We start from the raw sequence: 72089 nt of genomic DNA on the forward strand, positions 1-72089 counted from the left end.
GTGTTATTTTTCGTGAGATTCCTGCACCTGCTTCACCATCTTCGAAGAAGAGAATGGCGACTGATATGGCTAAACATATATCGAAGAAGAAGAAGAGTAGAGTGATTCTTTCATCAGAGTCTACTGCTAATGAAAATGAAACAATTCCAGAAACACCGAAAGCTGATCTTTAGAAAGATTCTTCTCATATTGCATCTACTGATGTAATATCACCCAAAGTTTCGGTTGCCAGGACAGTTTCTGTGGAGGCACGAACTTCTGGCATTTTTGTAAATATATCTAATATGGATGCAAGTGTCACAATGGGTGAGGATGTTTCGCATACTACAGAAAAAGGTAAACATTCGGATGTTACCCCAAATACTATTGTTTCTTTACCTCCACCACTCACACCTATTATTCCTACTACATCCACAACTGATTCTCCTACCTTTGAAAACATCATTAAACAACCATTCACATCTCTTTTTTCTTCACAATCCACTGATCCACCTACCACCACTTCTCCAATAAAAGATTCTTCTTTCAATCTTGATTGTGCCCTTCAGATTTTGTGACTGGGATGCCGAGAATCACAATACAAGGTGTGAATAACCATGCAAATTCACTTGGTACCCTTAATATTATCACCTAATCAATGTGTCGGTTAACAACATACGCTCTACCAATCTATGATAAACATTAAGTCACCCTTTTCCATCCTTACTAGCCCAAGTTAGTGTGCCGGTTAACCACACATGCTCCCCCAACGACTTGCTAAGGTACAAAGTGTAAATTTCATGGGTTAGCACCAAATTCACATTTTCCTAAAGTAACTAAGATTGGGATTTATAAAAGGTTTAGTTACTTTATATTCATCATTATACTTTTAATGAGAATTGTAGTCCTCGTCCTACCCATTCGGCTAACGACCCTCCACCAGTCAAGGAAGCGGTGGGTGAGAGTGGACACCCATTAAGCTTCCATTTTATAGGCAACAACCTTATACCCCCCTTATAGACCGACTTCATGAATGAGTCCTACTAACAGTAAGACTGATTTGCTCTTTTATATATATATATATATATATATATATATATATATATATATATATATATATATATATATATATATATATATATATATATAAACTTATAATACTATAAAGTATAAGGGTTGAATTTTAACTTGCTCTTATATATATATATATATATATATATATATATATATATATATATATATGTATATATATATATATATGTTATTAACTTATAATACTATAAAGTATAAGGGTTGAATTTTAACTTTTAAAACTCTAAGGGTTGGAACTAAAGTGTGTGTGAGATTTTACAAATTCCAAAACTTGAGGGCAAGTTTTGAACAATTCAAAAACTTATGGATTTTCATAACTTATAAGTTTGGTTTATTAACTTATAATATTATTAACTTATAATACTATAAAGTATGAGGATTGAATTTTAACTTGCTCTTACACACACACACACACACACACACATATATATATATATATATATATATATATAATTAACTTATAATACTATAAAGTATAAGGGTTGGATTTTAACTTTTAAAACTCTAAGGGTTGGAAATGAAGTGTGTGTGAGACTTTACAAATTCCAAAACTTGATGACAAGTTTTGAACAATTCAAAAACTTATGGATTTTCATAACTTAAGAGTTTGGATTAAAAACTTTTAATGGAGAGACTCTTGGTCATCCATAACTTGAGGACAAGTTATGGAGTCCATAAAACTATTTATGATGAAAAAGACTCTTCAACTTGTGTAACCTATGGTTTTTAATGGGCGTTAAAAGAAAAACTTTTGGTAATCCATAACTTGAGGACAAATTGTGGATTCCATTAAAACACATCAAGATCAAGAATTAACTAAAAAAACAATTTGCAAATAATTCCTATGATCTAACAAACTCATAAGTTCATGAACATCCATATCAACAATTTTAAGTGTCATATGAACACATACAAAACTTAGAATTTTGATAATAGACTTTGAAATTGGATTAGCATAATCATTACAATATCAAAAACAGGTTTTATAGGTCCAAAACAATTTAGTCTAATGATTCTAGTCCAATTCCAACTTAAAAACTCGAAAAACTTCACTGTGGGCCTCCAACTCGTCGAGTGCATGAACCTACTCAACGAGTAGGATGAAGATATGCTTGGACTCGTCGAGTCTCCCCATGGACTCGGTGAGTCCACTGTCCAGACAACAAGATTTTTCGAGTTTTCAACGGTTTGCATCAAGTATTCAAGAAAACAAGCCTAGGCTCTGATACCGCTGATGGGTTTTGAGCATTCTAACACTCATATGGTGTACATGCAACCCTATAAACCTTGGATCTATGTTTTCTCTAAAATACATGCAAATAAGAATTTCCAAGGTTTACATCCTAACTAGCATGGCATGGGGAACTTGAATCATAAAATTATTAGTAGAATGACATACCTTTTAGTGGTGGTTGATTACTTGGAGTTTGAGAGCCTAGCACCAATCATGTGGATGCCTCAAATGGAAATCACAAATCACCACAAACTTTGGAAAACTCTTGAGAGAATAACTCATACTCTTGAAATTGGCCACCACTCTTGTTCACACACAACTAGTGCCAAATAAAGTGCCAAAGACTCCTTTATATAGTGTGGAGGATTAGGGTTACATCCATATAAACCCTAATAACCATGACTCTTCCTTTCCAAGAATCCATGGATTTAAGGCTCCATGGACCATCCATGGACTCCCATGCAAGCCTAGCCCATATTAACAAGCATTAGCCCACACTATATAAATACAAGAGCCCATATTTAATCAGTCACCTTGTGATCACTAAATTAATTCTCAATTAATTTAAGATCAATACTAATTAAATAATATGATTTCATATTAATATATTATACCTTATAATATATTAATAAATCATAAACATACTATTATCAAAAGATTATCCATACAAATTGTTCGGGTGAAGTGCAACCCAAATGGACCATGCCGAGTCGGGTCAAGTGCATCTCAAATATTGTTATGGACTTAGACACCTTATCCAACAGGTATACCATCCCGAGGATGATTAGACCCGTAGTATCGAGGATGATTGGACCCGTAGTATGTTGGCATTCCAACCTGATCGTTGATTGGACCATAATAGGTTGTTATTATATGTGTATGGTTATGGTATGAGTATTTTGGGGGAACTCACTAAGGTTCGGACTTACAGTTTGGTTTATGGTTTCAGGTACTTCAGAGGATCGCGGGAAGGAGAAGGCTTGATCATGCACCTACTCACTTTTTATGACTTTGATTTATAGGAAACTCTGATATTGGTTTATTTTTAGAACAATTTGTAGCTAATGGATGTTTTTGGATGTTTGAAAAGTTTTAAATTTTTGCGAATTCTATGAGTGTTACATGATTCCTCAGGGCGTAATTTATAGTTATGTCTGACGTAACGAGATTTTAATGAATTATGCAGGGAGTAATATATGTTACGCAAGGCGTAATCTGGACTGATCAAAACCCTAGATCTTCGGTTTTTGTTTAATATTTTATATTCTTTTTATTTTTTGATTTTTTTGGTTTTGATTTTTGATTTTTTAATTTTTTAAAAGTAAATAACGGTTTTAGTTTTTGATGTTTAACAATTATAAAATTTTAAATAAGAAGAATATTAAAGATTATAATATTTTTCCTTTATACTTTTTTTATTCATATTAGTTTTGGATTATAAAATTTTGAATCAAATAATTTTTGAATCATATGATTTTGATCAATAACAATAATGTATGCAATAAATTATTTTCCGTTAACGTGTTAGTTAGACTTTAAGTTGTTATAGGTTAAAAGAACAAAAAAGAACCTTGTTTCAAGTTAAAATTAGAAGGATATTGTTTATTATTAAAACTAAAATATTGTTGTTTTTGGGATAAAAATATAATTTAGCCACCCAGATGGTGCAAATTTGACTTTCTCATAATTATAACAAAAAAGTTGTAATAACATAAAAAGTTGTAATTCATGTTATTAGGGGCAATATAAAACTCTTTTAGAAATCTATAATGGAGAACTAGGTGAGTAACCCGGCGTTGCGGGGTCGGAAATATCCCAAAGAATTTTAATGAATCCCAAAGAAGTTTAATTAACACTGGAGATTTAACAGTTCAATATAGATGTTGTGATCTCAGGATTTTAATGAATCCCAAAGAATCAAAATCGCGTAATCTTACCTAGCTACAATGCACATCAACATTCAGCTATCTGAGTTTGAGGAAGTTCCTGTTGAGAAGTCCCAAAGATATATCCTTTTGGTTTTCTGTTACAAACAAATGCATATAAGTTACAAAAACTTGAAATATCCATCATTTTATTGAAAATTTAAAGGGCAATAATAATGCTTGCAATTTATGATAGATGGAACAAACTGATTTAAAAGTATTTTGAGTTAAACTCGATAAAAGAAATACCCGACTGGTTATAAGTGGATAATTGCACTTCTTACCAGTTTAGAGCCAGTTCCAATGATCAACCTCAAAGATTCAAACGCCATGAAACATGTAGGCTATGCATGCAAAACATGGGATGTATTATAATACAGACATATAATGCAAAAAAAAAAAAAAAAAAAAAAAAAAAAAAAAAAAAAAAAAAAAAAAAAAAAAAAACCTTCTTTTTGTAACATTTGGATCAACATGAAAACAATACCATAACCAATATTTGTGATTATGTCAAAAATCATCCTCTTAAAAGCCTTTATATTATTACCAGTAAGCAAAAGTGCACATGGAGGGAGAGGCTCCCATCCAACCAAGTTGGCATGCAGAAACTAATATTACATATCTCATATCAGTATGACTATGGTTACAACATATTAAAAATGTAGGTATTTCCTTGTGAGTTGTACACTCAACTTTTCACAAATGTTCAACATGTAACTCATTTGAAAAAAACAATTTGACTATTTTGAACCCTTTCAGGCATCCACACATCAGTTGGTGCCATACTTACTGCCATCTCTGCAACTGACTCATTTACAATGCACCCCATGTTTTGCATGTTATATCAAATTCAAGATTCATATATGCTCATCCACAATGCATATATATATATATATATATATATATATATATATATATATATATATATATATATATATATATTCTTTCGGGAAAAAACTGCAATAAAGTCCCTACATATTGGCCTCATAATCGATTTAGTCCTTATGTATTTTTTTATTCAATTAAGTCCCAAATACCGGTAATCGTATTCAATTTAACCCTTTGACCCGGTCAACAGGTTATCCAACTTTCAAAAATTACATTTTTGGCCCAGATTTTAAAATTTATTACAAATTTGGTCCAAAATTTACACTTTTGGCCCAAATTTTAATTTTTTTTACAAATTTGGTCCAAAATTTACCCTTTTTGCCAAAATTTTATAATTTTATTATGAATTCATACTAACTTTAGTTTTTTTTACAATTTTTTTTCTCAAAAATTTGTTTCTAATATGTTTTTTCTTTATAAACTCATATTTATACAAAAAAAAAAGATATTTTCACATAAAAATCTTATTTTTTCTACATAAAAACTTTTTTTAAAAGGTTTTTTGTATATAAAATATCTAGTTATAAAAATAGGTTTGGACTATTAGTGTGATATCTCTTAAAAAATCAATTAAGAAACTAAAAGTGACCCTAAATTATAAAAACATGTTTGGATTATTTGTTCTTTAATCACATTTATATGAAAGTTTAAACTAGTTACATTATATATGAAAGTTTAAAATGCATATAATATAATAATTTTATATTTTATTCGTAAGAATTTTTTTAAGAAAAAAGTTAAAATCATAACTTTGATATATTTTTTTATAACTTTTTAATAAATATATTATCTAAATAAAACATATCCATTCATGGCACGTGTGTCTGATCTAGGTTTTGATTTTTTATTGCGAATCAACATTTTCTTATTTGGATTATTTATAATCTTGTATTTCCTTTATTATTTAATGTATGTTATATGAAATATCGGTTGCAATTTATTATCGATAAACATGTTTTTAGGGGAGTGAGAAATGACCAAAAATACAATAGCAACATAAATATATAAAATATTATAACTATCAATACCACAATATAATACTTTAACTAAAGTTCTAAAGAATTTACACATGAGTTTGGTTAAAAAAAATTACTCAAAGACCTGAAAAATGTTTGAGTTGAGCTTCACAAGGAATTTTTTTAACCAAACTCATGTGTAAATTCTCTAGAACTTTAGTTAAAGTATTCTATTGTGTTATTGATAGTTATAATATTTTATATATTTATGTTGCTATTGTATTTTTGGTCATTTCTCACTCCCCTAAAAACATATTTATTGATAATAAATTGCAACCGATATTCCATATAACAGACATTAAAAAAGAAAGGAAATACAAGATTATAAATAATCCAAGTAAGAAGAGGTTGATTGACAATAAAAAATCACAACCTAGATCGGACACGTGTCATGAATGGATATGTTTTATTTAGATAATATATTTATTAAAAAGTTATAAAAAAATATATCAAAGTTATGATTTTAACTTTTTTCCTAAAAAAAATCTTACAAATAAAATATAATATTATTATATTATATATATTAAACTTTCATATATAATGTAACTAGTTTAAACTTTCATATAAATGTGATTAAAGAACAAATAATCCAAACTTGTTTTTATAATTTATGGTTACTTTTAATTTCTTAATTGATTTTTTAAGAGATATCACAAAATAATCCAAACTTATTTTTATAACTAGATATTTTATATACAAAAAACATTTTAAAAAAAAGTTTTTATATAGAAAAAATAAGATTTTTATGTGAAAATATGTTTTTTCTTGTATAAATATGAGTTTATAAAGAAAAAACGTACTAGAAACAATTTTTTGAGAAAAAAAGTTGTAAAAAAAACTAAAGTTAGGATGAATTCATAATAAAATTTTAAAATTTGGGCAAAATGGGTATATTTTGGATCAAATTTGTAAAAAAAATTTAAAATCTGGGCCAAAAATGTAAATTTTGGACCAACTTTGTAAAAGAATTTGAAATTTGGGCCAAAAATGTAATTTTTGAAAGTTGGATGACCTGTTGATCGGGTCAAAGGGTTAAATTGAATACGATTACAGATATTTGGGATTTAATTGAATAAAAAATATATATAATGACTAAATCAATTATGAGACCAATATGTAGGGACATTATTGCAGTTTTTTCCTATATTCTTTCTATAACATTTGGATCTATCTTTTCTTGAAAATTTGGGGATTTGATTTCCATTTTGGAGCTGCAAATTACTATCTTTCACTTCAAAACTCCAATTGTATCTCCCTTTGGAAAACAAAAGGATAAAAGAACATAAATCTGAGCAATTCAAAGGTTTAAATTTCAATTGGAGTGAATTAGGTGCAATTGTAAGTTTCTATAATTCAAAAGCGTACATATAATAGTTTAATTTTAGGTCATCTTCTTATGAATTCACTCAAAAAGCATGAACCCGTATATACCTCTCAAGGTCATACTATGCAATGATTTACTATAAACTATAAATCAATGAATTGAACATAAATTTATCCAAAAGTCAACTAAGTTTATCCGATATTCATAAAGTCAACATTTTTTGTGAAGGGATTTTCTGATATAAAAACTTAAACCCTACATCATGCTGAAAAGAAACTTCTTGCATTCCAGATTGTTAAATTCAGCTTAAAGGTAAAATGCCATAATGAAAAAGTAGAAAAATAAAATCTATAACAAGGAAGAAAAAAAACCCACAAACTTTCGGTATGTTGTGTGATGCCGGTGTGATGAATGTAGTTTGTGTTATTAAGATTTAAGAATGAAGAAGGGTGAAGTTAAATAAATAAATATTCCTTCTATATAAAAGACATAAAAAAACTCAAATATATATATTTACAAAAAAAAAGCCCGATATATCTATTTATGGTATAAGGAAAACAAAAAAAAATAATGTAAATTTTACTTGCATTTCAATTCTTTCGTATTATAGGGACGCGTTCCCTTTTATATGATTACAACATTGTTCATTCACTTTCTAAAACTTACCATTTTACCCTTGGACCCAAAGTTTAAAAAAAAAACATTTTAGGAAAATCAATTGATTATTTTCATTCGAGCTACCTAACTTACTAAATGTGCCCATAAGCCATTGCTCTTGAAATAGATTACATCAGATTGTGTATCTGTGTATATTAAACCAAAACTGTCTTATTGACTAATATATTGTGTTATGTATTTGTGTATATTAAAACAAAATTGGCTTATTCACTAATATATCTACTTTGTTAAATTCTGATAGTAAAATATTTTTAAAAAGGAGGTGGTATGTAAATGTGCTCAACAAAAATGAAATATGAGAAACTCAAGTACCGTTATCCATTTTTTCTCAATCTTCAGTTTCGAAAACGATATTAAACACTCATCCGGTGATTATAATCTGTAGATTGTTTTTATAATCTTCTGTAAGTAAATTATATTTTGATCCCCAAGTATAACTGATTTTTGTAATTTTGGTCCTTATTTGAGTTTGTTGTGACATTTTAAGTCACTATTTCAAGTAAAATGACTATTTTTGGCCTTATCACAATTTTTTCTTGAAACAAGAACAAAAAACAATATAAAAATGCAAATAAGGACCTAAAGTCCTAACTGCAAAGGATAACTTTAAGAAGCAAAGGTCAATAAATCAGTTGTACTTAGTGACCATAGTGAACCCACATTTCTTTATAAATCACTATAATTACTACTAACTCTTGAATGCTATAATTAACAAATATTTCAGACCATAGTGAACCCACATTTCTTTATAAATCGCCTCCTATCCTTGTGAAAATGGAAAGATGAATCTTTTCTACGGATAAAGTTTTTTTTTTTTTTTTTTTTTTTTTTTTAATAACCTTATAACTGAGATATGGTATAAGGATGACAGATCTTACATATAACATGTAGAATTGCTCCTAGCCAATAGTTGTCAACCATTCATTGCCTTCTGAATGGAAATAACAATCTACCATAATAAATGAAAATGACTTTGCCACATGTTATTTTTTTATAAAATTAGCCACATGTCATTTTGTCATAATTTGAGATATATTTATTTTCCACTTGTCATTAGTTTAATTTTCATTTTCAATATATCATTAATTTAGTTTCCATAAATTAAACCTACCATAATGATTATTAATCTCAAATTTCAAATTTTAAATTTTAAATTTCAAATTCAATTTCAAATAAATTTACAAGTCAAACATTTGTGTTTATCATTTTGTTATAATTAACCCGTTTAGTACACACTAAACACATAATTTTTATTTTTTTATTTTTTGCATGTTTTTTTTCTCATAATTTTCGTTTATTTCAATTTCAAATTCAAATAAAATTTCTATTTAATCGTTCGTACTTAACATTTTGTTTTAATCAACCCGTATAATATACGGGTCTCACAACTAGTATATATATATATATATATATATATATATATATATATATATATATATATATATATATATATATATATATATATTAGAAACTCCTAAGTCAAGCCGATAATAAGTAGATGACAAAATACAGTTTATTTTTCATACTCTTAGGCATTGTTGGCTTTTGTCACAGAAAAAATGTATTATGAAGGGCATGGTTAATAATTGTATGAAACTAAAATGATCCAAGATACCTCTAAACACTTGCTCGCTTAATTCTTGGAAATAATTGTATAATAATGAATTTTTCTATAATTGTAAGGGTAGAATAGTCATTGAACAGATGATTTATTAAATATAGATAAGGAACACACAAAATGGTTTATATCAACAGCAGTTCCAGAAGAAAGTGATAGACCGAAACAGCTGTAACAACTTCTGTTTCATATTTAGTTTCCACGCTCTTCTCCATCACATATCCAGGTGGTGCAACTATTTTCCTGCTAATCAATTGTGTATCAAAAAGAGTCATCAGCACAAACAAATTAACAATAACAAAAAAAAAAAAAAAAAAAAAAAAAAAAAAAAAAAAAAAAACTCAAGGCAAAATTTTGAGAAAGACAAAGGGATGATTTCCCTGTAAATTCAATCGCTTGTTTTTGGCTGCCATCAGGTAGAATCAAATGAGTCTCATTAGATAGAAGATCCTAAAGCAAATAAGTGAAAGCAACAGACATAGAAGCAACTATGATTAAAGCTGTCAATAATGAAGGGATATGTTAGATTCTATAAAGATGTTTCTCTTTGTTTAAAAAAAATCGATATTCGAGCAGGGTAAATGTGGAATAAAAGGGAAAACCTGCCGGTAAGAAAATAACACCAAAAATGACGGCATCTTTGCCCTAAAAATATGTCAAACAATCAACTAAGCTTATAAACCCTAAATTTCGATATCAATTTAGGTGCAGTAGCCAAGAAACAGACCTTAAACATGTGAGAAAGAGGAGTGGTTGAGAATTTGGAGGAAATACTTTTCATCCTATGAGTGAGCCTTCTAGAAATACGATGATGTCGGTGGCGATGGTGGCGGAGGTGGATAACGATAAGCATGCGATATCTACAGTATTTATGAAGATCTTCACTAACAAAGTGGCGGACGTTGCGGTACTGAACCATGTATACAGTGAGAAGAATCGATATTGTGGGAAAGGAGTGGGGGTATTTGATAATATCAATTGGAGCAGTGGAATGAATTGAAAGGCAAAGGAAGAGTCTACGAGATTCGAGCGGGAGAAAGATGAAAGGGTGTGAAAACCCGAAACTTATCTCGTTTCGCTTACGCGATTCCATTAATAAACATTCAAATTTGTTAACTTTTCCGTCAAACTCTTTGGTTTATTAAAATAATCTAGTTATATTTAATTAAATTATTTACGAATTGGAACAAAAAAAAATCGCGCGGAAAACCCGAAAATCTCGAAAAATCAAACATTTCTGGTTGAAGTGGGATTACAACCGTAAACGTGTTTACGACCGTAAACCTGTTTACGGTCAGTGACGAGTGGACCCCTCACCTCACCCCTATAAATACGATGCCTCCGACTTCATTAGGACATTTCTGGCCACACTCTCTCCTCCTCTCTTTAAGAAACTCCAACCGTAAACACTCAAAACGCATTTAAACTCCGGAAAACATCGAGAAAACCACGTTTGGAGCCCTTTGGAACGTCTGGGAACGCTCATCTCTTCAAAATCAGCATCCAACACCATTTTCTCGAGTTTACGGTCCAACCTTCAAAGACCGTAAACTCTGTTCTTGAGTTTACGGCCGTAAACTCCCCAAACCTTCAGAAACCGTAAACTCCGACTTACGACTGTAAACCCTCGTTCACTGCCGTAAACACTTATGAGTTGAAAAACTCTTTGATCGTTTAGATCTTACATAGGTTAATCAAAATAATGCAAACAAAATAACAAACGAGAGAATGAATCAATAATGAGCTGAATGATTCAATAGATTCACGCCTCAGCAGAGCTTGATGAAGAACTTCCGCTGTAGAGGCTTTTAGGGTTACAATCGATAAAACAATAATGATCGTTATGAATGATCGACTAAAACGCTATATAGAAAGATGCATGCAAGCATCTATAAATACTAAACCCTAATTATTAAATCACAGATGGATAGGCCCAATCCGGATACAAAATTGGACAAGAATCGAGCCCAAGACGCAACACATAATGGACCCAACAATCTCCCCCTTTGCGTCAATCGGGCGAGACTCTACTTCGGCTTACTGGATCCTGCTGCATTAACCTTCTTTGTAGTTTCGAACAGGCAAGGAATGAGGGCAAGAATAGTTCGTCGAAAACGAATATACCAGTAGATCATGTCATTGAAGTATTTCTTATCATCTTCAGAATTTTGCTTACACCAATTGATGATCCCCAGAACATGCTCCAGACATGTAGTGGTGTAAAGATGTTTATCAACTAAAGCGAACAGACATTTCTGGCCTTCATTCCTGGTGAACATAACCGAGTTTTGCTTCGGATCAATCCTCCCCATCTGTATTTTATTCAGATCACTTGCAGAACCGACTGGGGAGATGGTGGGCTTCTTCCTAAGTACATTTGCAATTTCCTGATCCATCTTGGCAACCTCCATGATATAACAAACCAACATCCTCTTGAAGTGATCTATGATCGGCCCATATTCAGCTTCAATGGTGAGGAGGATGTTATGTAGAATGATCCAATCGTGAGGATTTAGGTTAGGAAGATCAGCGAGAGTGATGGCATGTTCGGCTTTATCTGATCCCCTCAAGACTTTGAATCTGACGTTCGTGAAGTTACCCTCCCGAAATGGTTTGAGGACCCGAACATTGACGATCTTCTGTGCACTCCATGTCTAATACTGAGGCTGAGCAAACCTCAAATAGAAATCGATAAGTTCCCTATCAACCTTCGGGTGAGGATGAGGGACTTCAGCTATGTGGGGAAATGCATGAAAAATAAATGCCTTTCGGGTCAAAGGCATGTCGAATTGAGAATCGACAGAATTAGCCCTGTCCAAAGAGATCACAGGTTCAAGCCAGAGGATGCTAGGGGACTCGATAGCTTCTTTGATAAGCTTCTCAAGAGTCCATGGAGGGAAAAGGGTTTTTCGACTTTCAAGGAGATCATGAGCCTCCTTCATCTTCCTTTCATTTGCTTCCGCCTCCTTAGCAATCCGAGCATTCATGCCTGGTTCCTTGTCCCTGGTCTGTTTCTTCAAAATATCAGCAATGGTTTCTTTGTCTTCGTCTCCATCACTGTCATCGAGAACCTTTTTGCCTTAGTCTTGAGCACCCGAACCTAATGCATGACTAGTTGTTGGTGGTTCGGTTGCTTTACTTGGAACTGATGAAGAAATCGGAGGCGGTTGGGACTGAGTTGTGGAAACAGGAGGAGGTTGAGATTGATTATTGCCCTTTGAAGCTCCTTCTCCCCCTTGTTTTGGATGGACCACTTGCTCAAGAAGCCCCTCAATTTTGCTAAGCATGGCAAGGGTAGGAGCAAGTTACTCAGCAATAGTTCGCCTCACTGAGTAGTTGAGAATCGGGTCATGCGCTTCAATGATGTTCGAGAGGGCTTCGTGGACATCTGAAACACAACTCCTAACCACAGCACGCTCAGAGTGAGGAGAATCAACCTCCTTCTCAGTTTGGGAAAGTTGAAGACTCTTGATTTTTAGCACAGTTGTTTTGCGTGCAAGCGCATCCATCACAAAATTTTCCGTGGCAAGGTCTTCTTGGAGCTTGGTCAGCCGATCCTCAATGGTTGTCTGGAAGGATTTGTTGTCGGCTGCAAGGGTCTGACGAAGACTGGCGAAGTTGCGTTGTTCTGTTTCAAAAGAGGTAGCCAGCTTCTCAACAACCGAATTAACCTTCACAGCATTGGATTCGGCTGCCCCCTGCAAAGACTCCAAAAAGATGGTAGCATCTCGAAATAGTTTTTCGACTTTTTCGGTCGTAGCAGCACAAGCCTTTGTTGATGCATCAATAGCAGCAATAGCAGAGTTGATGGAGGCTTCGTGTGCCTTGGTGAAAGTATCGACCATCCCCTGAATGGCAACTTCCGTAATATGGGACCGAGAGGAGGAGGAAGAAGCGACGAGATTATCAATCTTCTCGTGAAGTTCCTTGATGTGATTTTTGGTGACAGGAGCATCATCATCATCATCGCTGTGAACCTAGTAGGGACTATAGTAAATTGAATCGAAGGTCATATCTTCCCCTCCTAGAAATGTCTCGGTTTCGGCTGAGTGATTGGGAGATAAAGGCGATGTTGGTCGTTCGGGTGTGGGAGTAGGTTCGGGTATAGAAGTGGGTTTGGTTGAAGGTGTGTGTTTGGGTGATGAAGTACGATCCCACATATCAGATACGTTGGTTCAAACTCCAGTGGTTGTTGGTTTTGTGGCTTCAGAGAAAATGGGAGGTGGTATAGGAATAGAAGTGGGTGGAATATGAGTAGAGGAAGTTATGGGGGGAATGGAAATAGAGATAGTGATAGGTGGAGAAGAGACAAGTTCGGTTGTGATTGGTACCTCAGGTGAAGGAGAACGGGGAGGAGAGTCCCCTCGAACTGACCCCTCTGAGTCTGAACTTAAATCCTCTTATTCGCTTGAGGAAGAAGCAAGAATAAGTTTTCGTTTAGGCTGTGTTTTCGCCTTCTTCAGTGGAGGTGATTGGGCTGCCTTTGTGGATTTTCTCTTCTTAGGAGTAGGACCTTTCGCTCCTTTGACCACTTTCTTTCCTTCCCCTTTCTCTGGTTTCTTGCTCCTGGGAGCAGGTTTGTCTGCGTCGTGGATGGATTGAACCATCTTTGCAGTCAGCTCTCTTGGACCCAAAGGAAGAAATTCCTTGTAGGTCTTGATGATGTGGCTCTCGCTGATACAAAAACATACATGGACTCAGGAATTGAGCCAACAAAGATGAACTTGGAGGGATCAGTAATGATGATCTTAGTAGTGTGGAACATGCCAATCGAGGAGAGTGGAGAAGTGGCCACAGTGGGGACATGATACTTGTCCATTACCCATTTGGTGACGATCGTCCAGAACCTGGCATAGGAGATTTCAGTGTGTCGAGAAGAAGAGGCAAGGCTTTGAATCAACTGCTGCCAGAGAACTGAGCCATAGTTGAGGTTGATCCCATTGTACAACCCATAAAGAATTGTCATGAATAAATGACTGGCTCCTTCAGAACCTGCACTCCTCTCAGATAAAACTTTGAACAATATCGTGAAGAAGTCGTTCCATTGAGGAGGAAGGCACGACTTCTTGAACTTTGTGACAATAGTAAGGATTTCAGCGTAACCCATGTTGTAGAACATGGAGAATAATTGACCCACAGTGATCGAATCAGGGTTAACCCTCGATTCGTCAGGTTCAAACCCTAGAAGCGAGCAAACTCGCTGCTTTGAGATGGAGGTTTTGGTGTCAAGGATGTCGAAGTAGATGCGATCAACAGATTTGTCATAGTGAGCTGTGGAGAAAATCTGGGATAGACATTCCTTAGGCACAATTTTAACCTTGGTGAGTGCGAGAACCAATGGAGAGTATTTGAGACACTCCATGATGGGATACATGAAGGCATCATAGGAGATTGGGGTGAGGTTGATGACCAGGCTTTGCTGAGGTCTGATTGGGAGAATGTTGGAGGTTTCATGAACAGAGGAGGAATCCGCCATTGTTGAATGCTTCGAGGAAGATGATGAACAGTGGGAGAAAAATCGCCTTTGTTTGCTCTCAGAAATTTGGGTTGCAGTAAAGAGGTAAAACAATTAGGGTTTTACCCTTTATACTGGGTATGGAGGAGAGAGAAAAATTCGCCCCCAAATCCTCTTGAAATGTGAAACGGTTCCTAATTTGATTGAAACATGACAGTAGGCAAGCCCGATGATTACGCATGAGAGAGAAAAACATTTCAGTTTAGCACGCCTACCCACCAAATCCCTTTTTGAATTCTTGAAACCTTTAACCTTCCGGCTGAGTCATCATCTTATCTTCTGAGTGAGCTGTCATCATTAAATAAAACCAAAGACTTAGAAAAACCACAGCATTCCCTTGTTGAGTATATCCTTAAGAACCAAAGCTACATAAAGGAAAATAGCGTGTAGAGAACCGAACTAGACTTTTGGAAAATCAAAAAGATTTTCATGCATAGAGTGTCAAAGATAAAGAAAGAAAGCAACATCTATGTGGGAATTTGTGATGTCAATATAGACACGAAACAGTGGATCCCGGGCACGAATCTCTTCCTTCAAAGTCAAGAGAGACTTTAAAGTGTCTGTGTGGTTTCCCGTTGAATTACAATCAAGCACTTGTTAAGAAGTGTTGAAAGGCATCTTTTCATGAGGCTTAGTAGGGTGGCTTTAGCTTCAGTTCAGAATTCCGGATCTTGACATAAGACCGAAACCGAACGAAGTACCTGTGAGACCGATGTGGTCTGTTGAACAAGTAGGTTTGGTCTATATTCAGTGACTTGTTAGAAATGTTTGGTGTGAAATCTCAAAAAAAAAAATTTAAAACTGGATTCTATCGGAAGAAATGTTATGGTGTGTAACAACTTCATAAGAATCACACAAAAAGAAAAATAGAGATTTCATGGTACAACCACTTGGGTGGTTTCGTTAATTCATTGGTGAAAGCTAGAGCAAATTTAAGTGTTCACCGTCAATTCATAGTGGGTATTGAATTTTGGGTTTCACTTAGCACGTAGTGACATGAAGCTAAGATCATAAACACAGAGATTGTGTAACCATAAACCTCAGTGGTTATTTCAGAGAGTCTCAAGGGTTACATATATGAATTAGAATGAGATGGAGAAAAATGTTTGAGGTGTTGTAAAGAAACCAAAGTACCTCAGCTATAAAAAGAATGACCAAGCAGAAAACTCTTAATTCATATGAGAAAAGAGTAAGGTAGCTCATGATTAGAATAAATTTAGCAGCCTAATTGGGAAGACAAGGTTTGTATATACCCAGTCAATAAGACATTATTCAAAATCAGTTGAGGCTTAAGACAACATGCAACAACATGCTTCTAGGGACACTTAGCTAGTATAAAGTGTGAGAATGATACCTGCCCCATCGATATTCCAGAAACTGTTAACATAAATAGAAGTAGAGACAAAAGAAAGAACATATTTTTGGAATTTTGATATTTTTGAAAAGAGAAGAACAAAAAAAACCAAACAAATTTTTTTTTGAACCGAACCAGAAATGGACCGAACGCTCGGTTCATTTCGGTTCCTTAAAAAATATTTTTGGATTTTTGGAAAACAATTGTACAAAAGTATACAACCAAAGACATCACCTTTTTGAGATAAGCGAAAACAAGTGCAGTGGGACCGAACCCGAAATAGACCGAGAGTTCGGTTCATTTCGGTTCCTGTGTGAACCGAGCTCGAAATAGACCAAGTGTTCGGTTCATTTCACTTCTAACTTTTAGTTTTGAGAAGGTGTTTTTGGTATTGACTCCGATTCCATCATACCTAGGCCTTGTAGGATTTTATTGAAACTTGCTTCAGGAAGGGCTTTGGTGAAGATGTCAGCCAGTTGATCAGTGGTTCGAACAAAGTGAATTTCGACGTTTCCATCTTCCACATGATCCTTAATAAAGTGATACCTCAGTGCTATATGCTTGGTCTTGGAATGTTGCACTGGGTTATGACAGATCCTAATTGCACTTTCTGAGTCGCAATATAGTGGGATTTTTTCATATTGAGTCCATAATCCTGGAGTTGGCTTTGGATCCAAATCACTTGTGATGTGCAGGAGGCGGCTGCAAAGTACTCTGCTTCGGCTGTAGATAGAGAAACACATGTTTGTTTCTTCGATTTCCAGCTAACCAACTTCCCGTCTAGGAATTGGCAGCCTCCTGTGGTGATTTTTCTGTCTAGACCACATCCTCCTAAGTCTGCGTCTGTGTAGGCTTGAACAAAAAAATCTGAGTTTGAGGGATACCAGAGACCGAGAGAGGTGGTTCACTTCAAATACCGGAATATATTCTTTACTGCCAGCATGTGTGGTTCACGAGGATTTGCTTAAAACCTGGCACAATATCATACTGAAAACATTATATCGGGCCTGCTAGCTGTGAGGTACATAAGGGAACCGATCATTTGGCGATATAGCGTTATGTCGACTACCGGTTTTTCCAAAGATGGTGTGAGCTTGGTGCCGAATGCCATAGGGACTTTGACCTTTGAGTCTCCCGTCATGCCGAATTTAGCAAGGAGAGTCTTAGTGTATGCTTCCTGGTTGATATAGATGCCTTCGGGTCCCTGTCTAATATTTAAACCAAGGAAAAAGTTAATCGGACCCATTGTGCTCATTTCAAATTTAGTCTCCATCAACTTCCTGAAGTCAGCTGTTATGCTAGGATTCGTGGAGCCGAAGATGATATCGTCGACATAGATTTGAACGATCATAAGGTGGTTACCTTCCTTTTTACGAAAGAAGGTTGGGTCAACCGAACCTTGTTTGAATTTAGACATCTTTAAAAACTTAGTTAGTGTATCATACCATGCCCTAGGACGTTGTTTCAGACCATAAACTGCCTTATCCAAGATGTAGTAGTGATTTGGATGCTTTTTCATTTAAAAAACCAGGAGGTTGCTCCATGTACACGGTTTCTTCAAGTTCCCCATTCAGAATGGCACACTTCACATCCATCTGGTAAACCTCAAAGTTGTTGTGTGCAACATAGGCAAGAAATATTCAAACGGATTCCAACCTTACAACCGGAGCAAATGTCTCTTCGTAAGCTATTCCTTCTTCTTGGCAATATCCCTTCACCACTAACCGAGCCTTATTTCGGATCACATTTCCCTCCTTGTCCATCTTGTTTCTGAACTCCCATTTGAGACCGACAACCGAGGCATCTTTTGGTGTTGGAATAAGTCTCCAGACCTTATTTCTTTCGAACTCATTGAGTTCATCTTGCATTGCCTGAACCCAATCAGAATGATCGAGAGCAATATTAACTGTCTTCAGCTCTATTTTGGAGATGAAAGAATTAAACATGCAAAATTCTACTGTGGAGAATAGACCAGTTTGCTTCGTCTTCAGTTGCGATCGAGTTAAAACCTTTTCTTATGCATCACCCACTATTTGAGATACAGGATGATATCTGGTCCATTTGGTGAGAGGAGGATAATTTGGATCATAAGAGGGATCCAATTCAACATTTACCACTTCTTCCAACTCTGATTGAATATCATCATCATAATACAAATTGGAATTCTCCCCCTCGACAGATGATGAGACATTTGGATGTGAACCAAAAATTCTTTCTTCGACTGGGATTTCGGGTAGTTCTGGACTTTCGGTTGCTACAGGACTTTCGGGTGGAACCGAGCTTTCGGTTCTGGCTAGGCTTTCGGGCTGTTCCAGACTTTCGGTTGCTACAGGACTTTCGGGTGCAACCGGGCTTTCGGTTCCGTCAAAGATTGGATTCTCCCCCTGGTTACGAGCATTATCGTCGATTGAAAATGATGGACCCTTCCCCTGGATATGTGAGTCCGGTTCTTCTTCTGACATTTGTTTGGCTACGTCTTCGATAATCTTCTTAAGATGATCCACCTTGTTGTCTGCTGCCATGGCTTCAGAGTGAATAGCCTTCTCAGGTTCATCAAATAAATCCATGAACTGGTCAAACAAATTGGCGATTGAGGCTGTGACCTGACCAGTTTGAGAGAAAATCTCTCCAATTGCCCCTTCGGTAGACTTCAACTTCTTGACGTAATTGTCATCGAACGTTACATAATAGGTTTCTTCAATTCATTTAGAACGCTTATTCAAAACCCTGTATGCCTTTGAAGTAAGAGAATATCCCAGAAAGATGCCTTCATCGGCTTTGACATCGAATTTGTTACAATGCTCTTTTGAGTTGAAAATGAAGCACCTCGAGCCGAACACATGAAAGAAATTGACATTCAGCTTCCTGTTGTGAAGAATCTCATAGGGGGTGAGAGAGAAACGCTTGTTGAGATAAGACCTGTTTTGAGTGAAACAAGCTGCAGCAATGGCGTCTGCCCAGAAATATAGAGGAAGGGAGGCAAAACTCAGCATGGTTCGGGCCGCCTCACACAAGGATTTGTTTCGCCTTTCGACAATTCCGTTCTGTTGAGGTGTATAGGGGGCTGAGAAATTGTGACTGGTGCCTTTTTCTGCTAAGAAATCTTCAAATTCTTTGTTCTTGAATTCCAGTCCATTGTCGCTCCTGATATTTCGAACGACTTTTCTCAATTGCACTTCGATTTGCTTGATAAAGATCTTCATCTTGGGAGTAGCCTCAGATTTGTGCTTTAGAAAGAACACCCAAGTAAACCGTGAGAAGTCATCGACAATAACAAGGATGTACTTGTTACCTCCAATGCTCTCGATTGATGATGGACCACATAAGTGAATGTGAAGCAACTCAAGTGGTTCAACAACTTTGGTGTTTATGGTTGTTGGGTGACTTTGGCGACTTTGTTTCCCCATTTCACAAGCAGCACATAAGTGTTCTCGATCGAACTTAAGCAGTGGAAGACCTCGAACATGATCATCCATGACTAGCTTGTTGATGTCTTTGAAGTTGAGGTGAGAGAGCCTTCGGTGCCACAACCAACTTTCGTCTAAATGGGCTTTAGACAATTGACATATGGCTGGATTCCCTTTGATTAGGTTAAGATTCAGAGGGAACATTTCACCTTTTCGTTCTGACTTGAGAATAACCTTGTTGGATTTCTTCTCTATTATCTCTGAACCTTCGTCATCGAACGATACTTTGAGACCTGTACCTCCCACCAGTTGAGACACACTGATGAAGTTATGCTGCAACCCTTCTACATAAGCCACCTTCCTGATTGTAAAATCTCCATTGGTTATCATCCTATAACCCTTTATCATTCCATAGGATTTGTTACCAAACTTGACGTTACCACCATTTTGAAGGGACCGAAACTCTCTTAGCTCTTCCTTCCTTCCTGTCATGTGACGTGAGCAGCCACTGTCTATGTACCATTCTTCGTCGAAGTGCTCGTCACTTATAACCTGCAAAAATTAAGCAGATTTAGGAACCCAAAGTTTCTTGGGTCCTCGTGAGCCTTTTATAGAAACATGAATAGTAAGAGAAGCATCAACAATATAAGTTCGTTTTATTAATGTTGTTTTATCTTTCCTCTTAATAGTAAACACTTTGATTTTATTGGAGTTAGATTCAACTGTTTTGGATTTTGGTTCAGGAGTTTTGACTTTAGCTTGCTTTCGGTCTTCATTTGCTGAGGAATTCTTACTTTTTCCTTTCAAATCCTTCGTCGATTGTGAGCTTGGTGTAGGACGAGAATTAGGCTTAGAAGAAGAATGAGACCGAGAAGAATTAGAGGAATAGAAATTAGAATGAGAATCTTTCCTGACTAGAGGTTCAAAATGACCCTTTCGGTTGTGATCATTTGAGGGACCGAACCTGGACCTTCGGTTGCTATTTGTTGATGAACTGAAGCTGGGTCTTCTGTTGTAAAAGCTTGAAGGACTGAACCCTGGTCTTTGTCTGTTGTTGTTTGGTGGACCGAAACCAGGCTTTCGGTTGTTGTTACTTTCAGGACCGAACCTATTCTTTCTGTGGCCCGAAAGTCTTCTTTTGGTTCTTTTGATCCAACGGACCGAAGCTCCTTTTATCCTTATTCTCTTCTCCTTTTGGCTTGGATTTTCTATCAAAGTGAGTATAGTGAGGATTTTGAGAGCGCCAAAATTGCTTTCGCTCTGAGAGATTTTTCTTGTATCTCAGATTCCTCTGCTGCTTTTAATTGTTCACCTGTTTCGGTTGTTTGTGAATATTTGCCTTCTGTTTCGGCTTCTGAACAACATGTTCACTTTCCATGGAAGAAGTTTCGCTTGTTGAAGAGACGTGTTCAACTTGAACCTCTTTTGTGCCACTGGTACTGGGCACGTCAAAGTTGGTAGGTTTATTTCACTTCTAACTTTTAGTTTTGAGAAGGTGTTTTTGGTATTGACTCCGATTCCATCATACCTAGGCCTTGTAGGATTTTATTGAAACTTGCTTCAGGAAGGGCTTTGGTGAAGATGTCAGCCAGTTGATCAGTGGTTCGAACAAAGTGAATTTCGACGTTTCCATCTTCCACATGATCCTTAATAAAGTGATACCTCAGTGCTATATGCTTGGTCTTGGAATGTTGCACTGGGTTATGACAGATCCTAATTGCACTTTCTGAGTCGCAATATAGTGGGATCTTTTTCATATTGAGTCCATAATCCTGGAGTTGGCTTTGGATCCAAATCACTTGTGATGTGCAGGAGGCGGCTGCAAAGTACTCTGCTTCGGCTGTAGATAGAGAAACACATGTTTGTTTCTTCGATTTCCAGCTAACCAACTTCCCGTCTAGGAATTGGCAGCCTCCTGTGGTGATTTTTCTGTCTAGACCACATCCTCCTAAGTCTGCGTCTGTGTAGGCTTGAACAAAAAAATCTGAGTTTGAGGGATACCAGAGACCGAGAGAGGTGGTTCACTTCAAATACCGGAATATATTCTTTACTGCCAGCATGTGTGGTTCACGAGGATTTGCTTAAAACCTGGCACAATAGCATACTGAAAACATTATATCGGGCCTGCTAGCTGTGAGGTACATAAGGGAACCGATCATTTGGCGATATAGCGTTATGTCGACTACCGGTTTTTCCAAAGATGGTGTGAGCTTGGTGCCGAATGCCATAGGGACTTTGACCTTTGAGTCTCCCGTCATGCCGAATTTAGCAAGGAGAGTCTTAGTGTATGCTTCCTGGTTGATATAGATGCCTTCGGGTCCCTGTCTAATATTTAAACCAAGGAAAAAGTTAATCGGACCCATTGTGCTCATTTCAAATTTAGTCTCCATCAACTTCCTGAAGTCAGCTGTTATGCTAGGATTCGTGGAGCCGAAGATGATATCGTCGACATAGATTTGAACGATCATAAGGTGGTTACCTTCCTTTTTACGAAAGAAGGTTGGGTCAACCGAACCTTGTTTGAATTTAGACATCTTTAAAAACTTAGTTAGTGTATCATACCATGCCCTAGGACGTTGTTTCAGACCATAAACTGCCTTATCCAAGATGTAGTAGTGATTTGGATGCTTTTTCATTTAAAAAACCAGGAGGTTGCTCCATGTACACGGTTTCTTCAAGTTCCCCATTCAGAATGGCACACTTCACATCCATCTGGTAAACCTCAAAGTTGTTGTGTGCAACATAGGCAAGAAATATTCAAACGGATTCCAACCTTACAACCGGAGCAAATGTCTCTTCGTAAGCTATTCCTTCTTCTTGGCAATATCCCTTCACCACTAACCGAGCCTTATTTCGGATCACATTTCCCTCCTTGTCCATCTTGTTTCTGAACTCCCATTTGAGACCGACAACCGAGGCATCTTTTGGTGTTGGAATAAGTCTCCAGACCTTATTTCTTTCGAACTCATTGAGTTCATCTTGCATTGCCTGAACCCAATCAGAATGATCGAGAGCAATATTAACTGTCTTCAGCTCTATTTTGGAGATGAAAGAATTAAACATGCAAAATTCTACTGTGGAGAATAGACCAGTTTGCTTCGTCTTCAGTTGCGATCGAGTTAAAACCTTTTCTTATGCATCACCCACTATTTGAGATACAGGATGATATCTGGTCCATTTGGTGAGAGGAGGATAATTTGGATCATAAGAGGGATCCAATTCAACATTTACCACTTCTTCCAACTCTGATTGAATATCATCATCATAATACAAATTGGAATTCTCCCCCTCGACAGATGATGAGACATTTGGATGTGAACCAAAAATTCTTTCTTCGACTGGGATTTCGGGTAGTTCTGGACTTTCGGTTGCTACAGGACTTTCGGGTGGAACCGAGCTTTCGGTTCTGGCTAGGCTTTCGGGCTGTTCCAGACTTTCGGTTGCTACAGGACTTTCGGGTGCAACCGGGCTTTCGGTTCCGTCAAAGATTGGATTCTCCCCCTGGTTACGAGCATTATCGTCGATTGAAAATGATGGACCCTTCCCCTGGATATGTGAGTCCGGTTCTTCTTCTGACATTTGTTTGGCTACGTCTTCGATAATCTTCTTAAGATGATCCACCTTGTTGTCTGCTGCCATGGCTTCAGAGTGAATAGCCTTCTCAGGTTCATCAAATAAATCCATGAACTGGTCAAACAAATTGGCGATTGAGGCTGTGACCTGACCAGTTTGAGAGAAAATCTCTCCAATTGCCCCTTCGGTAGACTTCAACTTCTTGACGTAATTGTCATCGAACGTTACATAATAGGTTTCTTCAATTCATTTAGAACGCTTATTCAAAACCCTGTATGCCTTTGAAGTAAGAGAATATCCCAGAAAGATGCCTTCATCGGCTTTGACATCGAATTTGTTACAATGCTCTTTTGAGTTGAAAATGAAGCACCTCGAGCCGAACACATGAAAGAAATTGACATTCAGCTTCCTGTTGTGAAGAATCTCATAGGGGGTGAGAGAGAAACGCTTGTTGAGATAAGACCTGTTTTGAGTGAAACAAGCTGCAGCAATGGCGTCTGCCCAGAAATATAGAGGAAGGGAGGCAAAACTCAGCATGGTTCGGGCCGCCTCACACAAGGATTTGTTTCGCCTTTCGACAATTCCGTTCTGTTGAGGTGTATAGGGGGCTGAGAAATTGTGACTGGTGCCTTTTTCTGCTAAGAAATCTTCAAATTCTTTGTTCTTGAATTCCAGTCCATTGTCGCTCCTGATATTTCGAACGACTTTTCTCAATTGCACTTCGATTTGCTTGATAAAGATCTTCATCTTGGGAGTAGCCTCAGATTTGTGCTTTAGAAAGAACACCCAAGTAAACCGTGAGAAGTCATCGACAATAACAAGGATGTACTTGTTACCTCCAATGCTCTCGATTGATGATGGACCACATAAGTGAATGTGAAGCAACTCAAGTGGTTCAACAACTTTGGTGTTTATGGTTGTTGGGTGACTTTGGCGACTTTGTTTCCCCATTTCACAAGCAGCACATAAGTGTTCTCGATCGAACTTAAGCAGTGGAAGACCTCGAACATGATCATCCATGACTAGCTTGTTGATGTCTTTGAAGTTGAGGTGAGAGAGCCTTCGGTGCCACAACCAACTTTCGTCTAAATGGGCTTTAGACAATTGACATATGGCTGGATTCCCTTTGATTAGGTTAAGATTCAGAGGGAACATTTCACCTTTTCGTTCTGACTTGAGAATAACCTTGTTGGATTTCTTCTCTATTATCTCTGAACCTTCGTCATCGAACGATACTTTGAGACCTGTACCTCCCACCAGTTGAGACACACTGATGAAGTTATGCTGCAACCCTTCTACATAAGCCACCTTCCTGATTGTAAAATCTCCATTGGTTATCATCCTATAACCCTTTATCATTCCATAGGATTTGTTACCAAACTTGACGTTACCACCATTTTGAAGGGACCGAAACTCTCTTAGCTCTTCCTTCCTTCCTGTCATGTGACGTGAGCAGCCACTGTCTATGTACCATTCTTCGTCGAAGTGCTCGTCACTTATAACCTGCAAAAATTAAGCAGATTTAGGAACCCAAAGTTTCTTGGGTCCTCGTGAGCCTTTTATAGAAACATGAATAGTAAGAGAAGCATCAACAATATAAGTTCGTTTTATTAATGTTGTTTTATCTTTCCTCTTAATAGTAAACACTTTGATTTTATTGGAGTTAGATTCAACTGTTTTGGATTTTGGTTCAGGAGTTTTGACTTTAGCTTGCTTTCGGTCTTCATTTGCTGAGGAATTCTTACTTTTTCCTTTCAAATCCTTCGTCGATTGTGAGCTTGGTGTAGGACGAGAATTAGGCTTAGAAGAAGAATGAGACCGAGAAGAATTAGAGGAATAGAAATTAGAATGAGAATCTTTCCTGACTAGAGGTTCAAAATGACCCTTTCGGTTGTGATCATTTGAGGGACCGAACCTGGACCTTCGGTTGCTATTTGTTGATGAACTGAAGCTGGGTCTTCTGTTGTAAAAGCTTGAAGGACTGAACCCTGGTCTTTGTCTGTTGTTGTTTGGTGGACCGAAACCAGGCTTTCGGTTGTTGTTACTTTCAGGACCGAACCTATTCTTTCTGTGGCCCGAAAGTCTTCTTTTGGTTCTTTTGATCCAACGGACCGAAGCTCCTTTTATCCTTATTCTCTTCTCCTTTTGGCTTGGATTTTCTATCAAAGTGAGTATAGTGAGGATTTTGAGAGCGCCAAAATTGCTTTCGCTCTGAGAGATTTTTCTTGTATCTCAGATTCCTCTGCTGCTTTTAATTGTTCACCTGTTTCGGTTGTTTGTGAATATTTGCCTTCTGTTTCGGCTTCTGAACAACATGTTCACTTTCCATGGAAGAAGTTTCGCTTGTTGAAGAGACGTGTTCAACTTGAACCTCTTTTGTGCCACTGGTACTGGGCACGTCAAAGTTGGTAGGTTTATTAAGTGGTTCTGCCACATATCTACCTTTGACCTTCCATGATGTTCGCTCTGACAAACCGACTGTTTCATCTGCGTTGTCTATCGGTGCAGTCTAGAAAAACTCATCACAACCATCTGCATTATCTTCATTCACCAATGCAGTGAGTTCGGTTGTCTGATGTTCGGTTACTCCTGTGACCTTATAAACCTGATTGGGAGTGGTTCTTACCTTTTGGTATATAACGGCCTTTTCTTTAAGGATTGGGGACTTATTTTTGGACAGACGAGAGAATTCCACAGAATTTTCAAAAATCAAGTTTTTGTGGTTTCCAGGTTCGCTCCTAATAAACTCTGAACAGTCAACCTCATCCTCTATAGAGATTTCACTCATGTCATCGTCCTCATTAAGTTCAGATGCATTTTCAACATCAATTTTATTTTCTGAACATAATTTGGTACTCAATGAGTCAAATTTTTGTATAGTTTCGGCTCTTAGTTTCAACCTATCATTTTCATCCAAAAGATTCTTAAGCATGTCCTTATGGTCTTTGGACTTTATAAACGATTCAATTTTGTCCAGACCAAACATATAAGTGGGATTTACCTCATCAGAAGATACAACACTTTCTCAGTTGTATGCTTCGACATCTATTTCATCCTCCTTTAGCTCAAGGAAGGGCAAAATCATGCGATGTATTTTCTGGCCTATTTCACAGTCTAAATGCAGTTGTGTAATGTTAGTATAAAGTCTTTTTGCAATAAAAAAAAACATTTCTTTGTTTTAACAACTTAATATTGTCTCTTTGCAAATACATATTTTCATCCCTAGACTTAACCAGCTCCAACTCCTTCTGCTCAATCCAGATTCTTCGCTCCTCACTCTTGGATGACACCCTGCTTATTTGGTCAGTAAGATTAGAATTCGTGACTCGTGTTTGAGTTAAACAACTATCTAGATTTGAAATTCTTGAATTCAAGTTATTTAATTCTTTTTCATATGATGTTTGTGGAATTTTAAATAAAACAAAAATGGATTGTACCTTCTTGATCAGTTCATCAAGTTCACTGATTTGCACACTGAGAGGCTTCGCTGTAAAGCACACGTCCTCTCGCTCCTTAGCCACTTCGTTTCCACCATCAGTGTTGTATCCCCTCATCTGGGACACATCTGTCACCATCAAGCATCTTCCACTAGCATCACCACTCTTCGCCACATAAGCCTTTCCATGAGTAGGCTTTCTCACTTCATCATCTTCTGAATCGGTTGACCACACCTCTACGCCACTGAACTCATCATCATCTACTGAACCCTGCATAATTAGAGCATTCATAGAGGGATTAGTAGCAGCTTTCTTCCTTTTAATCTCCTCGAGTCTTCTCAGGAGACTTGCTTCTTCATCCTTCTCCTCATCTTTCTCCGCCATTTTCTTCAACACACAATCTTTTGCGTAGTGGTTTTTCCCTCCACAGTAAAAACAGCTAACACGAGAATCAGCTTCACCCTTCGCTTCTTTCTTTGGTTCTTCAACCTTCGGCTCCTCTTTCGCTTTTTCGGAGCTGTAGCTTCCCTGCCAATTACGGTTCTTGTTGGTAGGGAACTTCTTCTTGATGAACCTCCTTGGATTTGACACCATCATTGCATAATCTTCAGATATCAGATCATAGTCTCCCAGATTCAGATCTTCTTCTTCTTCTGCTGCACTCTTACCTTTAGACAGAAGGGCCAAAGACCCCATGTTTGAAACCACACTCTTCTCTTGCAGCACAATCTTTTCCTGGGATTTTAGAATCCCCACAAGTTTTGCCAAAGAATATGATTTGAACTGCTCATGTGCTTTAACCGTCGAGACAACTGCCCTCCATTCGGGTCTTAGGCCATTTAAGAAAGTGACCTTCTGTTCGATGAGCTTTCTTTCTATGTCATGTTTGATCATCTTACTGAGAAGATGATTGAACCGATCGAACGTTTGTGTAACAACCTCCTCTGGCTTCTGCTTGAACTCTCCAAATTCTGAGAGAAGTAGGGTCTGAATCGAATGCTCCAGATCTTCATCTGTGGAGTACAACTCTCTCATCCGATCCCAGATTTCCTTTGCTGTACCACATGAACTTACTAACCGAAATGTGTCGGATTGAAGTGCGAATCGAATTAGTCTCAATGCCTTAATGTTGCATTGAAACTTCTCCTTTTCGTCCTGAGCGACGTCCTTTACATCTTTCAATAGATCATTGTACTCCTTCTGAGTTTTAATGATTCTTGAAGTGCTTGAATGAGCGAAGGGGCCAACTGTGATTGCTTCCCATATCAGATACTCGTTATCTTCCGATCCAATAACGTAATCTTCCAAATGGTGCGTCCATACTTCATAGTCTTGAGTGTAGAGGATTGGGATCTTGGTTTTTGATCCGATGATGTTAGAGATGTTGATGGGGGTTAGATTGAGAATCGTCCATGCTTGATCGTTTAACCTGTTATAAGATCAGACTTTGTAATACATAATATTAGGGCAAGATTAATAATTAATGACATACGTCAATTATGGAGTGACGGCTCAATAAATATTAATGAATGCGGAATGAACCCTAATCACTTCTCTGACAGAAGAGATGTGTATGAATTACACAACCTCCTGCTCTGATACCAATCGATGAGTTGAAAAACTCTTTGATCGTTTAGATCTTACACAGGTTAATCAGAATAATGCAAACAAAATAACAAACGAGAGAATGAATCAATAATGAGCTGAATGATTCAATAGATTCATGTGTCAGCAAAGCTCGATGAAGAACTTCCGCTGTAGAGGCTTTTAGGGTTACAATCGATAAAACAATAATGATCGTTATGAATGATCGACTAAAACACTACATAGAAAGATGCATGCAAGCATCTATAAATACTAAACCCTAATTATTAAATCACGGATGGACAGGCCCAATCCGGATACAAAATTGGACAAGAATCAAGCCCAAGATGCAGCACATAATGGTCCCAACAAACACCTTTTTGGTGGTGCTTTTGGCTGAAAACCAATTTCTTCGATTCAAGCAAGTCTCGGTAACATTCCTCAACCGAATTCAAGTGTTCTTATGACACTTTATTTATCGAAGTCGCTAATTTAGATATATATATATATATATATGTATATATATATATATATATATATATATGTGTGTGTGTGTGTGTGTGTGTATGTATGTATTTATTTGACAATAGGGTTTCGTTAAGTGTCGCGTGCAACAACTCGAGGATCTTCATTTCAGTCAACGATTTCACGCAACAACTGTGAGTTCATACCCCTACATTTTTCCACATTTTTAATGTTTTCAAGGGGGAATACAAGCTCAACATAAACATTTTCTTGAATATACATAAAACTTATGTAAATCTCATACTTTAAAACCCTTTTGTAGTATGTTGAACATATGGGACGTTTTCACAAAAATTGCATAGTTTTTCCGGACACGCTATTCGCTACGTTATACATACAAACTATAATCGGTATATTTTGGGATTTCTCTGAAACTTATCAAGCATAGAAACTTTCACTACTAAACATATGCACTGGAACAGAAACCGTTTACAGTTTACATCACTGCCTTATCATGACTTTCATAACTGTAAATATCACTATATACGGTATACATACGGATTTTCATTACGGCAGAACGCTACTACGCTACATGTAAACTAGATTGTACGATACTCTGAGGCGCTACTTCACTACTGTACCCTTAGGTGTACAGGGATAAATCTTACCACTGTATAACCAGAGTCTCCTGGAGGGAGAGCGTGAGATTTGTGAATAGATCTATTCGAGACTGACAATCCCACATCTGGACTGCTAGCTATAGTTAGGCGGGCACGCCTGAGATGTACAAATGTCATTTCACTCAACGCCCGAAGAACGTTGGAAAGGTCACTAGTCATATCAAGCATGGTTATACGACTCACATTATGTATAAATCACCTTTAGTTTACCAACCCGACTTTCTTCAGCAGTTTTATTTATACCAAATAGAACTAAACACACTATGCATACTGGCTGAGCCAGGGTTTTTCAAAACCGAATCATTTATGCTACGGTTTTACTTAATAAATACTTATACTTTATGATTAGCTTTAGCTAGTCACATGAGGTAGTATTTTCACCTATCACTACGGTTTTTCAGAAACGAACATTCATGGTTTTATACGAAATCGATAACGCTACGTTTTTCACTAAAGAAAATATCGGATTTTCTTGAGACCACTCAAACATTTCGGCACGTTCATCAACAAGTTTTCATTACAAATTACTTCTTATGAACTCATCAACTTTATGCTGATATTTTTCAAACTGCTTGTATTCTCAGGAAATCAATAGACAGGTACTTGCTGGATTTTCGAGGAACTGAAGCATTAACAGTTTTTAAGTTTTTACTATGCAAAACTATTGGATGTAATTCAAACTAAGTTTCAAAACAGATGTAAACATTTTTACTTAAGTATTCACTGTAATGGTTGTGTTGCTATGATTGTTGTTATTCATTGGTTGTGATGCTATACATGACGTCCTCCGCCCCGGAACATTTCTGCCATCGGTTTCGGGGTGTGACAGATTGGTATCAAAGCCCATGTTTATAGCGAACTAGTATACCGAAGCTTACGTGGTATACAACTATAAACACTAAGGGGCCTAAGTGCTCTACGCTAAAAGTATACTTTCAAAATATAAATATTTTTATAAGAAGTATACGAGCATGCATACGTAACAGGATTCGTGTCACTAGTAGAACTGAACAAAAGTATTTGGATGCTGGAACGTTGCGGTTAAACCTCGACAGTTATGTAATCACGTCTAGGGTGAATATAGCCTGATCAACTATATTCAGCCGAGACATGACCAACATGTGTTTGGGGGTGACTGTGGTGCTACAGCAGGCCTAAAACTTACTAAAATCATCTCACATAAAATACTATAGGAGTATTTTCGCTAGAGCCAAGCTCAGTATGCAGATTCACTCTAAGCATTGCTACCTCTCCTTCCTTAAGCGATAACTTACTTGTGTTAATAACCTTTCTATGATTATCGCTCGGTAGAATACTTTCATTATCAGGATGAGATATGTTTGTTCTTTTATATATATCTCGAGGACTTACCATCCTCTTCTTCCTGATTGTTTTCTAGAACAAGATGCCTCCCCGACCAAGACCCATAAGAAGGAACAACGACACTCCGCCACCACCACCACCTTCTCAGTTCGACCCTGTCATGTTCCAGGCACCAGTTCCCGCCGCCGTGACCGCAACAATGGAACAAGTGAACGCTGGTGGAGCTGGAGGTGGAACCGACCCCCAGAGACAAGATGGAAGTTAGGGACATCAGAAAGAGTGTTCCTACAAAGACTTCATGGCTGCAAAACCCAAGTCCTTCGATGGAAAAGGAGGTGTCATCGCCCTGACTCGATGGTTCGAGAAAATCGAATCCATCTTTGAATTTTGCGTCTATTCTGAAGCCAACAAGGTGAAGTTCGCCGCCTGCACTTTCACCGACAGAGCCTTGACCTGGTGGAATGGTCGAGACAAAACCCTAACCTTGCTAGTGGCTAATGCCATGGGTTGGGAAAGACTGAAAGAGCTCATGCTCGCGCAGTACTGCCCAAGGGGAGAAGTGCAGAAGTTGGAGCACGAACTCTAGAACTTGAAGATGAAGGGTTACGACATCTCCGCCTACACTGCTAGATTCTGTGACCTGGCGCTTCTCTGTCCGGGAATGGTCACCCTGGAAAGCAAGAAATCGAGAGGTACATCTGGGGACTGAGGCAACCCACCAAAGGAAATGTCTTGGCTACTAGGCCGACCACATTTCAAAGCGCCGAGGATCTGACATAGACTCTGATCGATCATGGAATTGATCTGGATGAAGTGACAACTGTCCTTGAACCCCAAAAGGATAGCGATGGGAAGAAGAAGAAGTCTGGCAACAAGCGAAAGGGTCAGTCTTCGCAGGAGCCCTCCAAGAAACAACAAATAGTAGCAGTTCATGCTGCTACTGCTCCTACTGCTGCTACCACTGCTGTTCCAACCACCCAACCCCCTACCAGTGGTTATGTTGGGAAATTACCTCTATGCAACAAGTGTAACTTCCATCATCACGGGCTCTGCCATGAATTGATCTGCAACAACTATGGGAAGAAGGGACACACAGTTCGATACTGCAAAACACCAACTCAACCAACCAACCAGGCTCCGGGAGCAGGCGCTGGTCAAACTTGATATGGATGTGGAGAGGTTGGGCACTTCAGGATAAACTACCCCAAGGCAACAACTAGTGGCAATACAGGAAGAGTTCTGGTGATGGGTCAGGAAGAAGCAGTTGCTGATCCTACCGTTGTTACGGGTATGTACCTCCTTGACAACTCTTATGCATGAATACTCTTCGATTCTGGCGCGGAGAGGAGTTTTGTTAGTCATTCATTCAAACATCTAATCAAATGTAAATCCCAACCTCTAACCGAAACATTTACAGTCGAGATGGCTAACGTAAAGAAGGAGAGAACTAACGACATATTCATAGGCCGCACTCTTACTCTAGACAATTATTCTTTTCCTATCGATCTTATGCCTGTGTCCATCAAGAGTTTCGACGTCATTATCGGCATGGACTGGTTGAGCTCCAATCATGCTGATATTCTTTGCTTCGAGAAGGCTTTCCATCTCAATCTTCCTTCTAGCGAAACCCTTATGATTTATGGTGATAAGCTCAGTTCGAACCTCCGTATCATTTCGTGCATCAAAGCTCAGAAGTATCTGCGGAAGGAGTGTCATGCATTCCTAGCTCATGTTGTCAATGAAACGCGAAAAGTTAGAGACCTCGAGAGCATCCCCGAAGTCTGTAACTTTCCTGATGTCTTCCTTGAAGATCTCCCAGGATTCCCTCCCGAACGTCAAGTTGAGTTTCGTATCGACTTGATCCCTGGAACTACTCCTCTAGCTAAATCTCCCTACCGTTTAGCGCCAGCACAAATGCAAGAATTATCCTGTCATCTCAATGAGTTGATCAACAAAGGATTCATAAGGCCGAGTTCCTCACCCTGGGGAGCTGCGACCTTATTTGTGAAAAAGAAGGATGGATCCTTCCGGATGTGCATTGACTACCGAGAGCTGAATAAGTTAACCATCAAGAACCGATATCCTTTACCCATAATCGACGATCTCTTCGACCAACTTCAGGGAGCCAGTTATTTCTCAAAGATCGATCTAAGATCAGGGTACCATCAGTTGCGAGTTCATGAGAATGATGTGCCCAAAACAGCATTCCGAACTCGCTATGGACACTACGAGTTTGTAGTAATACCCTTTGGTCTGACCAACGCACCGAAAACATTCATGGACCTGATGAATCGGGTATGCCGCCCTTTCTTAGACAAGTTACTGATTGTGTTCATCGACGACATACTTGTCTATTCGTTGAGTGAGGACGACCATAAACAACACTTAAGACAGGTGTTGGAAACTTTAAGGGCAGAAAAGTTATTCGCGAAATTTTCGAAGTGCGAGTTCTGGATCAGGAAGGTGAATTTCCTTGGACACGTGATTAGCAAGGAAGGCATACACGTTGACCCATCCAAGATCAAAGTGATTAAGAATTGGTCTGCACCGACGACACTCACAGAAATTCGGAAATTCTTGGGTCTCGCAGGCTACTATCGCAGATTCATCCAGAACTTCTCTAGAATCGCTAAGCCTTTAACTACCCTGACGCAAAAGGGGTAACCTTTAGTTGGCGAGCCAAGCAAGACACTGCATTTCAAACATTGAAGCAAGCCCTGTGCAACACACCTATCTTGTATCTGCACGAAGGGATAGAAGACTTCGTTGTCTACTATGATGCATCCAATCACGGCCTAGGCTGTGTGCTCATGCAACGAGGAAAGGTTATCGCCTATGCCTCGAGGCAGTTGAAAACACATGAGGTCAATTAAACAACCCATCATTTGGAGTTGGGAGCAGTGTTCTTTGCGTTAAAGATCTGGAGACACTACCTCAATGGAACCAAGTGCACTATCTTCATCGACCATAAGAGCTTACAACATATTTTCGATCAAAAGAAGTTAAACATGAGACAATGACGATGGGTAGAGCTACTCAGTGACTACGCGTGAGAAATTCGTTACCATCCTGGCAAGGCCAATGTGGTAGCAGATGCCCTTAGCCGAAAGGAGTATTCAGGACGTAAGGTGAAGGCACTAACAATGACCATCCATTCCCATTTGTCCACGCGAATCAGAGAGGCTCAGTTAGAAGCCTTAAAACCCGAGAACTTGACAGATGAAGCCTTGCGGGGAATGGACAAGAATTTGGAGGTCAAAGGAGACGGAGTGTACTATTTCATGAACCGAATCTAGACCCCAAAGTTCGGTGGTTATAGAGAGGTTGTCATGAATGGGTCTCACAAGACTAAATACTCTGTTCACCCCGGTTTGGATAAGATGTATCTGGATCTCAAACAACTATATTGGTGGCCAAACATGAAAGCAGAGATTGCTACCTTCGTGGGAAAGTGCCTGACTTGCGCCAAGGTGAAGGTCCAATATCAGAAGCCCTCAGGTCTACTTCAGCAGCCAGAAATACCTGAGTGGAAGTGGGAAAGGATAACCATGGATTTTATCACCAAGTTACCCAGGTCTCTGAGTGGGCACGATGCCATCTGTGTAATTGTCGATCGGTTGATGAAGTCCGCCCACTTCCTGCCAATCAAAGAAAGCTTCAAGATGGAGACACTCATACGAATCTACCTTCAAGAAATAGTTCGCCTTCATGGTGTACCTGCATCCATTATCTCCGATCGAGACAACAGGTTTACATCAAGGTTCTGGTAGTCCTTGCAGAAGGCTCTTAGAACTAAATTGGATATGAGCACGGCTTATCATCCGCAAACTGATGGACAGAGTGAGAGAACAATTCAGACCTTGGAAGATATGTTGAGAGCCTGCGTCATTGACTTCGGCGCGTCATGGGACACTCATCTTCCGTTGGTTGAATTTTCCTACAACAACAGCTACCATACCAGCATCAAGGTTGCGCCGTTTGAAGCCCTCTATGACTGTAAGTGTAGATCCCCTCTGTGCTGGGCTAAGGTGGGCGACACATAGTTAGCCAAGGGTCAAATCCCCGACAGTACTCTCATTGGTCCTGAAATCATTCGAGAGACAGCGGAGAAGATTGTACAAATCCGGGAACGACTGAAAGCTTCACGAGACAGGAAAAAGAGCTACGCCGATAAGAGACGAAAACCCTTGGAGTTCCAGGTTGGTGACCGCGTCCTTCTGAAGGTCTCACCCTGGAAAGGCATGATACGCTTTGGAAAGCGTGGAAAGCTAAACCCAAGGTACATCGAACCATTCGAGATCCTTGCTAGGATCGGTCCCGTAGCATACAAACTCCTATTACCGTGAGAGCTCAACAACATCCATCCTGTTTTCCACGTATCAAACCTAAAGAAGTGTCTGTCTGATGAGACACTTGTGATTCCTCTCGATGAGATTGAAATCAACGAGAACCTCAACTTCATGGAAGAACCGGTCGAAATCATGGATAGAGAGATCAAACGAACGAAACAAAGTCGCATCCCGATAGTGAAGGTTCGTTGGAATGCCAAGCGGGGACCTGAATTCACTTGGGAGCGCGAAGACCAGATGAAACAGAAGTATTTGCATCTCTTTCCTAATCCATGATTTGTGTTCTAGGTTCGAATTTCGGGACGAAATTCCCTCTAACGAGGGGATGATGTGACAACCCGAAACTTATCCCGTTTCCATTACGCGATTCCGTTAATAAAAATTCAAATTTGTTAACTTTTTCCGTCAAACTCTTTGGTTTATTAAAATAATCTAGTTATATTTAATTAAATTATTTACAAATTGGAACAAAAAAAATCGCGCGGAAAACCCGAAAATCTCAAAAAATCAAACATTTCTCGTCGAAGTGGGATTACGACCGTAAACGTGTTTACCGTCGTAAACTCGTTTACGACCATAAACCTGTTTACGGTCAGTGACGAGTGGACCCCTCACCTCACCCCTATAAATACGATGCCTCCGACTTCATTAGGACGTTTATGGCCACACTCTCTCCTCCTCTCTCTAAGAAACTCCAACTGTAAACACTCAAAACACATTCAAACTTCGGAAAACATCGAGAAAACCACGTTTGGAGCCATTTGGAACGTCTGGGAATGATCATCTCTTCGAAATCAACATCCAACACCATTTTCTCGAGTTTACAGTCCAACCTTCAAAGACCGTAAACTCTGTTCTTGAGTTTACGGCCGTAAACTCCCCAAACCTTCAGAAACTGTAAACTCCGGTTTACGACCGTAAACCCTTGTTCACGGCCGTAAACAGCTTTTTGGTGGTGCTTTTGGCTGAAAACCCATTTCTTCGATTCAAGCAAGTCTCGGTAACATTCCTCAACCGAATTCAAGTGTTCTTATGACACTTTATTTATTGAAGTCGCTAATTTAGATACATAAATGTATTTATTTGACAATAGGATTTCGTTAAAAGTCACGTGCAACAACTCGAGGATCTTCATTTCAGTCAACGATTTCACGCAACAACTGTGAGTTCATACCCCTACATTTTTTTGCATTTTTAATGTTTTCAGGGGGAATACAAGCTCAACATAAACATTTTCTTGAATATACATACAACTTATGTAAATCTCATACTTTAAAACCCTTTTGTACTATGCTGAACATAAGGGACGTTTTCACAAAAATTGCATAGTTTTTCCGGACATGCTATTCGCTAAATTATACATACAAACTATAATCGGTATATTTTGGGATTTCTCTAAAACTTATCAAGCATAGAAACTTTAACTACTAAACATATGCACTGGAACAGAAACCGTTTACAGTTACATCACTGCTTTATCATGACTTTCATAACTGTAAATATCACTATATACGGTATACATACGGATTTTCATTATGGTAGAACGCTACTGCACTACATGTAAACTAGATTGTACGATACTGTGAGGCGCTACTTCACTACTGTACCCTTAGGTGTACAGGGATAAATCCTACCACTGTATAACCAGAGTCTCCTGGAGGGGGAGCGTGAGATTTGTGAATAGATCTATTCGGGATTGACAATCCCACATCTGGACTGCTAGCTACAGTTGGGCGGGCACGCCTGAGATGTACAAATTTCATTTCACTCAACTCCCGAAGAACGTTAGAAAGGTCACTAGTCATATCAAGCATGGTTATACGACTCACATTATGTATAAATCACCTTTAGTTTACCAACCCGACTTTCTTCAACAGTTTTATTTATACCAAATAGAACTAAACACACTATACATACTGGCCAAGCCAGGGTTTTTCAAAACCGAATCATTTATGCTACGGTTTTACTTATTAAATACTTATACTTTATGATTAGCTTTAGCTAGTCACATGAGGTAGTATTTTCGCCTATCACTACGGTTTTTCAGAAACGAACATTCATGGTTTTATACGAAATCGATAACGCTACGTTTTTCACTAAAGAAAATATCGGATTTTCTTGAGACCACACAAACATTTCAACTCACTCATCAATAAGTTTTCATTACAAATTACTTCTTATGAACTCACCAGCTTTATGCTGATATTTTTCAAACTGCTTGTAATTCTCAGGAAATCAGTAGACAGGTACTTGCTGGATTTTCGAGGAACTAAAGCATTAAGAGTTTTTAAGTTCTTACTATGCAAAACTATTGGATGTAATTCAAACTAAGTTTCAAAACAGATGTAAATGTTTTTACTTAAGTATTCACTATAATGGTTGTGTTGTTATGATTGCTGTTATTCATTGGTTGTGATGCTATACCTGACGTCCTCCGCCCCGGAATGTTTCCGCCATCGGTTTTGAGGTGTGACAAAGGGTGAGACTAGGAAGAAATGATCTATGAAATCGGTGGCGGTGGGGTATTTAGAGTGGTGACCCAGGTTAAAGAGCAAACCCGAGACGATGGTGATGGTTGTGCGAGAGTTTTGTAACATGATGCCTTGTTTCTAGGTAATCAGAGATGCAAGCGTAAAACACAACGAAGACGAAGGAGAGTCGATGAGAAGCGGTGGTGCAATCGCTTGATGGAAGGGTTTGAAAGAATATGGGCTTTTGTTGTAATAATAGAAAATCAACGACTGGATAATACCATCAAGCAGGATGCGACGCTCCGAATTGTGGTGAGAGGTTCCGGGAGAAAGTCGATGTGGCAAAACGGAAGAGGGAAGGTGGAGGAGACCAAAATGTAAGAACCTAATTTTTTTTCCTTGTAAGTCCAACCAATCAATCCAGAGTCAGACTCATTTTTGCTATCTTTTAGCATTGTTTAGGGCCTGTTTGAGTGTTCTAACAATAGTACATTCAAGTTTTGGGTTTAGGGATGAGTTAACTTAGGTTCTTCAAGTTGCATTCGAGCCAAACACTCCATCAAGAGGAGTGTATGGCTGTACACTGAAGGTGGCCGTGAACCCATGGCCATATATAAACTATTCCTTCATTTCTTCTCACTTTTCACACTTCCATGTCTAGAAAATCGGTTCTCTCCCAAATATCATCAAGATTCTTCATCCTAATCCTCCAAAATCATAAGTGATTCTTCTATCCTCCTTGATATATGTAGGGTTTCAAAGCACTCCATGGATGATGGCAATGGGCCCCTTTGATGAATTCTAGGTTAAAAGCCCAAGACTTGTCTTTTCCCTATAAATAGTCATGTATTATTCACAATTAGGGTTAAAAGAGTGAGACAAAATGTAGCCGCCACGTTGTGAGGTTTCTTGTGTAGTGTTAGATTCTTTAGTCTATGCTTAAAGTGTAATTTATTCCTCATGTTTGATTAAATCGAGTGATCATTCGACATAATCTTCATATTTTGTGTTTGTTCTTATTTTCCGCATCTTGCTCATCAAATCTCAATTGGGGTTTTAATCCCAACAATTGGTATCAGAGCCAGTGGCGAGGGTTCTATTCTCTCAGGGAGCAATTTCTGGGGGGGGGGTGGGGGATTGTTGGGGGTCAGAAATGGCATCGACCAAGTCCTCGCACGATGGCCTGGAGTGCCACAATAGAATGCCTGGTCCTGAAGGGCTGAATGCGCTATATAGGTAAGGTTGCACCTTTTCTAACACCAATTGGTTTTAGATCAACTGGTAGGGCTGATGCTCAACAATATCTTCCTTAGTTATATATCACCTCATGATTCATCCATAAAAACAACTCTTTATGATAGATCTGTTGGATTAATGTCTAAGTCCATAACTATAATTGGTAAGACTTGACCCGACCCGGCATGGTCCATTTGGGTTGCATGGCATCATGCATTTGGATAGACTATAATGAGAGAAATAAGACACTTATGGTTATTAATATATTATAAGTTCTAGTATATTAATAATAAGAATAATAAAATTATTTAATTAGTATTGATCAAGAATTAATCTAGGATTAATTAAGTGATCAAAATAAGACTAATTAAATATATGGGTTGATTGTGTAAATCATCCATACTTATATAGTGGGCTAATGCTCCATGGATTATCTAGTTGGGATAAAACCCATATGATGCTCCATGGATGCTCCATGGTGTTTTTGTACCCATGGATCATGGAAATGAAAGGCCATGTTAATTAGGGTTTACATGGTGTAACCCTAACTATATATGCATCTTATTCTTGACCAAAATCGGCCACTAGAGAGAGTAAGAAAGGGCTAGCCAATTTCATGAAGTGTAGATTTCTCTCAAGTTATTCCAAGTGTATTTGGTGTTGTGTAAACCATTTGAGGTGTCACACTTGAGGCACTAGGCACTCAAGCTTCATGGAGGCATTCTACATCAAAGAGGTATGTATTCTATCTTGTTATATTCATTGTTTTGTATGCTAGATTAGGATAATACCTTGGATGTTCATATTTTCATGTATAATAGAGAAAACATAGATCCAAGGTATTTAGGGTTGCATGTACACTTAGGAGTGTTAGAATGCTCAAAACCCAACAGTGGTATCAGAGCCTAGGCTTGTTTTCTTATTATACTTGCAAAAGTAGCTAAAAAATCAAGTTTTGATGCTGTCTGCCCAGCAGACTCGCCGAGTCCAAGGCAAAAAGCATCCAACTCGCCGAGTTGGTTCGTGCACTCGATGAGTTGAAACCCCAGACAACATAAATTCGACTTTTTTTGGCTGGAATTGGACTAGGAACATTACCCTAAGATGTTGTTGGACTTATAAACTTGTTTTTGATGTGATAATGTTCATGCTAATCCGATTTCAAAGATAATTGTCAATGGATTCATGTTTTGTATTAGTTTAAGGTTTAGACTAATTACATGAAAAAGTTTGATTTGAATTATCTTGTTCTTATGAGTTGCTTAGATTAATAGAAAAGTTGAGTGAAATAGTTGTTTTCAATCCAAATTAATCTAAGAGTTGATTCTAAAATGGGTTTTTTGTAACTTGTCCTCAAGTTATATGAAAAGTCACATTTAAGTTTCATAAAACTCATAAAAGTTGGCAAAGGTTACAAAATGAAGAGTCTAGTTCTAATTAAATGGTTTTATGACTTCATAACTTCTCCTCAAGTTATGAAGGACCAAGAGTCTCTTCATTAAATAAAAAAAATGTAACCTTAATTAATTCCATAAGTTATAAAATAAAGAAAAGTTAATTCTTTTATTCGTTTAAAGTCTTCAATAACTTGTCCTCAAGTTATGGAACTTGAAGAGTTTTTGGATTAAAACTACTTTAAACACATAAGTTATGGAATTAATTAGTTTTGAATAGTTTCAAAACTTGCCCTCAAGTTTTGGAATTTGAAAAGTTTTCACTTATGAATACTTTAATTCCAAGTTAGCCCTTAGAATTTTAAAAGTTAAAATTCAACCCTTATACTTTATAATATTATAAGTTAAAAATATATATATGCCACACCCCGCTAAAGCGGAAACACGAGGCGTGGCAGTATAAAGGGTTTCATAGCAAAAGTTAAAAGATAACACCAACCATAGTATTAAAAATCATTACAAATTTAAAATGGGTTTGAACAAATTTTAAAAGAAATTACAATGTAAATTGAAATACAACATATGCGAATGCTCCTAAAAGTGAAGCGTCCCTAAGTGCCACTTACTCGGTGATTCCTGAAAAAGCATGTAAAATGAGCGTCAACTATAAAAATAGTTGGTGAGTACTCACAAGTTTAACAAAATAATATTGGTTCATGAATTGAAATCAAAGTTTTGATAAAAGTTTCCAATAATAAAAGTATATTGTTAAAAGGAGTAAATAAGTTTGTAAAAACAAAGTTCTTTGTCATCATGAGAGATAAAGTATGTTGCCCGAATAAGATGCAACGTTCATATTCTCATGGAAGATAAAGTTCGTTACTCAAACGAGTAAACAAGTTTCATTGCTAAAATGAGCAATCAATTTCATTGCTACAAGGAGCAAACAATTTCATTGCTAAAACATGTATATAAGTTTTCAGTAATAAAAGTTCGTTGTTGTAATGAGAAACAAAGTTCATTGCTATAATGAAAAACAAAGTTGATTGCTATTATTGATAACAAGTTTATTGCTATAACGAGAAACGAGTTTGTATGTGTATGAGAAAACAATGAGTCTCAACCAAACCTATGACTGAAGCCCTATCAAGATCTATGCTTATCGTTCCATAGATGAATATGGTATCATGCACTCCAGCAATAGGGCGAGTGAAGAGTTGTCAATTCCTAATAGCGCTATCCAGAATGACCATTGGCTCAAAGAGTTAATGGTTAGAGATAAGGGAAGGGCCTTAGTATGATAAGTTCTCATGTTCCGTGTTGCATAGACATACATAGAGAGACATAGCAATATAATAGCAATTGTGTTTGATACAAATCAATTTAAATAGAACATGCAAATAATAGTTTTTCTGGACATGCTTTTCCACCCCAAAACATAAAAACTGAAAATAAGGGAGTGCGTGAATACTCACTATATGCAAAATATAGCAACCAAGTTTATACAAGTCAAATAAATACAACGAATATAAATAGTTTAGGACATGATTTTCCACCCCAAAACATTTAAAAACCGAAAATAGGGGAGTGCGTGAATACTCACTATATGCAAAATATAGCAACAAAGTTTATACGAGTCAAATAAATACAACGAATATAAATAGTTTAGGACATGCTTTTCCACCCCAAAACATTTAAAAACCGAAAATAGGGGAGTGCGTGAATACTCACTATGCTTTGAGATGATGCAAATGGTGCATTGATCTACGCTCCACTGGTACCACTATTGTTTTCCTACAATGATGTTACACACTAATGAGTCTCTAATCGAAATCTAATAGTAGTATACTTACTACTACAATAGAATTATGCCAATAATGTGTTAAAATTTAATATTGATAAGTTACAAACATTTTTTTGTGGAAATTAAGTTTCAATGAATCAATTGTTATATAACAATTTGAGTGGAAAAATTTCCATTATTGAAATGTTAATATTTAACATTTTAGAGGTGTTCCAATGATTAAATATTCAAAAACTAAATCAATTTAGTTCTAAAATTTCCTAAAGTTTGCATTTCAGTTTTAATTGAAGTCAAAGACCTTAAGATAAATTTTCTTGAATTTTTGACTTTTCTAACTATTTTTCACCATTTAATTCCATGAATAATCATAAAATCATGGAAAAATAGTAAATTATCATGAAAAACTCTTATAATTTTTGTGTGACTATGTTACAGTGTACATAATCTAGGAAAAATATTAATATGTGTTTTCAAAATGTTTAATACAATTTTTCAATATTTGTGTATTTATTCTACTAAAATAGAAATAAATAGGTAACAGTTTCAAAAATTCACCAAAAGTTTGTTACAAGTGTTATTACACATACTTATTCTGTGAAAAATATAAAAATGAGTTTCTAAACTGTTTATCCGAATTTTATGATTTTTGTGCATTTATTGTAATAAAAATTTAAATAAAAAGAAACGAGTTTCTAAAATTGCCCAAATGTTTTTTATAACTGTTATTATACATGCAGAAGCTGTGAAAAATATAAAAGATATTTTTCAATTAGTCTATCTATTTTTCTTTGTTTTATTCTCTTAAATAATCATTAATTGGGGAATAATTATTAAACTGTCAAAGTAAATTACCAAAATTCTTTTAAAGTTCATTTATAGTGTAATTAATCTGGGAAAAATCCTAAAGGTGGTTTTTATCTACTGGAATCCGATTTTGTGTATTTAAGTGTATTTAATCTTAGAAAATAGGAGTAAAATAGTATACAGAAGAGAAAAATTATAAAATTTTTTATGTAGCCTCCTAATGTACTATAAGGTGTTCTGAAATATTTTCATAATTTTTGGATGAGTAAACTGTTTTTCCTGTTTTTAGTCCATTATAAATACAAAAATCGGAGAAAAATAGGAATACATTATGAAAAATTCTGAAAATATTTTTCTAAGTCTTCCACAGAGATTATAAGCTACGAAAATTGATAGGTTCCCCGTTCACCTTCTCTAAAGTGGTTTTATGATTTATTGAAGCCAAACAAAAAGAAATTTCAAGAACATCTTAAAAAGTAACAAAAATAGATGAAATTTAATGTGAAGTCATTATATAGTATAGGGGTCATCCACTAATTTACCTAGGATTTATGAACCTCAGAAAGTATTTTATATGATTTATTGCTCTATTTTGTTGCAATAATTATAATAATTCGAGAGAAATGAATTATTTTCTGGAAATTTACAGAGCATCTTATTTTGTTGATGGGAATCTGGGAAAAATCGGATTTGGTCAGAAAATGAGTTTTAGATATTTATTTGGAAATAAATCCTTCATGAACATATTTGAAAGCTTTTAACAACATACTTTGATGATCTAGCATCTAAGCTTGAAGATCATCACATGCATGTTGGTTTAAAGATCATTAATGAGTTTGAAATGTTCAAAAATCTTTTTTGAATGAAAACTTAGAGTGCATGTGGTGATTTTCCACCAAAACTTGTAGAAAAGTGCATTTTCATGATCTTGACTTAGGTTTAGGTCCTTGGATTTCACCATTAACAACATGCATGTTGTTTTTGGGTGAACTCCTACCACCATCATCATCAAAACCGTGAGTTTGTGTGTGTGTATGTTTATGTGTTCATGATCTTTCATTCGAATGGTGTAGAAGAACAAAGAAATGCAAGAAAATCCATGAAAACTTGAAGGAAAATGAAAGGAAATCTTGTTCTACCTTAATGAACACCACTAGATGATGAAGATTTTGAGTATCTTGAGTGTTCTTGGACATGTTGGCTGTAAAAGTTCCGTGGTTCATAGTGGGAGGAAGAGAGAAAATCTGTGTGAGAGTGTGAGAGAGAAATGAGAGAAAATGAGGGAAGATGGAGTGTGAGAGAGGAGAAGAATCATTTTGTGTTGGGAAGAGGAGAGGCATCTTGGGAGGAGGGAGTCCGACTTTGGAGTGGGGAGAGGGTCTCCCTCTCTTAAATTTTATAAAATTGTAACTTTATTTTATAAAAATATCAAGTTTTTATAAAATATGCACGTTATTTTAATTTTCATTCACAAAACCTTGATTTTATTTTTGTATAGAAAATAAGGTTAAATACTAATGACTTAAATTTTATTTTTCTTAAATGCATTCTCATAATTTTTATTATTATACGATCATATTATAAGTTTCATAATTATTTTTATAGAAATTTTTAAGGTTAAAGTTTATAAATATGAGTTTTTATGGCTTTTAGTGTTTTGGAGTTTAATAAGCTTTGAATATCAAAATAAATTGAATATTTGAGACTTCAAATTATCTTATGGTATCATAACTCTTTTATAGTTATAAATAATGTTTGTAATTTATTTTTATCGGTTTATTGGCATTCTACGTAGTGATTCCGAGATTCAAGCGAAATTGAGGAATCAAGTATACTAGTCCTAGTCTTCAACTTTGACTTAAGTTTCTATGAGACTTTGAACTAACTTCTACTTCTAGGTCAAGTGCATGATGTGTGTATATGATTCATGAAATGTTGTTCGAGTCAAAGAGTAACCCGAATATGGATAGTCACTACAGTTAAGTAGTTGTAGAATTCACATACCAATGTGAAATCCAAGATCATTATCCATTGTTTCTAATTGTTTCCAAGTTTCTAATAGGTTATATCTTAACTTCTAGTTACTAAGTCTAGTAGGTGTCGTGCCTATACGTGCAACTAAGTTTAGTCAAATCTAGAACCGACTCGAATTTTGACGGTTGTCACAGTCTCCCCTGGTTTAAAGAATTTCATCCCGAAATTCAATTCGTGACGTATTCTATTAGAACTCAGCCGATTACAATTGTATATCTGGAGAGGTGGTGACTTGCAGTGTTCTTTGATTATTTCGGGTTTATTTCCTCAAAGGAAGAACCCAATTCTTTAGCTATAGTCAAATTAATGTTTCCTTAATTCGAGTTCTACAATTTAGATTACGAGAAATTAGGATCATGGAAATCATGATCCAAACATGGCGACCTAGTCGAAAAAGATCATCTAGATAGATATTATCTGAATTAAGAGAGCTATAAGTTTTGCTGAAGCACTAACTGCACTGAGCGTTAAATCCGCATTGATCCTTAAGTCGCGTTCTAAATTAGCACTAAGTGTAAATTTGTCGCTTGATAAAGAAGAGATTAGGAACAATTTGTTCACTTCCAGGTTGGCTATTACATTTGGAAAAGATATATTCCGAAATAAGTAGGGGTAGCACGAATGAAAGGGAAGCGATCGATGGTAAGTTACTAAAAATACGTACTAAGGGTAGGCAATGAAGTTTTGGTACATCTCAAATGTAAAGGCTATTTTAAGTGTCGTTTACAAAATGAATTACGAAATGATTGAGGATCTCCGAGGCTATAATTACTACTACAGTTACTCTTACAATAATAAAACATTATCCGAAGAATAATATATTTAAAGAGTCATTTTTGCAAATGGAAGAGATGAATGTTTATGATAAATTAGATCACATTGTGTAGTTAGCATTTTAAGTGTTTAGAAGTGATAAAAATCTCACTGTTATCAAAATGTGTGTTTAGAAATGATAATTAATCTCACTATCATCAAAATGTGTAGTAATTCCAAAATAACGAAGATACATGTGTGGCAATCCAACGAAGTGGTAAAATAATATAAAGATTAATTGAGGTTAAAGGTTTAAGTCATCAATAAGGGAATTTATACATAAATATTTTGATTACTCTTTTGAAAAAAAATTATGATTGTTTATGTCAGGACAAACTCAAGCATACGAGTCAGAACATATATGGAAACAAGGTTGAGAGTTTAGGAAATCACTGAAAATTACAAAGTAGAATGCTATTTTAAGAAAGGTGTAAAAATATCGATCATTGAAAATAGTGCATTCTTAATTTAGGTTTTCTACAAAATCAATCATTTAAAGAATAGATAATCGTAAAATTCAAAACTTTTGTTGTATTTAAATAAAAGAAGAGACATAAGAAAACATCTCCTTCACATATATTTTTCTAGATATAGAAAATGATAAGAACGCAGGTATTCACCTTGTGTATTAATTATAAGGAAAAATACAATGAAACTTGCATTTTAAATCAAGTTTCCGAATTTAGAACGAAAGCACAAATGTAAGTAAGGATCACTTGTTTATAGTAGATTTCAAAATAAAAACAAGATGTATATGATAAAAGGCGTAATTGAATACATTAAAGTTGACTAAATCAAATGTATGCCTCATGACTATACACGCATTAATTGCTCAAAACGAAAGGGTAAACTTCTAGTCTTTATGTATACGAACATTGTCACACCCCAAAACCGGAACGGCGGAAACGTTCTGGGGTGGATGACGTCATGTCAAGTATCACAACACATGCATTATAGTAATCAAATTACAACAAAACATTGCATTAATAGTAATAATTTTACATGGTTAAATTACAAGGTATCAAAGTAATACATGCAAATATATATAAAGTACAGCAAGGTACTAAGCCATCTTCATCAACAGCTCCGAGGGTGTACCTGTCTAATGCTAACCTGAGAATACAAGTTATTTGAAAAGCGAGTATCAACATTTTTACAAATGCTGGTGAGTTCATAAGTATTTAGTGTCATTCTGTCAAATAACTTTATAAAGTAGTAGTTTAAGTGTTTACAGTGCATTAGAGTTCTTTCCAGAAAATCCTATATTTTCTTTAATAAAAGCAGCCTTCTACCAAGACTGGTCAGTGTTATGTGGTAAAAATTGGTTTTCCCTTAATTGCTATTATTATCAAAATACTGAACTTGATTATTAAGGAAAGCAAGAGACAACAGGGAAATAACATATGCCTCAGCAGTGAGGACTACTGACTAAGGCAAAGCAATCATAGACTCCAGGAGAGTATCGAACTAACGACGTGCCTGGTTCAGTCTAACAAGTAGAGACTCATACCCCAGAAGGTACCAAATGAAAGGTACAGCTGGTAAGGTCTAACACAGTGAAAAACATACCCCATACAATATCAAATGAAAGATACGTCTTGTAAGGTCAAAACAGAGAAAACGGACCCCAGACAGTATCAAATGAAAGATACGTCTTGTAAGGTCAAAACAGAGAAAACAGACCCCAGATTGTATCAAGTGAAGGATACGTCTTGTAAGGTCAAAACAGAGAAAACAGACCCCAGACAATATCAAATGAAGGATATGTCTTGTAAGGTAAAAACAGAGAAAATAGACCCCAGACAGTATCAAATGAAGGATACGTCTTGTAAGGTCAAAACTGTGTGACTCTGAAAATGAATTACCAGCATACAGTGTAAATTGCTGGCGAAATACCGTTACCTTAAGGCCAATGAATTATAAGGTAACCCGGGATACTCGTAACCATACTGACTAGAGTACCAGACGCCCTACAAGCGTCCAAACTATGACATTTGTCACCCGTTGGCTTGGTAGGCTGGGACTGTAGCTAGCTGTCTGGGTGCGGGGTTGTCAATCCCGTATAGATCTATACACACAATGTCCGCTCTCCCTACAGGAGATTCTGGTTACCAACTAGACAACGGATAAGGCCGTGTCCTGAAGATGCATCCCAAATAGTGGGTAGAGACTTCCAAATAGTGGGTAGTGTGTATGTGTTGAACTAGAGGTAGAGACTTCCGAATAGTGGGTAGTGTGTTTCTAATGTAAGTGTAGACTAGAGGTAGAGACTCTTAACTGAACTGACTAGAGAATTCCTGTACGCCCATACTCATATACATAGTATATAACTAATGAACCAAACGACCTTCGGACGGCCATCCGATCCCACCAGACCACATCTCGACGAAGAAAAGGAAATAGGGCGGACGAACCTTCCCAATTCTTTCAGTCATTACTTATATGTATCTATATAAGCACAGACATACATATAACTACGACTGAGTGTGTATCAAGTAAAAGTGATTCTTGTGAAGTAGGAGTGTCTAACAAGTGAAGTAGGAGCGGTTGCAAGTGAAGTAGGAGTGTCGAACAAGTATAAGCGTATCACGAAGTAGAGACGACATAAGTGAAGTAAGAGCGTCTATCAGGTATAAGCAACTACAAGTATAAGTGAAATAGAGACAATAACAGGTATAAACGCATCACGAAGTGAAAGCGTTATCGAGTAGGAATTTAAAATACATGAAAGCTAAACAGCGATATCTAACAAGTAAAAGTATACGTCGTGAAAGGGAAACTTTGATGAAAAACCTTTATACTTGGGGAAAATCACAATTTGTATTCTTTTGTAAAAATATGTTTGAAAACCTTTGGAAATCTTTCATAAACCAGTCTAGAATGAATTTAGATAAAACACTATAAGTAAGAGTTTTGAAACAATTGAAAACCATTATAGTGTCCTACTCGGTAAAACAGTGTATAGTGTGGTTAAATCTTGTGCATGCGGGTTATCAATCACATATGATTGATATGATAACTGGCATGTTTAACTTGTATTCCCCCCTATAAAACATGTAAAAACATTAAAAGGTTCATTCAGGGGTATGAACTCACCTGGTGTAAGTAGGTTCGACGAAGGTGCCGTTTGGGTGTTTGGTGTCACGTAAGGACTCGAACACACTCTATGACCTATTTAACATATGATAACATATGTTCACATACAATTAGTATATATTTAATACTAATTAAACAAGTATACGCACTTAAAGGAGCGGAAAACACTTTGGTTAAGTGTTTGGGTGTCCCGGGTAGCGTCTAAGGGTGTGTATGGCTTAGGAATGGAGTTACTCTCCGAGAGTAAATTTCCAAAGTTGTGTTTATGGCCCAGGGACCTCTCACCATGAGTTTACAGCCGTAAACTCATGGTGATGGGTTCTAGTGTGTTTTAAGGCTTCTACTTGTTCATGGAATTTTTCTAAGTACATTTCCAAAAAGGCATGAGTGGGTTTAAGGCTTCTAAGGGCATCTTATAGGAGTTTACGGCCTAGGGACACTCCTATGGGATTTTAGGGCTGTAAACTCTCATATCATGGATTAAATGAAGTTTTAAGCCCTTATATCATTCCTAGCATTTTGTAAAAGTAGTCTAAGGCCATTTGGGGGGCATGTTTTGGGGAATTAAAACTATCATTTGGGGGTATTTTGGGGTGTTTATGGCCTTGACACTTGTATGGGCCGTAAACTCCCTTTACTCCTTCATTTTATTGAGTTTAATTGATCTAACCCAAAAGGACAAGCCCCTAATTTAAGTCTTAAGCCTTGGTATGAATTTAGGGCACCTTTCTACATGTTTTTATGAGTTTACGACCCTGGAGCTATTTCTTGGGAAGCTTTGGCCGTAAACTCCTAAATGGAGGGTGTTTGACATGTTTAAGGTCCCCAAACTATTTTTAGATGATTCTAGGATTTATTCCAAGGCTATTGGTCGAGTTCTATGGCTTCTAAACATGTAAAAATGAGTTTACTCCCCATGTTTGAGGGGTTTACGGCCCAAGCACATTCCTTGGCCGTAAACTCTCATTTTCTCCTCAAAATTTATGATTAGGGTGTTCTGAGTCCGGATTTGCAAGCCATAAGGTTGTATCTAAGTCCCAATGTTGGTTTGGAGGGGTTAAATTGCTTAAAAACCCACTTATTAAGTGTTTACGGCCCAAGCATGCTCCTTGGCCATAAACACATGTTCCAAGTCCAATTCTATGCTAAAAGCACGAATCATAATGTTTAGAACAAGCTAGGGTAAGCGGACTTACGATTTGGAAACGTTTGGTTATGGATTCGGGGCGAAAACGGGTCTAGAGAGAGAGTATAGAGAGAGAGAGGGTGGAAAGAGCTCAAATGGAGTTTACTCCCCCTTATATATGGGTGGGAGTTGGAGCTCAGTGGACCTCTACCCAATACTGCCGTTATACGGGGCTTTTGGTCGCACCCGATTTAGTGGTTGTAATAATAAAACTTAACATTTTCCAAATAAATGGAAATGTGTGTTATGTGTTTTTATTTCCTTTTATCACGACTTAACGGCATATTGAATATAAACAAATGAAATGTTTATTTAATTGACAACCTCTAATTAACGGAACTTTTATAAACTGGAATATTCCGTTAACGGTAACGGGGAAAATGTAACGGAACAACTTGGGTTGTCACAAACATGATACCAAGAGAAGCAAAATAGACAGAAACAAAGTTAGACAATGTATTATGTTAATATTATGACGTGCGAGATCTAAAATCAGAAGGAGAGCGAGAAATAAAGTTTGGGGGAAAGAAAAAGGAAGGTAGCGACAAAGATTGTTATTAGTAAAATTATAAGAACAATACCTATAGGTAGATTTAAAACCAGGTTTAGATATATTTCAAACTTCAACATTTGATGTATATTGATGAATAAATAAACATATGGGAGTTTTAAAGCGTTTGCTAAGGATTGCTAAAAATTCACGAGTTATCTATTAAGTTAAACTCCATTTGTGAAAAAGAAGAAACTCTAAAACTTGTAATTCAAAATTTGACAATTTTTACCTTTTTGATTGGGGTCCAATAATGGTTAAAATGGATAAAGAAAAGACTTAACACATTTAGATGAATAATTATATATTGTCAAAAGTACGTCGCTGCAAGTTTAAAAGTGAACACTAAGTTTTGCAACGTTGTAAGTTTTATAAACACAAATTATAAAACTAATTTGAAATAAAATAAACAAATAAGGTGTGTTTTGAAATGTAGGCATCAGTGATGTCTTTTAAACACATTTGGATTGGAAAGTTGTAAAAATACCATGTTAGGTTACTAGAAAACACATTTAAGTTAAGTACAATGCCTAAATGAGAAAGTAGTCAAAAGACTTAAAACAAAAGTTGTTTGAAGATCCGATGAAGATTTTACACATACTATGAATTTTGATGTCATATGTTTATGCTTTATAGAATAGGGTTTAAACACTTTTATAAAAGAAAATGTTTCTAAGTTTTTCGAAAACATGCCAAAATGGTAAGCAAGGTTTAAAATGGTTTATATACCCTTAAAAGCACATCTATCCATTGAAATGGATTTGAAATGAAATTGAAATAGCAAGGTTAAAACCAATATTGGTTAAATTGAGTTTTGAAGAGGAGTGTTAAATTAAAACAAGTTGTCAAAAGATTTTTTTTAGCAAGAATATGGTTTACATTGTTAGGAAATGTCTACTAAGTTGAATGAAGTGGTTATAAAATATTTTATCGATGATAAATAAAAACGATGAAGCGAAATAATTTTTTGATGGAAGATTAAGAAGTAAGGAATAAGTATGTTAGTGTAGCTGATCGTACGTAAATACTAAGGCGAGTAGAAGGCGAGTATAAGACAAGTACCAATGTCTTTTTCTGAAAGATAAAGGATAAGAAAAATTGTTTGACAAAAATGTTTTATGGTGTCAATGTAGTTTACGACCTTTTATAGAGGTCAAAGGGATATCCTATGTTAAGTTTTAAGCTCAAGGTAGAAACAACCTAGACCTAAATTGTAGCGTAGTAATAAGGTCTCACGTATGGGTTAAACCTCCTTACGCAATGTTCCAATTTTCATCCATGTCGGTATCGGAACGCTTTCCTAGTTGTATCTATAGTACGAAGACGATGAAGAGGTATTGAGGAATAATTGGAATAGGTTTCGACTTAAGATTATTACTTGTGTATATCTAACTACTAACCTTACATCTAAAGTCAATAGTTACCGAGGAATATTGTGACAACCCGGAATTTCCATTCTATACAAACTATATCACTTCAATAGAAGTTACAGCAGTCACAGTTAATTTTCAGACTTTTCACGTAAGTTTGAGTAATTCAGCGTTTACACTTCAGGAAATATCAGGAGAGTGGGTGCACTAGGGTTTTGTGCAACACTGTTATTCCAACAGTCTATTATATTAGAGATCATTTCGGGAATAATAATATTTTCTGCCAAAATATCTCAGGACTATAAATAGATTTCTAAACCAAATTCATTCATTATTCACATTTCCAACTAGAGAAAAGCCATTTTCTCTCTCACGGATCTTCGGGTTTTTATTCCAAAACATGAGTAACTCTTTCTAGTAGTGTTAGAAATCTTATTATGTGCTTATAACATGATTTAGATGGCTAAATCATTAGATCTAGGAGTTTACTCCCCAAGGTGTTCTTGGGCGGTAAACTCCCGAAACCTAGCCTAGATTGTTCCTTGTATTATGCTACTACCCTAGACTCATTTGTATTTGTATTTAGGACAAGAAAACAATCAAGAAACACAAACACATGGGAGTTCACGGCCCAAGAGTAATCTTATGCCGTAAACACCATTGAAATGGACAAAAGGGTGTTTTTAAGACACCTAAAGCCCTAGACCTTTACATGGAACTGTTTCCCACTTAATTGAGGGACAAAACCACATCATAAACACCTCTTGAAGTGAGCTTATGGCCTTGGTAATGCTCCTAGGCCGTAAACACCAAACAAGGCACCAAAGTGTGCCTAGGGTCCTCATTAGCTTTAAACAAATGTCTAGAACCTATCCTTCAAATGCAAGAGGCTTGAAAACAACAAAAACAACACCCCAAGGGAGTTTACAACCGTAAAGTCCAACGGAAATGGCCTAGGGGCCGTAAACTCCTAAATGGAGTGTTTCCATGCCTTAAACCATTTCAAGAATTGAACCACCAAGTTGGAATAATTCTAGGAGTCATTTGGAACCTCAAAACACACAAAACACCCATGGTTGGGAGTTTATGGCCGTAAACTCAAGTGTTTACAACCGTAAACTCCATGTGTGTTAGTATATGAGGAGTAAACTCATATATGGGGTCCTTTGGAACCCTAAACACAAGTGCCTTGTCCCACAATAGCTTAGATGCAATCCTTAGGGCTTAAAACACTTATATAAAGTGTTTATTATGTCTAGGATGTCTTAAACATTATCAATTAGTGATTTAAGACTAATTGAATGCATATATGTGTGATTATATGTTCATTAGGATCGTAGTGTGTGTACAAGTCCTCGCTTGACACCTAGCAATCCTATATCGTTCAGTTTATCCCAATCACCAACTACAGGTGAGTTCATACCTCTAATCAATGTTTTAAATGATTTTAAATGCTTTAATAGGGGGGGATACAAGTAGAAACAAACATGTTATTAAATCATTGATATGTATTTTATAACTGTGTTTGTCATTTAACAGATTTCACATACTACAAAATGTGATGCATGAAATGGTTTTAAATCTTAAAAATACGTTGTTATCAAATGTTTTACTTTTTGAAATTCTTATTAAAATGACATCAAGTCATTGTTAATTATTGTTCAAAACCCATAAGATGTCTTACAAAACATTTTACATTCTTGAACTAAACTATGCATATACACTTATATTCTTATATATGTATTGATGTTATAGTTTACATCTTTCATTTTGTTCCCATACCCTTGAGTAGTAAGAGTGTATAAACCTACATGATCAACCAATTATAGTTCAGTAAATTATCATAGGGATAATTTGAGGATATCAAACATTACTCCTATTACAAGGAATCACACAAGAGTCAGTTCATTCATGAGTCTATACTAGTACATTACCTGATACATGAGTACATATACATATACTTACCTGTTACATGAACACACTTACATGAATACCTTACAGGAACACTTTTACATAGGTGCATTATCATGTATTCACTTACTTGGATACTTGTACTTAGAACTACAAGGATAATTTATTAGTACTTTCTGTGTAAATTATCTTTCCTATCCCGGTTCAATGGGATATCTAGGCGGGACTTACCATTCCGAACCCCACTGACTAGCACCAGTGGTCGATGACCATCTACGGAGGTCTAAGGTTACTTCTTATACTAGGAAGATCGATAACCGGGACTAACCCCTCCACCCACCTTCTGCTCCTACAGAGGACAAGTGGACAATCTTCGATTGTTCATAAGATTATACCTTTCGCTTATTGCGATGTTGTGTTACTCCTAGTACCCAGCGATGAAACTTACATTATTACTTTTTCTGGACAATCTTTGGATGTTCATTAGGTTACATATTTCGCTTAATGCGATGTTGTGTTAGTCCTAGTACCTAGTGACAACACTTACAGTAGTACATTTTCCTGTTTACTTTATTTTGTGATACTCTCACATAAACGATGAGTTAGACTAAGTACTTTAGTACTAAACAATTAAAGGAAAAACTATCATTTTACTTACAAAACATTCGGGTCTTGGTAGAAGACTACATTGTCATAACAAAACATTCGGGTCTTGGTAGAAGACTACATCTCCAACTGATAGAAAACAAGGGATTTTTTAGGGATTTGATACTTACATCAACATTTTCATTTAAAGGTTTACATGGCCTTCATGACAGATTTTCATAAGCAAGACAATGACACTTAAATACTTATGAATTCACCAGCTTTAAAGCTGATACTCTCTTTCAAAATAACTTGTATTCTCAAGTCAATAGTAGACAAGTACGATGGCCAGGTTTTGAGAAGACGGAGCAGACAAGTCTCGTCTTTTATTTTGATTGTATATTTTTGGTGTCTTATTACAAGAAAGAACACATGTATTAAACTTTACTTATAATGCAATGGATGATGTTGTTTCTTTTTTATTATATTACATTGTTGTGATATTGTACATGACGTCCTCCACCCCTGAACGTTTCCTCCGTTCGTGGTTTTGGGGTGTGACAAATACCCATTCTTCGTTATAAGTGCATTGCTCCTAGAGTGGCTAGTGATATAACCTAAGTGGTTAACCTAGTACTTGATAAGGGGTAAGAATATTTCTAAATAAAGGCATTGTGGTGAAAGTGCACTTAGTTTCTAAGTGTACCTAGATGAATGCCTATAATATGCAATGCCCATACGCACACCGAAATTTTTTTGTTTTTCAAAAGTTTAAGTTGAAAATTGTTTGAACATAATTCTACTATAACCGTTTCCAGCCTCGCATTAACGTTCCTTAATTAAGCATAGTTGGCCAGGCTATACTTAATTAGAGTCCAATAATGCGTACTCGAATTAGTTATACCAGTAGTATGTTCAGTATTTTAAAAATGTTTAGAAATTTTTTGGCTATAGTTGTGGTTTTCCAAAGGAAAACCGATATTCTCTATAGCCTTCGGCTCTGATACCATTTCCAGTCACACCCTGCTAAAGCGGAAACACGAGGCGTGGTAGTATAAAGGGTTTCATAAAAAAAGTTAAAAGATAACACCAACCATAGTATTAAAAATCATTACAAATTTACAATGGGTTTGAACAAATTTTAAAAGAAATTACAATGTAATTTGAAATACAACACATGCGAATGCTCCTAAAAGTGAAGTGTCCCTAAGTGCCACTTACTCGGTGATTCCTGAAAAAGCATGTAAAACAAGCGTCAACTATAAAAATAGTTGGTGAGTACTCACAATTTTAGCAAAATAATATTGGTTCATGAATTGAAATCAAAGTTTTGATAAAAGTTTCCAATAATAAAAGTATATTGTTAAAAGGAGTAAATAACTTTGTAAAAACAAAGTTCTTTTATAAAAATATCAAGTTTTTATAAAATATGCACCTTATTTTAATTTTCATTCACAAAACCTTGATTTTTTTTTTGCATAGAAAATAAGGTTAAATACTAATGACTTAAATTTTATTTTTCTTAAATGCATTCTCATAATTTTTATTATTATAAGATCATATTATAAGTTTCATAATTATTTTTGTAGAAATTTTTAAGGTTAAAGTTTATAAATATGAGTTTTTATGGCTTTTAGGGTTTTGGAGTTTAATAAGCTTTGAATATCAAAATAAACTGAATATTTGAGACTTCAAATTATCTTATGGTATTATAACTCTTTTATAGTTATAAATAATGTTTGTAATTTATTTTTATCAGTTTATTGGCATTCTACGTAGTGATTCCGAGATTCAAGTGAAATTGAGGAATCAAGTATACTAGTCCTAGTCTTCAACTTTGACTTAAGTTTCTATGAGACTTTGAACTAACTTCTACTTCTAGGTTAAGTGCATGATGTGTGTATATGATTCATGAAATGTTGTTTGAGTCAAAGAGTAACCCGAATATGGATAGTCACTACAGTTAAGTAGTTGTAGAATTCACATACCAATGTGAAATCCAAGATCATTATCCATTGCTTCTAATAGTTTCCAAGTTTCTAATAGGTTATATCTTTACTTCTAATTACTAATTAGTCTAGTAGGTGTCGTGCCTATACGTGCAACTAAGTTTAGTCAAATCTAGAACCGACTCGAATTTTGACGGTTGTCACAATATCTGTATAAGAGTAAAGTCAGTCTTACCGTTAGTAGGCCTCATTCACGACGCCGGTCTATAAGGGGGGGGGGGGTATAAGGTTACTGCCTATAAAATGACAGTTTAATGGGTGTCCAGTGTCACCCACCGCTTCCTTGACTGGTGAAGGGTCGTTAGCCGAACGGGTTTTACAGGACTATAATTCTCCCTTCATTAAAAGTATTAATGATAAATACTAAGTAACTAAACTCTTAATAATACCCAATCTTAGTTACTTAGGAAAATTCGAATAAGGTGCTAATCCATGAAATTACACTTTGCACTTTGTTTAAGTCGGTTAGTGGAGCGTGTGTGGTTAACCGGCACACTAACTCGTATTTAACAAGGTAGGCAAAGGGTAACTTAATGTGTATCATAGTATCGATGGAGCATGTGTGGTTAACCGGCACATCGATTGAGAGGTAAACACTTAAGGGTACCAAGTAATTTGCATGGTTACTTCACACCTTGTTTTGTGATCCTCGGCATCCCAGTCACAAAACCTGAAGGGCACACTCGAGATTGAAACATGCCATTGAACAGTTCAATGAATCTCAAAAGATCTAGGAGTTTCAAATCCAATTAAAACCTAATAATACATTTCGTTTATCTTGGTGGAAATTGGTGAATCGTCATTCACCTACCTTCAAATATTTTATAGCTTGGATTACAGCATCCCTCTTCTAAGTTATAAAATAGTTTGTTGGGTCCTAGCCTTAATATTTCATATTGGTGTTATATTAAGGTCTTTAGATCAATTATCTTGAATATCTCCCAAAAGATGTCTGGTTTAGACATTTATGATCTTCCCAAATCTCTTGAAACAAGCTTTCCTAAATGAAGATGATGTCCCATGGAAATCATACTTCTTTCACCTCCTCCAATTATTCTCCCTAACCCACATGTTCAAGGTCACTCAAGCCCTATTGGCAAGGCAAGGTCTAGGTGTGATCACATCTTGGAGTTGTAGTCACATATTGACAAGCCGGGAGAGTTGGGTGTCAAAGTCTTGAGAAAGTTGGTGGTTCAATCACTTTATAAGTCACATAGTGAGCTCCTTTGGGACTCCTATGAACCAGACTATGACAAGACCCTTAATGATCATATCTATTTGCTAAGATCAACTTACTAAAACGTTATGGACATTGACAATGATGACATTGGATATCCAGTAAAGCTCTCTCTTCCCAATGGAAAGGGATCGGCCATAGTCAACTCGGTTGACCAAATGGTAAAGAGAAACGCTAAGTCTGTGAAAGTCCCATGCTCCATTAACAAAGCGTCCATATGTTAAATTGCCAAAGGAAGGGGCATTGGTTGCGAAGCTGCCAATTTTACTTAAGGATGTTAAAGTCAATAAGTTTGACTCTACTTTAGGTAAAGTCCACTATCTAACTCTGATAAGTTTCTATTCTGAGACTCTTGATACATAATGTGACTGGGTCACATGTTGATGTTTTAAGAGTCAAAGAAAAGTACAGAAACTTAAAGAAAGAATATGTTGAATCTGATCGCGTAGATGAATTTCTATCGCATAGTTTGAAGATTGGATTCTTGAGCTACTTCTTAGGAGTTATGATATTTTTTCTTAGGAATAGACAACAACAAGTTTTCATATGGATTGTAAGGATAAGTTTTTCCGCTAAGTTTTAAAATAAAAGGAAAATTTCTGATTTTATTTATTTTAAAACTATCCTTACAATGGCATCTGTGAAAATTTTTTGTTGCTTATAGGATTCCATTAATAGCAAGAGTGGAAATATGAAATTGATTCTTTCATTTGTGGTAATGTCTAAATTTACCAAATAAGGAAAGATTCTCATCACCCAAGTTTCAGTTGGACCGGAACTTGGAATCATGCAAGTTGTATAGCATGATGAATGAGAACTTTCAAGTATTGGAAAATTAAGACTAATTACTTATTCACATGGATGTGTGAGTCAAGTAATGGTCTAAGGGATTGAGTACATAGTCTTGTGCACTGATTAAGTCCACCACAAAAGATTGATAAGACTATTCGTCATGATTTACTTAAGTTCAGTAAATATGGTTATACTTACAAGCTTAAGTGTAATTCTGAGACATTGGAAAAGGTTCCAATGTATGACAGAGCGAATAAGAAGAATCAAGTTATGCAGAAGGATAAAAGTTTCTCAAATCTAAAAAGATGGGAGAGTGCTTTAGTATCAGTTTTTGTGATCATCTTAATGATTAAGAAACCATATCAAAATTAGTTCTCTAAGGAAATCTTAGTGCATTCTTATGACTAAGAAGAGGAACTTGAATTGATGAAATGGTTAAATCAAGAAGATGAGTCATACTTCGTTCCAATACAAGTCTTAGAGTCATACTCCAAGATTGTAACTTGAGTGACATGTCGTAAAGAAGGTTTAAAAACACTTGTCAAATGTAAGAGTAAAAGTGTCCTACTCTTGTACATTTGAAGTTGGTAAGTTGTGATGTTTTGGATAAAATAAAGACCAACTTAGGCCAATTGTGTGAAGTGTTCGTCTTGATTAGAATCCACACTATCTCTTGAATATCTGACAAGAAAGTCTTATATGTCAAGAGGACAGTGGGAGTCTTAAAGGTCTTGAAAGACTCAAGGACTAATCAAGAATAAAACCTGAAGTTCTTCCCTAGCACACGACTTGAGGTTTATAACCTATTGTGTTGACATATTCTGTGCCCATTCCAATTAAATTTGGCTTTGCATATGAGTTCTTAGAGTTCTCAATTGGTTGCACAACAACTTGGAAGCAATGGAAGGCCCTTGAGCTGCCAGGTGGCAAGAATTTAAGATTGCACAAGTTCAATCCATATGAGTTTGGATTTGTCATTATCCTTGTCTTGTGACTATGGTTTTGACAATTCACATGGATAAGAACACATACACCAGTAAATCTAAGTGTCATAAGGTTTCTCTCCGATTCATGAAAATGATGGTGAGGAAACACTTTCACTAAGTAGGTTTTAGCTAGATAACAATTGTAATATTTGCATTCTCAAAGTCGTTAGTGGAGCGTGTGTGGTTTACCGGCACACTAACATGGACTTGTGAGAAGTGGCAAAGGTCTAAACAATTGAGACTATGATTACGACATCCCTTTTCATAGTTCTTAAAAACTGTTTAGAAACACCTGTGAGCTATCTAAGATAAGGTGTATGATTATGATAACGTTTTATCAAAGCAATCTAGTATCAGAAGTCTGAACTTTGGTAAGAAAGTCAATAAAGTATTGATTTCTAGAATTCGAGCTGATTTCTGAGTACATGTCAAAGCTAGTGGGAGCATAAGTGTTATGCTAATAATCATCATGTTAGTGGGAGCATGATAATTATGATATGGTTTCAAGTTAGCAATGTTAATTATAGAAAACAAAAGTTTCAATTGGGAAATAGTAGTTTTGCTATAATTAAGGGAGAGGAAATTATACTTCATCTGAAATCTAAAAGCTTAGATTGAGGTTTTAATCGTATTTAGTCAAGGATATATATATATATATATATATATATATATATATATATATATATATATATATATATATATATATATATATATATATATATATATATATATATATATATATGAATTTCATGTTGGAATGGCTCAACATAAGGAAATTCTATATATGGTTCCATTATTTGCGTTCTAAAATTCGATTATGATTACGACATCCCTTTTCATAATCTGAATTATGAGAACTTGGCAAATAGAAATGGAAATGTTATAGCAAAAGACTGGTTTAGTCTTTATGTGAGACATCATGAATCGTGTCCCATATGCTTCAGATATAGGATCAATTACATGTGCTATATTCACCCTTTCTAAGTTTTTCCAAATGCTTGGGGCATTAAGAAGGGAAAAGCTCTAGAATTGGATGTGACTAAAAAGGATTAAACAATTGTCGATGACAATCTAAGGTTTACCAAAGATTGGTTGCTCAAGGACAGTTGGAAGTATAGTGATAGTTCTGGAAGGACCATATTGACATAATTTGTAAGGAGGCAACTCTTGTTCAGAAGTGATAGTCAAAATGGAATCTGGAAATGTTTCAAAGTTAGAAATTATTCAATCTATGTAAGATTAGGAAACTTAATGCAAGAAGGGTGTTTCCAAGGAGCTGATCTCCTTTGAATGCTTTGTAATGTTTGTTGTCAAGTCCTTGTGACTTTGTGTATAATCATTACAAGAGGATCAATGCATATAAGTTTAGAATCTAACAGATTTCAGTAAATGGCATGAATTTGGAATTCTTGCATTTGCAGTAAGGATTTGGGACTGTGAAAGGAGGATCATTGGAGTTACGTTCAATTGATCTAATTCACAAAGTAAGGATCATAGACAAACATAATATGCATACTTGGTGTATGGCATGACTAAAGTTTAGAAAACATAGTGTACATGCTTGGGTCATGGGACAACTATTGTTTTAAATTCAAGAATAAAGTTGATAGCTAAAATAGTATACAATGAATAATGTGTAATCATATGGTGATAAATAAAAGGTGTTTTAGTTATATTCATAAGTTCTAAGACCATATTGGATTCGATTATTATTGTGTTTCATTTTGCATGTTTTGACTTCCATAATAAACTAGGCTATTCTTCCGGAATGACTAAGTTATTTAAACCATCCATAGTCGGTCATATGTTGGAAGTAGATATGAATTAAGGCTGTCATGGGTTGGCTTGTAGAGGTCTAAGATGTTGGACAAAGGGCTACAACACTCATGAGTGCTCATAAGTTCTGAGTATTGGATTCGACCCGCGCTCATTGGAATCACTTCATGGATTTTATCACGAGTGATCATGAGACGATAATATCTTATATTCTTTAAACCTAGAGATATGAGTTGTTACTATGAGTTGGTTGTACATTGATTGCACGAAAACGCATTCGGTAACTCGGTGCTATAAAACGTTCCTTTGTGTATGATTGTGACAACCCAAAATTTCCATTCAGTCAAACCCTAAAAGTCAACCACTTCGTATCATAAGTTAATGTAATTATTTCTTATTTTCAGGAAAAATATAGTTCGTTTGATTATTTTAATATTATTTTTAAACGAACGGGTGAAAGAAAGTGCCGTCTCGGGTTTTAAATTTCAAAAACCGCAAACACCTCGCGTCTTACAAATTCCCAACCAAAGTTTTATGTTTGGGTTGAAAATTCACCCAAAAACCGTAAACTCATACCTATGTATGAGTTTACTCCCCAATACTCTAGTTATTGTGTTTACTCCCCAAGTTCACAAAAGAGTAAACTCCAAAAACACTCTCAAGTATCATCCTAGATTAAATTCCAAACCTTCAATCTTGTAAGTTTTATAACCTTTTTAAGTTAATAAACACTTAAAGTAGTCTTTATAAATCTAATCATCCAACCATATTTGTATTTTGACTAGATTTCCAAAACACCAAGAACACACACTAAGTGTTCTTGGCATTTTAGCTCAAATCAAGCCCTCTAATAGTAAGTGCTTTCATCCTTGAGTGATTTTATGCTAATATTACATTTGAACATCAAGAAAATGTGTCAAGAACACACGGCTTGAGGTGTTCACAGTGCAAGGAGATGCTTAGGCCGTAAACACCATAAAGTGCACCAAAGTGTGCCTAAGTCTATATCTAAGCCCTAGTTTGATGTTTAAGCATTCCTTGAATTGATTAAACCTTCCTTGGATGTGTCTAAGCTTTGAAACATCAAAAACCAACAAAAATAGGTGTTTACAGTTTGGGGATCTCCCAAAACCGTAAACACCCTAAAGTATGTACAAGTTGGTCATTTTCCTTCCTTAGGCTTAGAATCTAGCACATACACTTACCTAATTGTGTTAGCGACTTGAAAACATGGAAATACACTTCTACATAAGGGTTTATGGTAGTAAACCCAAAGGAGAATGCCATTAGGCCATAAACTCCTCAAAGGAGGTGTTTTGTTGCCCTAGTCCCTTCCAAAGGCCAAACCACTTAGTAGAATTGCTCCAAAAGGGTTGCTAAACCACAAAACAACACTTGGACCTTAAGACTAGAGTTTACGACCGTAAACTCTAGAGTTTACTACCATAAACTCCCTAGGTCTTGACCACCAAAACCGTAAACTCCAAAGGAGTTTACCCTTGAACTCTAAACACCCTAGCCTTGCTTTGCTAACACTTGGATGCAATCCTTGTGATCTTTAATACTTGAAACAAAGTGTTTTCATGTTTTAGGATGTCCCAACTTAATTTTTTAGTTATAAATCGGCTAATTAGTTATATATATGTTCATTATATAATAACTAGGCTCGTGCGTGTGTACAAGTCTTCATTTGTCACCTAGCACCGTAACCGACACTTCAATCCAATCCACTCACCACAAGTGAGTTCATACCCCTTTAATTAACCTTTGTCATACTTTTAAATATGCTAAATGATTTTATGGGGGGGGGGGGAATACAAGTTGAATATTTATGGTTATTACATTACATCAATCACATGTGATTAATAACTACAAAACCAATGATCTTATTACTGTTCAAACTGTTTATCAAACTATTTTACTTCAAATTGTTTTACAAACTATTTTACTTATCAAATACTTTTACTTAAACTTTGTTACACTTATTATAAATTGCATGCCCGTATATGTATAGTTATATAAGTAATGTTTAAAAGACTTAGGAAGGCTATCCACCTTGTTTCCTTTTCCTCGATTTGGATGTGGTCTGATAGGATATCGGGTACTCGTCCGAAGGTCGTTTAAATATTGATTATATATCAAGTGTACATATATAGACATAAAAGTGCTTCCATATTCATGCATACTAGTTACATCATTAATAGGCTACCCTCGGGGTAACACAAGATTATACTTATACTATTGCTAGATCAATGAGTTAGTTCATTCATGAGTCAATACTTATTACTATGAGAATATATACATTACATTACTATAAGAACATATACAACTATACTAGAGGAAGAACATATACAACTATACTAGAAAGAGAACATATACAACTTTACTAGAGGAAGAACATATATAACTATACTAGAAAGAGAACATATACAACTATACTAGAAGGAGAACATATACAACTATACTAGAAGGAGAACATATACAACTATACTAGAACGAGTAACATTACATTACATATACATCAATACGTTAACCATTGTGATCTGAATCGAAGCATGAATTCAATGTCATGGCCCGTATTGTAGCTAGAGTCTCTTGAAGGGAGTGCGTGAGTTTGCGTATAGATCTATACTAGATTGACTATCCTACACCTTGCTGCTAGCTATAGCCGGACCTGCAGGTCTGCGGGTGCGAAACGTCATTTCTTTTTACGACCATTCGTATGTCGTTGTTACCAGTCAATAGTATGGTGCAATTAATCACATGATACCTTAATATAAATCCGGTTTAAGGTAGTTAGTACAGCAGTAGTTCCTATAATACAACACTACAGTACTACAGTAATTTACCCTTTACATATATTTAGTAATTTACCCTTTACATATATTTAGTGGGCTAATGCTCCATGGATTATCTAGTTGGGCTAAAACCCATATGATGCTCCATGGATGTTCCATGGTGTTTTTGTACCCATGGACCATGGAAATGAAAGGCCATGTTAATTAGGGTTTACATGGTGTAACCCTAACTATATATGCATCTTATTCTTGACCAAAATCGGCCACTAGAGAGAGTAAGAAAGGGCTAGCCGATTTCATGAAGTTTAGATTTCTCTCAAGTTATTCCAAGTGTATTTGGTGTTGTGTAAACCATTTGAGGTGTCACACTTGAGTCACTAGGCACTCAAGCTTCATGAAGACAATCTACATCAAAGAGGTATGTATTCTATCTTTTTATATTCATTGTTTTGTTTGCTAGATTAGGATAATACCTTAGATGTTCATATTTGCATGTATAATAGATAAAACATAGATCCAAGGTATTTAGGGTTGCATGTACACTTAGGAGTGTTAAGATCTTCAAATCTTCATCCATTTCACCAAGAACACCAAGAACACACACTTGTTCTTGGGCCGTGAACCCCCTAAAGACCCTCAAAAGTGTGAGTATTCCATCTATCATCTAGTTAGACATGTTAAAGACTTGATTCATAGCCTTAAAACATCATGAAACTCAAGATCATCAAGGGTGTACGGCCGTACACACTTGGTGTGGCCGTACACACCTCAAGTCCTTCCAAAATGAAAGCTTTGTTCATCCACTTGTTGTGAAATTGTCACACTAGTTTCCCTAAGGATCAGACACCCTCTTTTTGCATGTTTTCCCATGAGTCTATGGTCGTACACTCCATGGTCGTACACCCGTTGGCTGTACACTGTCTTGTGTGGCCGTAAACTCCTTGTAGTCAATCACATGTGATTGTAACACTTAGTTCAAGTGTTTCCTAGTCCCTACTGGTGTTTTCTTGCATGTTAGTTGTGTAAAACACTAACTACATGCCTATATAAACCATTATATGTCATTTAGGACTCGTCTGTGTCTTAGGAATTCATTCATGGAACTTCTCATCCTTACACGAATATGCAATTGAATCACACACGTATGGTGAGTTCATACCCCTATAATCAATCTTTTAAATGTTTTAAATGCTTTTAGGGAGGGGGGGGGGGGAATACAAGTTGAACACAATGATAATTGTGTAAATGTTATTTGTGATCACCATCATATTCAAAGGGTTTCTTATGCTTTATAAGTGATCAAAACCATTTCAATAACTCTTTTTAAGTTATGTTACTTTATTGTTTATAAAACATCATTTTTAAAGTACACGTTTAATTCAGTAGATAAATGAGTCTTTTCTTCAAGTCAGTAACAGTTCAAGTAAACATACTAGTAAACTATAATAGGTATAGGTTATGGATTCAATTTAGACTAAAACTAGTACACGGAGGAACATACTATACAAATACAAGAATACTATAACATTAATGTGAGCCATTATTTGACGGCTTAGCAATACACATTTTGTGTCGCTTTTTGTAACCATAGTCTCCTTGAGGGAGAGCATGAGTTTCTGTATAGATCTATATGGGATTGACACCCCACACCTTGTTTCTAGCTACATTAGGACTTGCAAGTCGACGGGTGACAAATATCACATTCAGTTCGGCGCCATTAGGTTGTCATGTTAATCACGTGTCATATCAGTATGGTTATAATCACATCACATTTTGACCTTAATTAACAAACTAGTTTTAAGGTAGTAAGTGCTTCGGTAATTACTTGGAAAAACATACATCATTACAAAAGACAAACAGTACATTCGAATCTTAGTACATTCAGTAAAAAGGGGGCCTATAATGCTAAGTTTATGATTCCTTGGTAGATACACCAGGGATATATATTAATCGAGTCTAGCAAATAGTAGGATTTGTGCCTTCCGCTTCATTTCCTGTTCCTTGTTTGGTTGTTAGCCTAGAGCAGATGTACCCAGTCTACTATCTATCCGATCTTAGTTATACATACATACATACATATATACATACATATATATATATATATATATATATATATATATATATATATATATTTCGTATATACCAAGTAATCATAAGGAGTACCAGGTATGCGTCATGTCATAATATACAAATTTAATACACCGTTTTCTAGTACCAACACATACTTTTCAGATAGAGCATTTAGTAGGCTAAACTAGAAAATTAACAGTAAAGGGTTTAATCCATTTTTATTAAACCAGTATAACTTAAAGGACCTTTGGTGGTTAATTCTGTAATACCTTAGTTTATACATTAGAGTTATATACAATTAATTAGGGGTGTCAATTTATGACACGACACGACAAAAATACACGAAACGAAACAATATCGGGACGAAATCAAAATTCGATTTGTGTCGTTTTCGTGTCAAGATTAAAAAACACGATGTCGTGTCGTGTTCGTATTCATAAATCGACACGAAATTGACACGACTAAGCATGTGGTTGTCGTGTTTTTCTTGTTTGTCGTTTTTTTTCATGTTATATATCTTTAAGTATGAACGAAATACACTAATAGTTATGTAATACTATATTATTCGTGTCGTGTCGTGTTGTCGTGTTTTAATTGGTTTCATTTTTGTGTTAATAAAAAAAACACGACATTGTGTCATATTGTGTTCGTGTTATACAAAACCTTGTCATGTCGTGTCAGAAAAAAACATGACACGACTGCCCGATTTGAAAGTAGTGCAATTAATATCCGATAGGTAGTTGAATGTGTTCTTTCCGCTTTACTTCCTGTTCCTTGTTTGGTTGTTGGCCTAGGAAAGATTCACACAATTAACTATCCATTCGATATTAGATTATATATAGCTTGTATAAACTGAGTGATTATAGAAGGAACTATTGTGGTTACCATTTTACTAAAAGGAAATAAGGGTTTTTCTTAAAGAATTTTTTCATCAAATATAAAGGAACTATTACAGTTAACTTCGTACCAAATGAATACACCAGGGTTATATACTGTAAAGGTCTAACAAACAATGGGATGTGTGACTTCCGCCTCATTTCCTGTTCCTTGTTTGGTTATGGGCTTAGGGCAGATTCACATAATCGATTGTGTGTTTGATATGGATTCTATATAATGTGTATCCTATAGCACTCATAGAAAGGATTGTAGAGTCATTTTTACTTATCTTTCATCATATCAGAAGATATAGGATCTTCTGGAGGAACAAACGAACTTTTCTAAAAAGAAACTTACAATTTACTTTACATCACTAAAATACTTATGAACTCACCAGCTTAAATGTTGATCTACTCTTTCAAAATAACTTGTATTCTCAGGAAACTAGTAGACAGGTACGCGCACTGGGATTCAGAAGATGAAGTATAGTTGCTTCATGTCTTGTTTTGTTATTTACTTTTGGATTCAATCTTTTGTGAATCACTACTTGTAAACACTTTAATATTAATACAATGGTTGTTTGTTACTATGATTACTATGATACATGTGTTGTGATACTAAACATGACGTCCTCCGCTCCCGAACGTTTCCGCCGTTCCGATTTGGGGGTGTGACAGATTGGTATCAGAGCATTGTTTATAGTGAACTAAGTATATCAACCTATAAAAGATATACAACTATAAATGCAATGGGGACGAAGTGCTCTAAATAATATATTTTAAGAATATAACAATACTTTATAGAAGTATACATACATGCTTATACATATATACATATTAGAACAAGTATCACAAGAAGAATAGAACAAAAGTATTTAAGGGTTGAACACTGCGGTCAAACATGGACAGTTATGTAATCCTATCTGGGATCAATATAACCTGATCAACTATATTCGTTTGAGATGTGACCGACATGTTTTTAGGAGTGATGTGGTGTTACAACAGTCTTAAAAACTTACCTGACTCTATTCAATGGATTTGTAGATCAGTACATAAAGTTAGAATACCATGGGAGTATTTTATGATACTACAAGACAACAACAAGTTTAAAAGATACCAAGTTCATTAAATTAAAATACTATAGGAGTATTTTAGGCACTATAATTAACTTATGTGAGAATTTAAAAGACCCTTTTGGTAGGTCTATGATTCCAGAGTGTATAACTCCAAGGTTTTATGTAATTGAGATTTTATAGACTTATAATTCGTGATCTATGCTTCACTACCTGTTCCTTGTTTTGTTGTGGTTTTTAAGTAGGATCACTTATTCTAAGGTCTATTTAATCTTAAATTATATACAACTTGTATACATTGCGCAATTATAGAAGGACCCAGTAAGGATCACCGCATAATGTTGCCCTTAATCTCATAGATTTTTAGACACTTCCGTTCTCGTATGACAAAACCTGAGAGATGAAACCACTCCATCATGGCGGTCAGCAGAGGAGTCAAGGAGAGAAAAAAAGAGATTTCCAAGAAGTGATGATCCCGCGGAGAAAGTGAAACGTCTTATGCGTCACACTAATAAATAATTACCTTAATTGACTTCGTGAACTAGTGAATACACTACTCACACTATGTGTTAGAATTATTTCTTTTCATGCAGCCAATATCAGTTGTTCAAATTCACAGAAATTCATTCGAGATAGCTACTTCTGATTCATAAAGTTTATTTTATATAGACTCCCTCTTATGAATTGTCTCCAGAACCCTATGAAAGTCAGAACCAGATACATTCAAAACTAGGATAACTTAGTCTTTCAGCTTTCAAGCTTATATCCACCGCTATAGACTTATTTCCATCTTATATGTGTATTCTTTTTAGCAAGATGTATCCATGTCGATCAGCGAGACGCACCACTCCGATAACTCCAATTCAAAATCCACTACCTTCTCCACAATTCAATCCTGCTGCTCTCCAAGCAGCAATATCAGCTGCAGTGGCAGTTGCTCTAACTCACATCAACGAAAGTGGTACCTACAAAACTGGTAGCGGTACCCACTTAACAAACCCCGGAGTTACCCACGGGCACCCACAAGAGTGTTCGTACAAGGACTTCATGAACTGCAAACCCAAATCCTTTAATGGAAATGGGGGAGTCATTGCTTTGATGTGATGGTTCGAGAAAACAGATTCGGTCTTCGCAATCTGTTCGTGCACAGAAGGGAGCAAAGTTAAGTTTGCTGCCTGCACCTTTTCCGACAGAGCCATGACATGGTGGAATAGACATGCTAAGTCACTAACCCTATCAGTGGCTAACTCAATAGGTTGGGTGAACCTAAAGGAGATGATGTTAGAAGAATACTGCCCAAGGGGCGAAGTACAAAAATTGGAACAAGAACTATATGAGCATACCATGGTTGACTCATACATAGTGACCTACACTGACAGGTTTAGCGACTTGTCAGCATTATGCCCTGAGATGGTTACCCCGGAGAGTAAGAAGATAGAAAGATACATCTGGGGTTTATCTACCCTGATTCAAGGAGATATACTATCTTCTAAATCAACTACATTTGATAGCACCAAGCGCCTAGCCCAACGACTCATTGACCATGGAGTCCACCATGGCGTAGTGGTCCCCGTTCCCAAGCCATTAAAGGAAGGAGACCATAAACAAAATTCGGGGAAAAAGGGGAAAGAACTAACAACTTAGGAAACCCCACAGGAGCAACAAATGGGTACTATATACGCCACCACAACACCTTCTATTCCAGCACCTGCCAGTCGATATGATGGAACTCTCCTGAAGTGTGGAAAGTGTAACTACCACCACACCAGAGTATGTCGGGAAATGCAATGCTTGAATTGCCACATGAAGGGGCACACTGCCCGATTCTATAGGGCACCGTCACAACTGATCTCCCAAGTCCCGAAGTTGAATAAACCAGGCCTGCTATGGCTGTGGTGAGACATGACATTACAAGAGGGAATGCCTGATAACAAGGAACTCAAGAACGGATGGACGAATTCTGATGATCACCGTAGGAGAAGCAACCCCAGAGTCCCCAGCGACTAGCAGTACGACTTCGAATTAAGAATTGCTTTAAAAATTAATTTATATTTATATAAGATTAAAACTTGGCGAAAACATTTAAAAGTATTTATAACAACTCGCTAATCTGATAAAGTGACGAAATTCATAAGAGAACTAAAGATCCGTTCTGGGAAGCTATGATGGCTTAGTATGTACATCAGGGTCGTGCATAGCTAAGATTTTGTGGACTTAGAGTGAGTGATTCTGCCTGAGTTCTTGTTCCTTGTTTGGTTGTGGATTTAGGGCAGAGCCACTCAGTCAACCGTTTTATTCATTTTAATTATACATAACTTGTATATGTCAGGTGATCATAGAGGTACCGAGGAGGATCATAATACAGAGTATCAACACTAGTTATCAAAACACTACGCTATTAGTACTCGCTTATCGCGATACGATTTGTGGCAGTGGTAATATCAAGGGGAAAACAGAAAGCACTAGAGTGCCTTGCCCTTCGAAACCTTGCCACCATATATTCATCAAACCTTCCCGAACTACCACTCGTCCAGCAGATCAAGTTCAAGCATAAAGGCTAAGGACGAATACAGCCCACCTATCACTAATAAGTATATACGCGAGAGTGGTATATAATTATGATTATGCAGATTTAGTATGTGTGTTACCGCCCTATCTCCTGTTCCTTGTTTGGTTGTGGACCTAGGGCAGAGTCGCACATCCGACTGTCTTACTAATCTTAATTATATACGACTTGTATACACGAAGTAATGATAGATGGACTAGGTATGAATCCTATCATGGACATTAGGGCAAAGTTGCCCAGGTCTACGAGTAGGTATTCTGCCAGTAAGAGGAGCACAACCCCAGTAGTACTACTAAGAAAACTAATTTGGGGACGAAATTCCATCTAACGGGGGGATGATGTGACAACCCAAAGATTTTTGCCTTGTAAGTCCAGCCAATCAATCGAGAGTCAGACTCATTTCTGCTATATTTTAGCATTGTTTAGGGTATGTTTGAGTGTTCTAAGCATAGTACATTCAAGTTTTGGGTTTAGGGATGAGTTAATTTAGGTTCTTCAAGTTGCATTCGAGCCAAGCACTCCATCAAGAGGAGTGTACGGCCGCACACATGGGTATACGGCTGTACACTCAAGGTGGCCGTGAACCCATGGCCATATATAAGCCATTCCTTCATTTCTTCTCACTTTTCACACTTCCAAGTCTAGAAAATCGTTTGACTCTCAAGTATCATTAAGATTCTTCATCCTAATCCTCCAAAATCGTAAGACATTCTTCGATCCTCCTTGATATCTTCCCTAGTTATGTTTCACCTCATGATTCATCCATAAAAACAACTCTTTACGATAGATCTTCAAATCTTCATCCATTTCACCAAGAACGCCAAGAATACACACTTGTTCTTGGGTCGTTAACCCCCTAAAGACCCTCAAAAGTGTGAGTATTCCCTTTATCATCTAGTTGACATGTTAAACACTTCATTGTTAGCCTTAAAACATGATCAAACTCAAGATCATCAAGGGTGTACGGCCGTACACACTTGGTGTGGCCATACACACCTCAAGTCCTTCCAAAATGAAAGCTTTGTTCATCCACTTGTTGTGAAATTGTCACACTACTTTCCCCAAGGATCAAACACCCTCTTCTTGCATGTTTTCCCATGAGTCTACGGGCGTACACTCCATGGCCGTACACTTTCTAGTGTGGCCGTAAACCCCTTGTAGCATCTCGAAGACTCGTCTTTACTTTTGTTCATATTACATATGTAAAACACT

At 36.4% G+C, this 72089-nt stretch overlaps 2 protein-coding genes and 2 long non-coding RNA genes across 4 annotated transcripts; all 4 read right to left on the reverse strand.

Annotated features, from left to right (window-relative positions):
* Positions 1 to 9773: 9773 nt before the first annotated feature.
* Positions 9774 to 10828, reverse strand: LOC145028923 (uncharacterized). The gene is made up of 2 exons (XR_013676263.1): positions 10482 to 10828; positions 9774 to 9997 (listed from the first exon to the last, which is right to left on the reverse strand). It is a non-coding gene; the product is annotated as an uncharacterized LOC145028923 (long non-coding RNA).
* Positions 10829 to 18638: 7810 nt separating this feature from the next.
* On the reverse strand, positions 18639 to 19616 carry LOC145029839 (uncharacterized). The gene is made up of 2 exons (XM_078978294.1): positions 19391 to 19616; positions 18639 to 19318 (listed from the first exon to the last, which is right to left on the reverse strand). Exons 1-2 carry the CDS (start codon positions 19614 to 19616, stop codon positions 18639 to 18641), a joined length of 906 nt encoding a protein of 301 aa, XP_078834420.1.
* A 3546-nt stretch (positions 19617 to 23162) lies between these two features.
* Positions 23163 to 24140, reverse strand: LOC145029840 (uncharacterized). The gene is made up of 2 exons (XM_078978295.1): positions 23915 to 24140; positions 23163 to 23842 (listed from the first exon to the last, which is right to left on the reverse strand). Exons 1-2 carry the CDS (start codon positions 24138 to 24140, stop codon positions 23163 to 23165), a joined length of 906 nt encoding a protein of 301 aa, XP_078834421.1.
* Positions 24141 to 41074: 16934 nt separating this feature from the next.
* LOC145028924 (uncharacterized) lies at positions 41075 to 44416 on the reverse strand. The gene is made up of 3 exons (XR_013676264.1): positions 44290 to 44416; positions 42274 to 42336; positions 41075 to 41178 (listed from the first exon to the last, which is right to left on the reverse strand). It is a non-coding gene; the product is annotated as an uncharacterized LOC145028924 (long non-coding RNA).
* Positions 44417 to 72089: the final 27673 nt, after the last annotated feature.

This window comes from Lactuca saligna, chromosome 2 (assembly GCF_052625555.1).
Source record: "Lactuca saligna cultivar CGN05327 chromosome 2, ASM5262555v1, whole genome shotgun sequence".
NCBI lineage: Eukaryota > Viridiplantae > Streptophyta > Magnoliopsida > Asterales > Asteraceae > Lactuca > Lactuca saligna.

What these genes read in the sequence shown, in the direction of transcription:
- LOC145029839 (XM_078978294.1), bottom strand. Translation starts at nt 19,616, where the DNA reads ATGCTGAGTTTTGCCTCCCTTCCTCTATATTTCTGGGCAGACGCCATT. An exon ending in CGATGTCAAAGCCGATGAAG is followed by an intron (nt 19,319 to 19,390) that starts GCATCTTTCTGG and finishes AATGAATTGAAG; the next exon opens with AAACCTATTATGTAACGTTC.
- LOC145029840 (XM_078978295.1), bottom strand. Translation starts at nt 24,140, where the DNA reads ATGCTGAGTTTTGCCTCCCTTCCTCTATATTTCTGGGCAGACGCCATT. An exon ending in CGATGTCAAAGCCGATGAAG is followed by an intron (nt 23,843 to 23,914) that starts GCATCTTTCTGG and finishes AATGAATTGAAG; the next exon opens with AAACCTATTATGTAACGTTC.